The sequence below is a fragment of the Hyla sarda genome, chromosome 1 (genome assembly GCF_029499605.1).
Source record: "Hyla sarda isolate aHylSar1 chromosome 1, aHylSar1.hap1, whole genome shotgun sequence".
Taxonomy (NCBI): domain Eukaryota; kingdom Metazoa; phylum Chordata; class Amphibia; order Anura; family Hylidae; genus Hyla; species Hyla sarda.
The window spans coordinates 330,497,971-330,570,059 of record NC_079189.1 but is presented as its reverse complement, the minus strand read 5'-3'; positions in this window follow the sequence as shown (position 1 = coordinate 330,570,059).

Below are 72,089 nucleotides of genomic sequence, written 5' to 3'. Positions count from 1 at the left end.
GATTGCCCTATCCGTCCTCCACGTCTGGGAAACGCACGCTCGCACCCAGCTCTCGTGGGTGTGGCGTCTCTTGATGCTAAGTCGGCTTCTCCACGTCTCACGGTGCCTGTACGGATTTCTACTTCAGCCAGCTCTTCCCTCTCAGCCGTGGCCTGCCTGGACTCTGGTGCTTCTGGGAATTTTATTCGGGAGTCCTTGGTGAATAAATTCCGCATTCCGGTGACCCGTCTTGTCAAGCCACTCCACATTTCCGCGGTCAACGGAGCCAGGTTGGATTGCACCGTGCGTTACCGCACGGAGCCCCTCCTAATGTGCATCGGACCTCATCACGAGAAAATTGAATTTTTGGTCCTTCCCAATTGCACTTCCGAAATTCTCCTTGGACTACCCTGGCTTCTACACCATTCCCCAACCCTGGACTGGTCCACTGGGGAGATCAAGAGTTGGGGTCCCTCTTGTTCCAAGGACTGCCTTAAACCAGTTCCCAGTACTCCCTGCCGTGACCCTGTGGTTCCTCCTGTATCCGGTCCCCCTAAGGTCGTTAGGGACTCTGCCTGCCACAGAAAATGCCTCTCCCCCCCTCCCAGTCCCTTCAGGCAAGCCTCTGTGTCCCCTCATGGCTCCCGTCCTTGTGTCTCCCTGCCCCGTGCCAAGCTTCACCCTCTGCCCTCCCTCCCCATTCCTACTCCTGCTGTACTGCCTGCCATTGAGGAAATCATCCATTCCTTCCCGGTGTCCTCATCCCAGGGGAGGCAGTCACCGGACAAAAAAAAGGGGAGACCTAAGGGGGGGGGGTACTGTTACGCCTAGCGCTCCGGGTCCCCGCTCCTCCCCGGAGCGCTCACGGCGTCTTTCTCCCTGCAGCTCCCCGGTCAGTCCCGCTGACCGGGAGCACTGCACTGTCATGGCCGTTGGGGATGCGATTCGCACAGCGGGACGCGCCCGCTCGCGAATCGCATCCCAGGTCACTTACCCGTTCCCGTCCCCTGCTGTCATGTGCTGGCGCGCGCGGCTCCGCTCTCTAGGGCGCGCGCGCGCCAGCTCCCTGAGACTTAAAGGGCCAGTGCACCAATGATTGGTGCCTGGCCCAATTAGCTTAATTGGCTTCTACCTGGTCCCTGACTATATCTGACCTCCTCCCATGCACTCCCTTGCCGGATCTTGTTGCCCTTGTGCCTAGTGAAAGCGTTTTGTGTGTCTAAGCTTGTGTACCAGAACTTCTGCTATCCACCCTGACTACGAACCTTGCCGCCTGCCCCCGACCTTCTGCTACGTCCGACCTTGCTTCTGTCTACTCCCTTGTACCTCGCCTATCATCAGCAGTCAGAGAGGTGAGCCGTTGCTAGTGGATACGACCTGGTCACTACCGCCGCAGCAAGACCATCCCGCTTTGCGGCGGGCTCTGGTGAAAACCAGTAGTGACTTAGAACCGGTCCACTAGCACGGTCCTCGCCAAATCCCTCTCTGGCACAGAGGATCCACTACCTGCCAGCCGGAATCGTGACAGCGGCTCAGCTGTCAATCACACTTGGGATTCCATAGTAATTGGGAGGGCAGAGCTTTGGTCTTGGACCTATTGGACCTATTAGTTATCTGAAAGACTGTGCCGATGCCTAACTAACAAGAAAGCCCACACACGTGTACATTATAAGTGTGGTTGGGAATATGGAACAGGCTCAGAAAATGACCTAACTTCATATACAGTGGGTGCTTGTGGTGTATTACAGCATACACTTACTGACAATTTCCAGGTTTGGACTTCAGATAAATTCTCTGGCAGACTTACCTCGGCACGTTTTAACAGGTACTGTATTTTTTATGGCGTCACATTGCATAACACAGCAGACTGATCTTTTACATGATCAGTAAGTCTGCAGCCAGTGACGCACTGTCTATAGAGGCAGAACACGCAACTGCTATGGGGTCTCTGAACAGGGGACTTGGCCTGGGCTGAACTCTGCGAAGGAGCCAAGCCTTTTCTAGTTACGCCTCTATCTGCATCAGCTGCTGTTTTCATTCCTTGTCGGCAGAAACACACCTCATGCTTTACTAAATGTCCCAATAAAGATATATATGACAGGGAGATGATGATGTAGGCTGTAGGTGCTGATCAGAATTGGTGATATCACTCAGGGGATGTGCTTAGAGGTCGATGTGTTGTTTTGGGAGGGAGATGACAGGGAGCTGCTGAGACTACACCACACTGAAAATGAAAGGACTATAAAAATTCCTGTCAAGGGTGAGTTGCTAAAATCATTCAGAAGACAACACTATATTAGTAAGCTACATGTTTTGGAGTGATAGTTTTGTTTAAATATTATTTAATACTGGAAGACCCCTTTATGTTAAATTTTCAAATGAAGTCTATTTTTCTGCGCTGTACGTCAGTCAAGAAAGGGTTGAAATTGAGGGAAAGAGAAGAGGCATGCCAGACTGTGGCACTTGAGCAACTTGACACCGCCTCCTTGATATTTGGTTGAGGAATAAAAAGGCAATTTTATAAGATTGGTAACCACCAGCAGCTTCTGGAAACACACATCTATTCAATGGTGTCTTCAACTCTTAGCAGTAAATACAGCTGAGTCCCTTTAAGGCTAGGATTCCACTTGCTTTTTTTTCCCCACGTTTTTTTTTTCTTCACTGAAAAAAATGCCAGAAAAAACATCAGTGCAATTTCCTGCATCTGACAATTTTTCTGGCGTTTTTGCATTTGAGTGGAAAATGCATTTTTGACCCCTTTGGCTTTTTTTTTTTTTTTTTTTTTTTGTTGGGTATCAAAAAAATAAAAAATAAAAAAAAATAAAAGGATGCAGTAGGGATGGGGAAAATGTATTTAACCCCTTCAGGACCAAGCCCATTTTGGCCTTAAGGACCAGAGCGTTTTTTGCACATCTGACCACTGTCACTTTAAACATTAATAACTCTGGAATGCTTTTAGTTATCATTCTGATTCCGAGACTGCTTTTTCGTGACATATTCTACTTTAACATGGTGGTAAATTTTTGTGGTAACTTGCATCCTTTCCTTGTGAAAAAATCCTAAAATTTGATGAAAAATTTGAAAATTTAGCATTTTTCTAACTTTGAAGCTCTCTGCTTGTAAGGAAAATGTATATTACAAATAAAAAAATTTTTTATTCACATATACAATATATCTACTTTATGCTTGCATCATAAAAGTGATGAGTTTTTACTTTTGGAAGACACCAGAGGGCTTCAAAGTTCAGCAGCAATTTTCCAATTTTTCACAAAATTTTCAAACTCACTATTTTTCAGGGACCAGTTCAGGTTTGAAGTGGATTTGAAGGGTCTTCTTATTAGAAATACCCCACAAAAGACCCCATTATAAAAACTGCACCCCCCAAAGTATTCAAAATGACATTCAGTCATCATTTTAACCCTTTAGGTGTTTCACAGGAATAGAAGCAAAGTGAAGGAGAAAATTCACAATCTTCATTTTTTACACTCGCATGTTCTTGTAGACCCAATTTTTAAATTTTTACAAGGGGTAAAAGGAGAAAATGTATACTTATATTTGTAGCCCAATTTCTCTCGAGTAAGCACATACCTCATATGTCTATGTAAAGTGTTCGGCGGGCGCAGTAGAGGGCTCAGAAGGGAAAGAGCGATAAGGGGATTTTGGAGAGTACGTTTTTCTGAAATGGTTTTTGGGGGCATGTTGCATTTAGGAAGCCCTTATGGTGCCAGAACAGCAAAAAACCCTCACATGGCATACCATTTTGGAAACTAGACCCCTTGAGGAATGTAATAAGGAATAAAGTGAGCCTTATTACCCCACAGGTGTTTCATGACTTTTGCATATGTAAAAAAAAAAAAAAAAATTCCACTAAAATGTGTGTTTCCCCCCTAATTTCACCTTTTTGCAAGGGTTAATAGCAGAATATACCCCCCAAAATGTGTAACCCCATCTCTTCTGAGTATGGAGGTACCCCATAAGTTGACCTGAAGTGCACTATGGGCGAACTACAATGCTCAGAAGAGAAGGAGTCATATTTGGCTTTTTGAGAGCAAATTTTGCTCGGGGAGCATGTCGCATTTAGGAAGCCCCTAAGGTGCCAGAACAGCAAAAAAAAAAAACACATGGCATACCATTTTGGAAACTAGACCCCTTGAAGAACGTAACAAGGGGTACAGTGAGCATTTGCCCCCCACTGGTGTCTGACAGATCTTTGGAACAGTGGGCTGTACAAGTTTTCATTTTCATGGACCACTGTTCCAAAGATCCGTCAGACACCTGTGGGGGGTAAATTCTAACTGCACCCCTCATTACATTCCGTGAGGGGTGTCGTTTCCGAAATGGGGTCACATGTGGGTTTTTTTTTTTTTGCGTTTGTCAAAACCGCTGTAACAATCAGCCACCCCTGTGCAAATCACCTCAAATGTACATGGTGCGCTCTCCCTTCTGGGCCTTGTTGTGCACCCCCAGAGCACTTTGCGCTCACATATGGGGTATCTCTGTAGTCGGGAGAAATTGCGTTACAAATTTTGGGGGTCTTTTTTCCCTTTTACCTCTTGTGAAAATGTAAAGTATAGGGCAACATCAGCATGTTAGTGTAAAAAATAAAAAAATTTTACACTAACATTCTGGTGTAGACCCCAACATTTCCTTTTCATGAAGGGTTAAAGAAGAAAAAGCCCCCCAAACCTTGTAACGCAATTTCTCCTGAGTACAGCGATACCCCATATGTGACCCTAAACTGTTGCCCTGAAATACGACAGGGCTCCAAAGTGAGAGCGCCATGCGCATTTGAGGCCTAAATTAGGGATTTGCATAGGGGTGGATATAGGGGTATTCTACGCCAGTGATTCCCAAACAGGGTGCCTCCAGCTGTTGCAAAACTCCCAGCATGCCTGGACAGTCAACGGCTGTCCGACAATACTGGGAGTTGTTGTTTTTCAACAGCTGGAGGCTCTGCTTGGGAAACAGTGGTGTACCGGACGTTCTTATTGGGGGAGGGGGGCTGTGTAAGGGTATGTGTAAATGTAGTGTTTTTAACTTTTTATTTTATTTTGTGCTAGTGTAGTGTAGTGTTTTTAGGGTACAGTCACATGGGCGGGGGATTACAGCGAGTTTCCCAGTGCAAAATTTGCTGCATCTCAAGATGCGAGAAACCCACTGTAAAAGCCTCGCCCATGTGAATGTACCCTGCACATTCACGGGGGTGGCGGGGCGGGGGGGGGGGGGGGGCTTGCATCAGCTGTTGCAAAACCACAACTCCCAGCATGCATGGTCTGTTAGTGCATGCTGGGAGTCATAGTTTTGCAACAGCTGGAGGCACACAGGTTAGGAAACACTGAGTTAGAAACAGACAATGTTTCCCAACCAGTGTGTCTCCAGTTGTTGCAAAACTACAACTCCCAGCATGCCCAGACAGCTGAAGGGCATGCTGGGAGTTGTAGTTCGGCAACATCTGAAGGGCCAGATGTTGCTGAACTAAAACTCCCAGCATGCCTGGACAGTCAGTGCATACTGGGAGTTGTAGTTTTGCAACAGCTGGAAGAGCACAGATTGGAGACCATTATACAATGGTCTCCAAACTGGGGCCCTCCAGATGTTGCAAAACTACAACTCCCAGCATGCATGGTCTTTTAGTGCATGCTGGGAGTTATAGTTTTGCAACAGCTGGAGGCACACAGGTTAGGAAACACTGAGTTAGAAACAATGTTTCCCAACCAGTGTGTCTCCAGCTGTTGCAAAACTACAACTCCCAGCATGCCCAGACAGCTGAAGGGCATGCTGGGAGTTGTAGTTCGGCAACATCTGAAGGGCCAGATGTTGCTTAACTAAAACTCCCAGCATGCCTGGACAGTCAGTGCATGCTGGGAGTTGTAGTTTTGAAACAGCTGGAAGAGCACAGATTGGAGACCATTATACAATGGTCTCCAAACTGGGGCCCTCCAGATGTTGCAAAACTACAACTCCCAGCATGCCCAGACAGCCAAAGGCTGTCTAGGCATGCTGGGAGTTGTAGTTTTCAGACTCCTAGAAGCAGCAGTGAAGATCTTCACTGCTGCCTCTGAGGACTATATACTTACCTGCTGGTCCCGTCGCTGCTCGCCCACGTGGCCGGTCCTGCCGCTGCTCCTCGGTCCTGCCGCTGCTCCAGGTAAGTCCGCCGGTCCCCACGTGTTCCCCCCGTGTGCCGCAGGTCCCCGCGAGCCCCTGCAGCCTTCGTCCCCCGTTCTGCCCGACTTCCAGGGGCGGGCAGTGCGGGGGATCTGAACTTTCACCCCAGATCACTGTGATTGGTCCACAGGGCCAATCACAGTGATCGCTGACCAGGACCATCAATTGATGGTCCTGGGGGTGAAGCAGAAGTTGTCCCCTGCTGGAAACAGCGGGACTTCTGCCAGTTAACCCGTGCGATGCTGCGCATCGCCGGGTTAACTGCATGTCATTTATAAACGCCGGGATGCGCGAACGCACTGCACAACCCGGCGTTTATATATGACATTCTGCGGGAAGGGGTTAAATATGAATGAGTGATGTGAATAGAACATCACTCATTCGTATTTTCTTCCCAGAATGGAGATTTGCCGGATGGTTGCAGCCAATCACAGCTCTCAGAGGGAAATATGAATGAGTGATGTTCTATTCATATCACTGACCGCCGGAGTACAGAGCAGAGATGCGGAGCGCAGGAGAAAGCCGCTCCGCATCTCTGCAATAGATAGGATGATTGCATCGGGTGTCAGGAGTGACACCCGCTGTGATCTGTCCTTAACTGCAGGTACTACTACTCCCACCATGGAGCACACTCTGCTCAATGCTGGGAGCTGTAGTATCTGCATCAATAGACAGATCACAGCGAGTATAACTTCTGACACCTGTTGTGATCTGTCTATTAATGCAGGTACTACAGCTCCCAGCATTGAGCAGAGTGTACTCCATGGTGGGAGTAGTAGTACCTGCAGTTGAGGAAAGATCACAGTGGATGTTACTCCTGACCCCCGCTGTGATCCTCCTGTATAATGTATATATACAGGTGGCCGGTTGCTCTATGGTCTTCTGCACTTACGTATATATACACCTATTTATATTTCCCACAGAGAGTTGTGATTGGCTGGAACCATCTGGCCAATCACAGCTCTCTGCAGGAAATATGAATAGGTGTATGTGTACAGCAGTGCAGGGGACCATAGAAGAGCAGCCAGTCATATCTATAAATTATACAGAAGGATTGCAACGGAACCCGGGGTACATTAGTACAAGTACTACTACTTCCATCATGGAACAGTGTGTTCCATGCTGGGAGTAGTAGTACTACCTAAAAAATTTAAAAATTAAAAAATAAAGTGAAAAACACACACACTACATTTTTATTATTGTCGGCTATATTTTTAGTTCCCTGCCTGCACACATAAATTGATCCCTGTTTAAAAATTTATAAAAATGTAATTATAAAAAAGATAAATTTCGTTAGATGCAATTTTTTTCCATAACTACTGTATCTTTTTTATTATTATTTTTTAATGGTACCCTACAAAATTTAAATAAAAAGGTATCTCCATCACTTTTTTGGATCACTAAAGTAAAAAAAGAATAAAAAAAAAAGCCTGCAAAAACGCCAAAGTTAAAACCCACATGGCATTTTTTCTCAGCATTTTTTTACTCCCATAGACTTCTATGGGAGAAAAACACCACAATTTTAGGGGAAAAAACGCCATAGGCTCAACATGCTGCACCAAGCAGCTGAAAAAGAGTAAAAAAACATCAAAAGGATTTTTAAAAAATGCCAAAATGAAAAATGCAACGTGAAAAGAATTTTGAGTTTTTTCATTCATTTACAGTTAACATCTGGCCGCAGCGTTTTTTGGCCGAAAAAACGCCATGCGGCAGAATTGGCGTTTTTCTTTGCGTTTTTCCCAAAGAAAAAAGCAAGTAGAACTCCAGTAGTGATAAGACTAAGTAAGTCTTAAGTAAGTCCAGCCATATTTATCAAGCAGTTTCATCCACAGATACATTTTTATAATTAAAGATATATGACACTATGGATGTAGTCACTTTGAGCAAGATCCCAGTCCATAATATAATTTAAAAAAAGGTTCTCCACACCAAAAGTATTGATACTGTGTGCTGAGTACTAGAGATGAGCGAACTTACAGTAAATTCGATTCGTCACGAACTTCTCGGCTCGGCAGTTGATAACGTATCCTGCGTAAATTAGTTCAGCTTTCAGGTGCTCCGGTGGGCTGGAAAAGGTGGATACATTCCTAGGAAAGAGTCTCCTAGGACTGTATCCACCTTTTCCAGCCCACCGGAGCACCTGAAAGCTGAACTAATTTATGCAGGAAAAGTAATCAACTGCCGAGCCGAGAAGTTTGTGACTAATCAAATTTACTGTAAGTTCGCTCATCTCTACTGAGTACTTTATATTTATATGACTGGTATATCATCCAAAGTGGCATTAAAAATCCATCCCTCCAGTCTTCCCTTTTCTGACACCTGCCATACTGTTGAATTTCCAACTATTTCATGATACCCAGCAGTACAACTTTCTTTAAAACATTGATCACAGAATGTTTTAACCAAGTTGCTGAGTCTGGCACATTTGTCCTTTATCTTTACTGTGTTAATTTCTTTAAGTTAAATGCAGGGAAAATAAAATAATATCCCATAATCACCACAATTATTATCTTATCATGAATAATTAGCGGAGAGTAGCAGTTTCCTGCAATCACCACGCGTTATCTTTTTAATCCCTGTTATACGATTTAAAGGAAAAAAAAATACTAAATTAACGCGCTTTTACTTTTCTTATCTAAATAGTGATATTCATTTTTCCCTGCTTGCACATTACCCATTGTTGACCTTTCATAAAATGATAGTAGTATCTCATTCCCTGGCGATCCCTTTATATCCTCCACAGCAGCTGACTAATTCTCCAAAGTAATTTATTTTGCAGCTTAAATACTTAGGGTTCTTTCCAGGAAAAATATTACATTTCTCTTCCGGGAGCAGAAGCTGGTTAAACACAAGAGATGGAGCTGTTCCCCAGAATCTTTTTAAAAGTAATTTTACGACCCTCTCAAGATGAACAAGCCATGTGAAAATGCAAAGTTCCCTAGAAGAATCAGCCATGTCTCATTACTGAAGATATTCAGCTGTGCAAAATACAGAACACTTTTTTTTTTTTTTTTTAATGATTTGACAGAAATCTACTTATTTATAAGACGAGAATCCTGAAAATAATAGGTTAGGTTCTAGAGATTCAATATTATCTAATATTATCTCATTTATTTTATTATAACCTTGTCATTCTGTGACTTTTCAAGGCATAATGTAATCTACATTCTATTTCAGTCTGACATAGATAACAGTTTATTATATTATCAGTGTCTGGCTTGCTGCCTAACAAATGTAACTACAAGTACTAGTATTTAAAGGGAATGTATTATCTTGCTAATTAAAACATACAGTCTGACATTTTTTTTGTGCTTACTATGGGGATGATGAGATATGCTGGGAGTAGTAGTCTCCTAACAATTATGCCAAGTGGTATTATAGCTAACCTGTTGTTCCCTTTAAACCCAAGTAGTTTTTTGTTAATTGAGTTCTACCCGTTGTGCAAAGTGTAGGAATGAGACCTCTGGACACTAAGATTCTTTAACAAACTTCTGGTGCAAATCCAACACTCTGCGCCAAAATAATCCGACAAAAACTGGTCGGTTTCAGCTTGGTAAATGAGGCCCAATATGTCAATTCGACCACACACAATGAATGTCGTAAAAAAAAAGAATAATTTTATTTTCACTTTTGCAGCATATTGTATGGAAAAATGAAGACTGTCTGTACAAAGTGCAATTGGTTATATAGTTTGAATTTCTATCTGCAAGCTACCCAACAGCATTTGCAGCTAGGTGATAGATTCCCGTTAATACCTAGGGATCAGGATTACTTTTAGCCCTCCTCTGATTTTTGTTACACAAAATTGTCACAGTGAGCGCTCCGGTCCAGCTCTCCAACCGTGAGCGCTCACCGCCCCCCTCTCCCGGCCAGGGCCGCGATTTGAATCGCGGGACGCGCCCGCATGCGAATTGTCCCTTACCTGCTCCGGTCTCTGGCTCCTGGTGCGTGCGCCCTCCTAGGGCGCGCACGCGCCGGCTTCCTGAGATTTAAAGGGCCAGTGCAGCGCTGATCGGTGCCTGGTCCTTCTGCTAGCTTATTTCAGGCAGCTCCACCCCCTGTTCCCTGCCGGATCTTCAGTGCCTCATAACCTGAGATTAAGCATTCCTTTTGTCTGTTGTTTGCTCGTGTACTTAACCCTTCTGTTACATTATTTGACTTTGCCTCCTTGCCGCTTGCCTTGACCTTCTGCTAAGTCCGACTATGCATCTGCCTCATCCTTCTGTACCTCACCTCGCCCAGCTACCTGTGTGGTAGAGCTGGGTGCCACCTGCCGCAGCAAGTCCATCCTGCGTTAAGGTGGGCTTTGGTGAAGACCAGCAACCCTTAGACTCTATTCCCCGATACGGCCCCAGTCATCAGCCACACAGGTCAGTGGATCCACTACCAGCATCATTACAGTAAGATCCGGCCATGGATCCCGCTGGGGTACCTCTGCCCAAGAATCCGGATCTTGCCTCTATCGTGGCTCTTCAGTGGCAGCAGTTGGCGTAGCAGGCGCAACAGTTAAACCAATTGTCCGCCATGATGCAGCAGTTGCTTTCTGTCCAGCAACAACCGCAGCAGCCACAGTCTTCTTCTGCTCCAGTGTTGCCTCCCACTCCTGCAGTCACCATGGGATCCAAGTCTGTTAACTGGAAGGGCTCTGGCCTGGGCAACCCTGTTATGGGATCTCAGTGATCCACTCACAGCTAGTTTTCAGGCATTCTTGACAGAATTCCGAGGAGTCTTTAAAGAAACTGCACAAGCTTTTTCCACTGAGACAGCCTTGCTAAGCTGGCCTCTCGGATTGATATCCGTTTCTCTGAATGTCGTGAGGAACAATTTCAGGAAAGGAAGAATGCCTGACCTTGGCGCTTTCCTCGTCTGGCACCAGTCTTCCAGCAACCACCGCAACCTTCTACATTGCCTTCCGCAGTGGAGGCTATGCAGGTGGATCGGTCTCGTCTGACTCTGCAGGAAAGAACTCATCGATGAGCTGAGAATCTTTGCTTCTACTGCGCCAGTGCAGATCATTGACTCAGACACTGTCCTGTGAGTCCACAGTCACAGGGAAACGCTCGCACCTAGGCTTTGTGGGAGAGGCTTCCCTAGGTGTTAATACCTCCTCTCCACGCTTGAATTTGACGGTCCAGCTTTACCTACCCTCCAAAGAGATTATTTCTGTTCTTGCCTTCTTGGACTCAGGTTCCCATTTCAGGCATCCATAATTTGGTGACAAATCCCATATTTCCATTTTCCTCCCTCTCACACATCAGCCATCCCACCCATTGAAACATAAATGTGCTGCATCCATTCAAAAGACCTGTGGTTTTCAATCAGGGTGCCTACAGCTGTTGCATTAGTTGCAGATTGATCTGTCCCCCACCAAGCGATATCTCCACCCATTGAAGCAGACAGGCTCCCTGTCATCAGCTGACTAGTGAGTCAGGTCTCTGCCACATTGCAACCTGGGAAAAATCTGAGACAACAGTCATTTTGTATGCTGTTAAAAATAAATATCGGGGTGAAAATCGGATAAGAATTGTGAGAAAACAGTCACACACAGGTACATGCACTATATCATGAACTTCACTAACTTTACAGCCCCTGTAGCATAGTCAAATAAAAAAAAATCCTAGAATACCCCTTTAATAGATGGTAAGTGACAGCTGCTATCACAGACGGAACTTACATTCAATGATTTACAGCAATCATGCTGATGTTGGTCATTAACCCAATGGACATTTTGGAGGTTCCATAACAGGAACAGCTCCTTTCAACTGCTGGATCACCCTCCTGTTCCCTTATTTACATGGCAGCTGGAGGCCTTCTGAAGCACCTATCTCACTGAACAATGCTATGCAATTCCTATGGGGATTTAAAAAGCAATAATAATAATAATAATAATAGAAATAATAAACAAAGGTTTTTGAAGAATTAAAATGCATCTCTTCTAATAGAAATTCAAAGTATTTTTGCAAATTACATGAAAAACAAACACATATTTCTTTTCGCCACTTGCGGAACTGTCTGACCCATACTTATTTTGTTATAAAAATTTTAACTGTTGAACTATTTTGTTATAAAAAGTAGTAAAGTAATACGAAAACTATGTAAATATGGATATTGTTGTACTGGAATTAACTCACAGAATAAAGATAACATGTCAGTTCTACTGTAAAGTGCATTTTTCCCCCACAAATAATATTTATTTTTTGTTTCATCATACATTTTATGGTGAAATTAAAGGTGTTATTACAAAGTATAATTGATTCTATAAAAAATGAACCCTCGTATGGGTCTGAGGATGAAAAAATGATGGCTCTTAGAAGGTCAAAATCAGCTGTGTCCTCAAGGTCAAACAAGCAGTGTCCATAAGGGGTTAAAGTAGGCATACATTCTTTTTGCTTTATTTTGTAGCCCTTTAAAAGACAGTAAGTAGAAAACTCTATGCAGCCGTAATTATTAATCACATACCCCAACTCAAAAGGTGTAAGTATTAGATGATGTTAGGATATGATAACTCTTTCAGATAAAGGCAATAATACATTGGAAAAGAGAAGAAGTCTCAGTCTTTCCTCTATTTGTGTACTCTACTCACAATCTGTTCCTGGATTTGTATTTAATAATTGCAATAAAAAACCTAAAAGTGAGAACATACCCTAACATCATCTAATACTTTTAGTGTTGAGGTTTCTGATAAATTTCAGCTGCACAGAATTACCTACTTACAACAGAGACTGTATATAGTTGTAAGAACCCGAAGGGCTAATGTGCTCTGAGGTCTTTTGTTATTCTGGTTACTGTGGAAATGCCCTGTTCCCTGGATGGTCAGCTGACCTTGTTGGCTTTTCCCCTGCTTAGCTCCTTATTTAAACCCTCAGTATTCATCCAGGCGTCGCCTACAGAAGAGCTCATACTCCTAGCTAGCCTTTGTATTGGCTTTTCTGTAATCTCTTGGCACTGACTCAGCTTGTGGACTGTGACCTATTGTGTGTGTATGTTTAGTTATTATTTCTGTTAGTGTGTGTGTGTGTTTCCTTACAGTGTCTCGACCTCCGTCTGTATTATAGTTTATTTTGTTGACGTTCGACTCCCTGCACTTATTCAGGCAGGGACTGTCACCGTGGTTTTGGACCCGTCGCCTAGGGTGGGTACGCAAGTGGTCAGGGCAAGTGGGAGCAGGTGAGTTTAGGGCTTCACTCTTCTCTGCCCATACATGACATTTTTGCAGGCCCGCATACCTGCATTTGCCTTGCTCCTGCTATAGAAGCTATGTCTAATTTGGTAGAGCAAATGTAGGGGTTGACTCAGCTGATTCAGGATTTAGCTGAAAGATTTCAGCAGTGTGAGTCTTCTCTGTCTCAGTCAGCATCAGTTCAGACCTTGACTCACAGACTGCAACATCAGGAGCAGTTAATCCAGAGTTTGCTGCTAGAATCCAGGAGTTGGAGTCTGCCTGTACCCAGGTGTCATCTGGTTCTGTCCCAGCTCCCGTGGTGCCGCAAGTTAGTCTCCTACATAGTTTTTAGGATAACCAAAACATTTTTAAGACCTTCTGTGAAAGTTTTAAGTTGTAAGACCTTACTCTCCTGGCACTGTGGTCCAGAGAGTGGGAATTATTATGTCTCTTCTGCAAGGGGGTCCCCAGGAATGGGTATTTCCCTTAGTGCTGATGCCTCTGAATTGACCTCCGTGGATTTAATGATTGTGGGATTGGGGGCTCAGCTGTTGAATCTCAGCTGTGTACGTTAAAGCAGGGTCGCAGACCCATTGAGGAGTATTGTGCAGACTTTAGAAAGTGGTGTGTGGCTTCTCGGTGGAACACCCCAGCTTTGGTTTTTCAGTTTAGACTGGGATTAACCGACAACTTAAAAGACATGCTGGTTTACTTACCCCTCTCCTGACACCCTTGACCAAACCATGACGTTAGCTGTCCGTTTAGATAGACGTCTACGTGAGCGCAAACGGGAGTGTTCATCTTCCTCCAATCCTCCTCTTTTGCTTGACTCTTTTCCTGACTGTAATAACCAACGTGTGCCTGAGGTGGAACCCATGCAGATAGGCTCTATTCGTATCCCCGAGGAGTGCAGAAGATTTAGCCTACTAAACGGCCTGTGTTTTTACTGTGGGGAGAATACACACTTCATTGCCTCCTGTGTCAACCGTGGAGGCCACTTGGGCGCACATGTATGTCATGCCTCTCAGAGAGCTACGCCTGGCAAAGTTCTTCTGGGGGGCATTGTTCCATCTAGTATACAACCTGATTTAACATCTAAAAGTGTTTTAAAGCCTGTTTTGCAGCAACCTCTAGCTGAATTTGCGTGTTTATGCACCATGGACAATAAGATTGTCGAGAGCACTCATGCGGATTTGCGGCCAGAGGGAAGTAGTGAGATTCTGGAGGATGACTGTGAGGACACCAATGAGTGGTGTGATTTGGAGGATGAGGACATTAATGGTTCATCTGTATCCAAGTCAAGACCTTTGCACTCTCCGGTGGTTAAGGGTCCAGTGGCCCCTTTTAAAAGTGGAGGGTACTGTAAGACCCCAAAGGATTAATCTGCACTGTCTTTTGTTATTCTGGTTACTGTGGAAACGCCCTGTTCTCTTGATGGTCAGCTGACCTCATTGGCTTTTCTCCTGCTAGGCTCCCTATTTAAACCTTCAGTATTCATCCTGCTGAAGAGCTCATACTCCTAGCTAGCGTTTGTATTGTATCTTGTATATTTGGCATATTTGACCCATTGACTCCGCTCTCTTACTATTCTCTGGCTTCAGAGATTTGGCATTTCTGAAATCTCTTGGTACTGAATGTATTGTAAGTTTATTTTGTTGACATTTTACTCCCTGTACTTATTCAAGCAGGGACTGTCACTGTGGTTTTGGACCCGTCGCTTAGGGCGGGTACGCAAGTAGGCAGGGGAAGTGGGAGCAGGGGAGTTTAGGACTTCACTCTTCCCTGCCCATACGTGACACAGTACTGACACATTATGGGTTTGGGTAGAATGAAAACCACATGAACTGAAAGAAACTACCAGCACTCCACACCACTCTTGTTACAATATAAGGTTACCCCTGTGACTTCACCATGCCTGCCATGAGGCCGGATAAACCTGGCAGCCAGGGATCCAAGGTGTCTTCAGAGTGCAATGACTGAATACTGATACGATTTAAAAGGCTGCAAACAAACCCAGGGAACACGGAAAAGTGGAAGAGTGGTTGACTTGCTAGGGTTAGAGACCAGGATAGCATGTATAGTTAAACAGGTACACAGTCCAATGGTGAGAAGCCAGGAAAGCATGTATAGATAAAATGAGCAAGCGAAGGGTTACTGGGAACATGGTCAGAACAGTCCTAGACCAGAATAGCAATTCCACCAGTGAGATGTAGTATATAGGAACTGGAAGATGACTAGGTAAGCTTCTGTTTTTAATAGAGTGCACTGCATCAGGATTTGGAAATGACCAGAGCCCTGATTGGCTTGGCATCCAGGACCACTGAATAGTCAACCAGCCCTGCTAACAGTATAGTTGGTAACCCTGACTACCCCATGGACATGCACAACAGTGATGGCTGACTGGGTAAGACAGTGACACTCCCTAGGTAGGGGAGTATATTACATAACCATTAAATTCTGTAGTAGGTGGCTATTGTGTTGTTCGGTAATAGACAGAGGTACAACTGTCACTAACCGAGTGTCACTTCAATTTGTCAGTTATAGCTATCGGTAAGTTGTTAAATATATAGTTTAGAGATATCATTTCTCTGCAATGATCTGTAAAAATACGAGTCTGCAGACTTAGCCTGGTCTTGCAAGAAAAAAAAAAGCAACAAGTAAGTATTCACCAGAGACTGTATAACAAGCATACAAAGAACAACCCTCAGTGACAGGGTGAAGTTCTTATAGCATCAACTCTACACTTAATCACATCTGTTAAGAACTACAAGGTGACCTAAGGACCCAAACCATAGATGTGAAAAGGCTCCTAGTCTCCAGATAATTTAATCTACCAGAGAAAAAATATATTGCATGGCAGTTGACACCTATGAACACTGTTAAGTTCGACCAGGATGTCAAAACATATATTTTGTTATACAAACGCGCATCTTGCAGACTCTGTGTCTTAAAGCAAGCCTGTGGCAGGAGTGTTATCAGGGGACCAAGCTCAAGGTGACAGAGCATAAAACACAAATTGTACATAGCTACCAGGATGTGAATGCACTGATGAATGCAGGGAATGGTCACTTGACTGCTATTCAGCGTTCCTTTATGTGAAGCAGAGGGAAAAGATGTGTACTGTATTTCAGATTGCTCAGTCATGAGGTATCTGAAAGTCATTTTGAAGAGTGTGACACTTAAGAGAAAATTGGAGAAAACTTATAGCGTATTGCTCCTCTAAGAATAAAATAATAGCAAAACAAATTCCATATAAGAAAAGAATACTGGGGATCAAAGAAAGAACAAATAATGAATGAATCCATCCTAACTATGCCTCATCTCTTATGGCGTTATGAGCTAGAAATGGTATTTTCTCATTAAAGGGATTGCCATATTAGGAAAAAACATCTTCATATACCCAATATGGCCAAAACAATGTCTTAAGGTTCCCTTACTCACTTTGAATTAGTGTCAAATAATATCACATTTCATTACATTGCTTTGTTTCAAGGGGAGAAAATAGTGTCACACAGAGGCACCATATGGTGGTATATACATAGAATTACCATATAGTGGTAATACAGAACTGTAGAGAATCCACTCAAACTTTGTGCACAGGGATTTTCCATTTGCAGAAGCCTGACTCCTTGCAATGCAGAAACCCGAACATAACAAAAGACATTAAAGTTCACTGATAAGATAACAATATGGCTGAACTCCCTCTAAAAATGACACGGAATGATACTAAGAAAATAAAGGATCAATCTGTAAGCTCTTATATTTATGCCACATCATATAAATTGCAATTTATTTGTCCAGACCTTTCTTGCAAAGTGTCCTAGGAATTCCTTAAAACCTCTTCCAACTTCTAACTGCTGTTCTCATGGAAGAACTGAATTTATTTCAAGATTTTATCATAAACTAAAATACATGTTCCAAGACAAAAGACTTTTTTTTTTAAATGAGTTAGTTTTATATGCCTCCTTTATGTGCAGGCCAGAGTCGATAGGTTAACAAGGAGCCGACAAGTAAGCAAACCATGCATAAGAATACTTGAATGAGCTCTCAAGGCAACATGGGTAAGGAGAAAATTTAAATCCAGTTTGGTGTCAACAATAAAATACTTTTAAATGAAAGGGAATCTGACAATTTTGCACTAAGCAATTAAAGGGGTACACCAGAGAAAAAACTGGTGCCAGAAAGTTATACAGATTTGTAAATTACTTCTGTTTAAAAATCTTATGCTTCCCAGTACTTATCAGCACTTATTTGCTCCATAGGAAGTTGTGTAGTTCTATCCAGTCTGACAACAGTGCTCTCTGTTTCCACCTTTGTCCGTGTCAGGAACTGTCTGGAGCAGGATAGGTTTGCTATGGGGATTTGATCCTTCTCTGGACAGTTCCTGACACAGACAGAGGTGGCAGCAGAGAACACTATGGTCAGACTGAAAAGAACTACACAACATCCTCTGGAGCATACAACAGCTGATAAGTAACTGGTAGGGTTAATATTTTTAAATGGAAGTAATTATATGTAAGTAATTTGCAAATATGTTTAACTTATTGCACCAGTTGATTTTAAACTTTTTTTTTTCACCCCTTTCGGTTTAACTTTTCACTGTATTTAAATCCCTGCGCAGGCTTTGGAGTCCAGTGGGTGGTCTTATCAGTGATTGACAACCTTTACTGTATGAGTATTCATACAGAAATAACTGTCAGTCACTAATTTGGACCACTCACTAGACCAGCGGGAATTACAAATTCTCTTGAATCTTTTTTCAATCTGCTAATTTTCTAATTTGCTCTGTTTCATTATGTTAACTGATCAGACAGCATGTTTAAAGTGACAGTGTTCTAGTCATTTTAAATAAAAGCGACATACTACAAATGGCAAACAGCTGATTTTTCTGTGAAAAGTCATGGCCAGCCAAGTAGTGTTGGGCGCGAATATTCGCATTTCAAATTTTTATCACGAATATCGCAAATTTGTAAATTCACGAATATTGAGAATATATTTATATTCAAAATTGTCAATATTCGCATATGCGCATATTCGCATATGTGAATATTCGTATATGCGCATATTTGCATATGTGAATATTCGCATATTCCTTCTTTTCGTTTGTGGGCCAATTAGAATTATGCAAATACACTTGTCATAGGTTATCAACAACATCCCTAGCAACCAATAGTAAAGTTGCCCACCCCCTCACTGTTTTCTTCCTCTAATACGCGAATATGCGAATATAAGGAATACGCAAAATTTGCGAATATAGGACGAATATTTGTCTATATATTCACAAACTATTGCAAATTTGAATATGGCCAATGCCGCTCATCACTACAGCCAAGCACCTTCCCTGCAGGGCAAATGTGGTACTACATTACAGCCGTTCAAATACATGTCTCTAGTACTACCGAGCCGTCTTTTGTTCTGACTTACAGAACTTCCCTATATTACATCCACATACCATAATAAGGCATATGGACACCATAAGGCACGTTATAATTGCACACAGTAGCAGTATGCTTTTTATTCGCCTCTACTTCTTGATAAAGGGATAAAAATGAAATGAAGGAAACATTATATTTTGTAATTCTTGAAATAGTTCAGCTTCTTTCTGGTAACATAAATAAAAAAATATATATATAATATGCAAGTAGAAAAAAAGTAGATTGCACTCACCCACTAGTGAAGTTAAAACGTCTTCTTTATTGGAACATCGTTAAAACAAGCTGAGGGGGGGGGGGGGGGTAGAGAGACCAGCCACTTGAGAAAGCGGGCTGAACCGCGAAAGGAGCGCTGCCTCGCCTCGGCCGGTCAGTCAGCTCATGCTGACTGCATCTCTCTACCCCCCTTCAGCTTGTTTTAACGATGTTCCAATAAAGAAGACGTTTTAACTTCACTAGTGGGTGAGTGCAATCTACTTTTTTTCTACTTGCATATTGCATTTACAAGGTCTGAACTTCTGATTAGCACCCCCTGAAGTACACGCATTCATCACCTCTGCGCTGTTCCACGCTCCACACCGTGTCTTTAACCCCTGACATCCCAGCTTTGGTGCCTGCCTTGTCTTTCTCAGCCTAAGTAAAACAAAAAAAAAAGCTTTCTTTGGGGAACCTGTGCTTATCTACTTGAATAAAAGGCTAGTACAATGCATGAAAAAACGCTCTTTAAATAATGATATATAGTGACTGGAATGTTCTGTTAGATGCTGCAGTCCACATTGTCCTCTTCGTTTATGTCTGTACAATCCAGTTTGACATCATATCATAAAAGTTTATGGGCTGCGTTCTCCCCGCTCCGTGATAATATCCCCAGCATTCCGCTGGCCATCCAAAATCAATACCACAGCTCCTCTCAATAAATAATGAACGCTTGAACCAAGTCCAAATGTGCAGGCTGACAATCTGAGGCAATTAGATTTAGCACTAACAAATAGCAGTCCCTGGGGCTAAAACGCAGTCAAGGAGCAGGAACAATGATGTCATCATGTTAACGGGAAACCTAAGGAAAGTCAGCACAGTTAAGGTAACAAACTTCATCCAGGACACCAGCCTCATTCATAAAAGACTTCTATGGTATGTATAGCACTTATAAGAAGTACAGGACTATGCTATTCAGCTTGCGATACACAATACCAATCTTTCAAGAAGACCTGATGATAAATGTATACATATTTATATATCACTTGAAGTTTTTTTTCTGCAATGTTCAAAAATAATTTAATATTTTTCCAGCAATCCTATGAAAGACTACTGTATAAATAACACAAAGCTCATCATCTGAAATCATGAATTTTAGTTCTGCTACATTGGTAACTTTCACTGCTGGAGATGTAAACCAAAGCTGAGCCTGGAGACAAGATTTAGCAATCTTGTAAAGGGGTAATAAGGGAAAATGCATATTTTTTTCTGTTGCCTCTGCCTGCCTAATAAAATAAAAAACACTTTAACTGACCTTTCTCCACTCCCCTGTAACTCCAGAATCAGGATGTCCTGTCTCTGATTGATCTCCGCTGGCAGTCTGCTTCCTGTAGCCGGCCGGAGCTGTAGATGTGACATCACAGCACCGCTTAGCCAATCACTGGCCACAGCGGTGTCCCGCCTCAGTAAATGATTGTTGAGCTGCACTGTCAATTCCCCTGGCTGTAGATGCTATGATCTGCAACTTCTAAAAAGTTAAAGTGGAAGAGAGAGGTGCGCTCCTAGTGAAATACTGTGATAACTGGAAAAATATGTGCCAAGTATTGCACCTTATCATGGGGTGTTGAGTACAACACCTTAGTAGACCTTTATTGGTAATAAAGATACAACTTAAAAGTTACAGGAATGGAAACCTACCAACTTAAATATACAGACCTTGGATTACTGCTGGGTCACAAGGTCACGAATACAAGCATATTTCATGTTACGGGGAAACATAAATAAAAAAATTGTGAAGTACATAGTAATACAAAAATTAGATCAGTGTATAAAATGGGTAAACTTGGTATAGCGGATGATGGCGTTAGAACTTTTTTGCAGCGTTTTTTTTGCAGCGCTGGAGATCCCACTTCTTTTGAATTCCCTTGAGTGGAATTCTCTGGATCTAGTTCTTTTCATAATTCATGTATTGGATGGTAATTATTTATCCTGTGTAGGGAATGCAATCTTTTTGCAGTGTTCGCAAGGGATCCATTTATTATATTATTTATTCATCATTGCAAGCCGGGGCTCTTGTGCACCACAGAACTGGATGGGATCGCTTGTGGGGAGCGCATTAATGGCTGCTAGTAAGTACTTTAATCTCACAAGGTGATAGATGTTTAAGATGTGTGCAGACTGTAGTCTTCTTGCGATCAGCACCGGTTTTAGGCTTTGCGTGGCCCTGGGCAAAATCAAAAGTGGGGCCCCAAAAGTCATAATAGTGCACTAACCAGATTTGCTAATTTTTGGTCACTTGAAAAACCATAAAAAATATTTAAAATGCAATTGAAAAGTCCCATCAAAACAAAAATGGTACCAATAAAAACTACAAATCACAGCACAAAAAATGAGCCCTCATACATCCCCATAAACAGAAAAAGTTATAGGGATTAGAATAGTTCAATTTTATATTTTTGTATAGCTCCCCCACATTAGGTTGGCAGCATAGTTCCCCCACATTAGGTTGGTAGTATAGTTCCCCCACATTAGGTTATAGTTCCCCCCACATTAGGTTGGCAGCATAGTTCCCCCATATTAGGTTGGCAGTATAGTACCCCCACATTAGGTTGTAGTTCCCCCACATTAGGTTGGCAGTATAGGTCCCCCCACATTAGGTTGACCATATAGTTCCCACACATTAGGTTGGCAGTATAGGTCCCCCCACATTAGGGTGGCAGTATAGTTCCCCCACATTAGGTTATCTAGATGTATTTCCCCCACATAAGGCTAGCAGTATAAGTCCACCCACATTAAGTTGGCAAGAAAGTTCCCCCACATTAGGTTGGCAGTATAGTTCCCCTACAATAGGTTGGCAGTATAGTTCCCCCACATTAGGTGCAGTATAGTTCCCCGACATTAGGTACAGTATAGTTCCACCCCATTAGGTGCAGTATAGTTCCACCACATTAGGTGCAGTATAGTTCCCCCACATTAGGTTAGCAGTATAGTTCCCCAACATTAGGTACAGTATAGTTCCACCACATTAGGTGCAGTATAGTTCCCCCACATTAGGTGCAGTATAGTTCCCCACATTAGGTTGTAGTTCCCTCACATTAGGTGCAGTATAGTTCCCCCACATTTGGTGTAGTATAGTTCCCCCACATTAGGTACAGTATAGTTCCCTGACATTAGGTGCAGTATAGCTCCCCCACATTAGGTGCAGTATAGTTCCCCCACATTAGGTTTAGCATAGTTCCCCCACATTAGGTTGTAGTTTCCCCACATTAGGTGCAGTATAGTTCCCCCACATTTGGTGTAGTATAGTTCCCCCACATTAGGTGCAGTATAGTTCCCCCACATTAGGTGCAGTATAGTTCTTCCACATTAGGTGCAGTATAGTTTCCCCACATTAGGTGCCGTATAGTTCCCCCACATTAGGTTGGCAGTATAGTTCCCCACATTAGGTAGGCAGTGCCCACCCCACAGACACACAGCTTTCAGCCATATACAGTGTATGACTGGAGGCTGTATGTCTGTGTACTACCCCACTTCAGTGCTCCATCCAACGCGGTGGTCAGAGCACCAAAGCTGACATTCAGGTAACTTACCATGCGCATGTCCTCCTACTCGATGCTGCGATGCTCCACTCCCCTATCGGCGCACACATGGGACTTCAGTGATGTCCCTGCGTGTGCTACCTCCCGGCTGCCCCTTCATTTTTAAAGTTAATTCGGGGCCGCAGAAAGGTAACCAGGTCATCCTTGTGTCCCAAAAAGATCTTTCGGGATACAGGGATGTTCCGAATGTGACGGGGCCCCCTGTGGACTGCTCAGTGGCAGATCCCTCCCCCTGGATCCGCCACTGAGTAGAACGCAGGGGGCCCCCTGGGTAATTGCCCGGATTGCCCTGTCCAATCACGGCTCTGCTTGCAATGCTCGCAGGGATCCATTTAATAATTATTTCATAATGTTATTCCTAATTGTCATCCAGGGCTGGTACGCGCAGCGAACCACGCTCATTTGCAAGGAGTGCACTTCACAGCTCCTAATCAGTACTAGATAACACAAACTGGGTGAGTGTATATAACTATATTAATAAATGTTTTTACTGAAATAGAAGGACTGGGAGTAAGGCAGATTTTATAGCGGTCTAGTTTTTTTCTAAAGCGCTGGAGGTTCCCGCATTTGAGAGTCCGCCTATCGGCATATGGGATCTTTTGTTATTATTGTGGATTCGGGTTTGTCAGAGCATTGGAGACCCATCTACAGTGGGGATCAAAAGTTTGGGCACCCCAGGTAAAAATTTGTATTGATGTGCATAAAGAAGCCAAGGAAAGATGGAAAAATCTCCAAAAGGCATCAAATTACAGATTAGACATTCTTATAATATGTCAGCAAAAGTTAGATTTTATTTCCATCATTTACACTTTCAAAATGACAGAAAACAAAAAATGGCATCTGCAAAAGTTTGGGCACCCTTCAGAGTTAATATCTTGTACTGCCCCCTTTGGCAAGTATCACAGCTTGTAAATGCTTTTTGTAGCCAGCCAAGAGTCTTTCAATTCTTGTTTGAGGTATCTTTGCTCATTCTTCCTTACAAAAGTCTTCCAGTTCTTTGAGATTTCTGGGCTGTCTGTCACACACTGCTCTTTTAAGGTCTATTAATAGTTTTTCAATTATGTTGAGGTCAGGAGATTGTGAAGGCCAAGGTAAAACCTTCAGTTTATGCCTCTTGATGTAATCCCCCATGGATTTCGAGGTGTGTTTAGGATCATTATTCATTTGTAGAAGCCATCCTCTCTTTAACTTCAGCTTTTTTCACAGATGGCATCAAGTTAGCATCCAAAATTTGACAAAATTTTATTGAATCCCTTTTTCCTTCTACTCGTGAAATGTTCCCTGTGCCACTGGCTGCAATACAACCCAAAGCATGATTGATCCACCCCCATGCTTCAAGGGGTACTCAGGTGCTTACACATCTTATCCCCTATCCAAAGGATAGGGGATAAGATGTCTGATTGCTGGAGTCCCGCAGCTGGGGATGCCCGGGATCATGCATGGGGCACCCCGTTTGTAATCAGTCCCCAGAGCGTGTTCGCTCTGGGTCTGATTACCGGCGACCACAGGGCCGGTGGCGTGTGACGTCACCCCTCCTCCCCATGGGACGTCACGCTCCGCCCCTCAATGCAAGCCTACGGGAGGGGGCGTGATAGCTATCATGCCCCCTCCCGTCGGCTTGCATTGAGGGGCGGAGCGTGACGTCACACGGGGCATAGACGTGACGTCACACGCCGCCAGCCCTGCGGTCGCCGGTAATCAGACACAGAGCGAACACGCTTCGGGGAGTGATTACAAACGGGGTGCCCCGTGCATGATCCCGGGCGTCCCCAGCTGCGGGACTCCCGCGATCAGGCATCTTATCCCCTATTCTTTGGATATGGGATAAGATGTGTAAGCACCGGAGTACCCCTTTAACAGTTGGACAGAGGTTCTTTTCATTAAATTCTGTTCCCCTTCTTCTCCAAACGTACCTTTGCTCATTACGGCCAAAAAGTTCAATTTTAACCTCATCGGTCCACAGAACTTGTTTCCAAAATGCATCAGGCTTGTCTATATGTTCATTTGCAAAGTTAAACGCTGATTTTTGTGGTGAGGATGTAGAAGAGGTTTTCTTCTGATGCTTCTTCCATGAAGACCCTATTTGTACAAGTGTCTCTTTTATGTGGAATAGTGTACCACAACTCCAGTGTCTGCCAGATCTTTCTGGAGGGATTGTGCAGTCAAATGTGGGTTTTGAATTGTTTTTCTCACAATCCTGTGAGCTGTTCTGTCTGATATTGTCATTGGTCTTCCAGATCTTGCTTTAACTTCCACTGTTCCTGTTGAATGCCATTTCTTAATTACATTCCGAACAGAGGATATTGACATCTGAAAAAGTTTTGCTATCTTCTTATAGCCTTCTTATCTTCTTCTTTGTGAACGTCAACTATTTTCAGTTTCAGATTTCTAGACAACTGCTTAGAAGAACGCATGGTGCTGATTGTTGGGGCAAGGTCAGATGAGTCTGGGTATTTAAAACCTTTGAGATTGACATCACCTTGTCTTCCCAGATGACGATTGAGAACAATCCATGACACTGGCAGGTCTCAGCTTTGCAAAGGGGGCAGTGCATGCTATAATTTTCCAGGGTGCTGAGACTTTTGCAGACACCATTTTTTTTGTTTTCTGTTATTTTGAAAGTGTAAATGATGGAAATAAATTTTATCTTTTGTTGACACATTATAAGAAAGTCTAAACTGTAATTTGATGCCTTTTGGAGATTTTTCCATCTTTCCTTGGCTTCTACATGCGCATTAATATAAATTTTTAACCGGGGTGCCCAAACTTTTGATCCCCACTGTAAACTTGACCTCCAGTACATGGGGTTTTCTTTAATTGAGGTTTAGGTTTTTTTGAAGCTCTGGAGACCCGCATTTAAGGGCCCACCTTTAGGCAATAAAAACTTGTTATGTCGCCAAGCCGGAAATGATTTTCGCAGCAAGGAGGTAAGTATTAACTAACTCCCTTATTTGTTATTTATTATATACGTGTAGAATAAGTGTAGAATAAATAATTTGTGATATATATATATATATATATATATATATATATATATACATAAAAAATATATAATATATAAAAAATGTGCAAATAAAAAACATGAAAATTATTAAAATGTTGGAAAAAGCTTTATTGATATATTATTAAAATATACTGATACGATGAAAAATGGGCTTAGATACTTTTGGCTTGGTACTATATCGCATATTAAAAATAATCTATGTTTTAGAAGACATACTGGACTTAGAAATATACTTTAACATATATACATCGGATATTATTAGAAAGGATTCTTAATATATTATAAATGTGTTTGAAACATGTTAGTAAGGATTTGTGGTTAAAAAATGTCCCCAAAAGAGAAGACTAAGTGCAAAAGTGACTAAATTATAGTCTCAACTATTTCATTTAGACCATTGTTGAGACCATAATTTAGTCACTTCTGCTTTTAGTCTTCTCTTTTGGAGATTTTTTTTTTTTTACCATAAATCCTTGCTAACATGTTTCAAACACATTTATAATATATTAAGAATCCTTTTATAATAATATCCGGTATATATATGTAAACTATATCTCAAAGTCCAGTAAGTGTTCTAAAAAATAGAATATTTTTAATATGCGATATAGTACCAAGCCAAAAGTATCTAAGCCTATTTTTCATCTCATCTTACGTTTTCCAACATTTTAATAATTTTCATGTTTTTTATTTGTGCATTTTTTATATATTATATATTTTGTATGCGCATATATATATATATATATATATATATATGTCACGATTCGGCTTACGGGTTGTGGATCCGCTGTGTCAGCGAGGGATTGGCGTGGACCATGCTAGTGGACCGGTTCTAAGAGGCTACTGGTTTTCACCAGAGCCCGCCGCAAAGCGGGATGGTCTTGCTGCGGCAGTAGCAACCAGGTCGTATCCACTAGCAACGGCTCAACCTCGCTGACTGCTGAGAAGGCGTGGGACAGAAGGACTAGGCAGAGGCAAGGTCAGACGTAGCAGAAGGTCGGGGGCAGGCGGCAAGGTTCGTAGTCAGGATGGATAGCAGAAGTTCAGGTAACACAGGCTTTGGACACACTAAACGCTTTCACTGGCACAAGGCAACAAGATCCGGCAAGGGAGTGCAGGGGCAGTGAGCAGATATAGTCTGGGAGCAGGTGGGAGCCAATTAAGCTAATTGGGCCAGGCACCAATCATTGGTGCACTGGCCCTTTAAGTCTCAGAGAGCTGGCGCGCGCGCGCCCTAGAGAGCGGAGCCGCGCGCGCCAGCACACGACAGCAGGGGACCGGGACGGGTAAGTGACCTGGGATGCGATTCGCGAGCGGGCGCGTCCCGCTGTGCGAATCGCATCCCCGACGGCCATGACAGTGCAGCGCTCCCGGTCAGCGGGACTGACCGGGGCGCTGCAGGGAGAAAGACGCCGTGAGCGCTCCGGGGAGGAGCGGGGACCCGGAGCGCTAGGCGTAACAGTACCCCCCCCCTTAGGTCTCCCCTTTTTTTTGTCCGATAACTGCCTCCCCTGGGATGAGGACACCGGGAAAGAATGGAGGGTTTCCTCAACGGCAGGCAGTACAGCAGGAGTTGGAATGGGGAGGGAGGGCAGAGGGTGAAGCTTGGCACGGGGCAGGGAGACACAAGGACGGGAGCCATGAGGAGGCACAGAGGCTTGCCTGACGGGACTGGGAGGGGGGGAGAGGCACTTCCTATGGCAGGCAGAGTCCCAGTTCTTGATCTCCCCGGTGGTCCAATCAAGGGTGGGAGAATGAAGCTGGAGCCATGGCAGACCGAGGAGGACCTCAGAGGTACAGTTGGGGAGAACGAAGAGCTCAATCCTTTCGTGGTGGGGTCCAATACACATCAGGAGGGGTTCTGTGCGGTAACGCACGGTGCAATCCAGTCTGACTCCATTGACCGCGGAAATGTAGAGCGGCTTGACGAGACGGGTCACCGGGATGCGGAATTTATTCACAAGAGACTCCAAAATAAAATTCCCAGAGGCACCAGAGTCCAAGCAGACCATGGCTGAGAGGGAGGAGTTGGCTGAAGGAGAAATCCGCACGGGCACCGTGAGACGTGGAGAAGCAGACTTAGAACCAAGAGACGCCACACCCACGTGAGCTGGGTGCGTGCGTGCGTTTCCCAGACGTGGAGGACGGATAGGGCAATCCACCAAGAAATGCTCGGTACTGGCACAGTAAAGACAGAGATTTTCTTCCCTACGGCGATTCCTCTCTTCCTGGGTCAGGCGAGACCGATCCACTTGCATGGCCTCCTCGGCGGGAGGCCCAGGCGTAGATTGCAACGGATACTGTGGGAGAGGTGCCCAGAGATCTAAGTCTTTTTCCTGGCGGAGCTCTTGGTGTCGCTCAGAAAAACGCATGTCAATGCGGGTAGCCAAATGGATGAGTTCTTGGAGGTTGGCAGGAATCTCTCGTGCGGCCAGCACATCCTTGATGCGACTGGATAGGCCTTTTTTAAAGGTCGCGCAGAGAGCCTCGTTATTCCATGATAACTCGGAAGCAAGAGTACGAAATTGGATGGCGTACTCGCCCACTGAAGAATTACCCTGGACCAGGTTCAACAGGGCAGTCTCGGCAGAAGAAGCTCGGGCTGGCTCCTCGAAGACACTCCGGACTTCAGCGAAGAAGGACTGGACTGTGGCTGTGGCAGGATCATTGCGGTCCCAGAGCAGTGTGGCCCAAGACAAGGCCTTTCCTGAAAGAATGCTTACTACGAACGCCACCTTAGACCGTTCTGTAGGAAACAAGTCCGACAACATCTCCATATGCAGGGAACACTGAGACAAAAATCCACGGCAGAGTTTAAAGTCCCCATCAAATTTGTCCGGCAGGGACAAGCGGAGGCTAGGAGCGGCCACTCGCTGCGGAGGAGGTGCAGGAGCTGGCGGAGGAGATGGTTGCTGCTGTAGCAGAGGCAGAAGTTGCTGTAACATGGCGGTCAACTGCGACAGCTGCTGTCCTTGTTGGGCAATCTGCTGCGATTGCTGAGCGACCACCGTGGGAAGGTCAGCGAGACTTGGCAGCGGCACCTCAGCGGGATCCATGGCCGGATCTACTGTCACGATTCGGCTTACGGGTTGTGGATCCGCTGTGTCAGCGAGGGATTGGCGTGGACCGTGCTAGTGGACCGGTTCTAAGAGGCTACTGGTTTTCACCAGAGCCCGCCGCAAAGCGGGATGGTCTTGCTGCGGCAGTAGCAACCAGGTCGTATCCACTAGCAACGGCTCAACCTCGCTGACTGCTGAGAAGGCGTGGGACAGAAGGACTAGGCAGAGGCAAGGTCAGACGTAGCAGAAGGTCGGGGGCAGGCGGCAAGGTTCGTAGTCAGGATGGATAGCAGAAGTTCAGGTAACACAGGCTTTGGACACACTAAACGCTTTCACTGGCACAAGGCAACAAGATCCGGCAAGGGAGTGCAGGGGCAGTGAGCAGATATAGTCTGGGAGCAGGTGGGAGCCAATTAAGCTAATTGGGCCAGGCACCAATCATTGGTGCACTGGCCCTTTAAGTCTCAGAGAGCTGGCGCGCGCGCGCCCTAGAGAGCGGAGCCGCGCGCGCCAGCACATGACAGCAGGGGACCGGGACGGGTAAGTGACCTGGGATGCGATTCGTGAGCGGGCGCGTCCCGCTGTGCGAATCGCATCCCCGACGGCCATGACAGTGCAGCGCTCCCGGTCAGCGGGACTGACCGGGGCGCTGCAGGGAGAAAGACGCCGTGAGCGCTCCGGGGAGGAGCGGGGACCCGGAGCGCTAGGCGTAACAATATATATATATATATATACCATAAATTCTTTATTCTACACTTGTATTTAATAAATAAATAAGGGAGTTAGTTTATACTTACCTCCTTGCTGCGAAAATCATTACCAGCTTGGCGACAGAACAAGTTTCTATTGCCTAAAGGTGGGCCCTTAAATGAGGGTCTCCAGCGCTTCAAAAAACCTAAACCTCAAGTAAAGAAAACCCCATGTACTGGAAGTCAAGTTTAGATGGGTCTCCAATGCTCTGACAAACCCGAATCCGCAATAATAACAAAAAATCCCATACGCCGACAGGCAGACTCCCTAATGCGGGAACCTCCAGCGCTGCAGAAAAACACTAGCCCGCTATAGAATGCGTCTTACTCACAGCCCTTCTATTTCAGTAAAAACAGTTATTAATATAGTTATATACACTTACCCAGTTTGTGTTATCTAGTACTGATTGGGAGCTGTGAATTGCTGTGAATGTGGCTGACAATTAGGAATAACCTTATGAAATAAAAATTTAATGGATCCCTGCAAGCTGCAAAAAAGCGCTGCAAAAAAGTTCTTAAGCCATGATCCCCTATACCAAGCTTACCATTTTTTTATACACTGATCTAATTTTTGTTTTACTATGTCCTTCACTATTCTTTAATTTATGTTTCCCTGTAACATGAAAAATGCTTGTATTCGTGACAGTAATCCAATGTCTGTATATTTAAGTTGGTGGGTTTCCGTTCCTGTAACACACATTGCCTGATAAAGAACCCGGTACGGGTTCAAAACTTTTATTACTAATACATTGCCATTTTTAACACAATGTGCAGGTTTTCTATCAGGGAAGGCGCCATCCAGGAAGTCCTATTTTTTCCCTTTTATTCCTATTATCTGCAACTTTGGAGAAAGCACAATCACTGGCAGCAGGCAGAGAGCCCCAAAACCAGAGCTATGGGGCAGCGGAGGGATGTGAGTAAAAGAGGTATCCCAGGAATTCTTTTTTATTTGATTGTTTTACAGGAGCTGTAAAGTTGTTGTACTTCATTATGTAGTGTGATGGTGGTCTCATAAAACTTCTTTCATTTTTTGCCGCAAAGTTTACAAAATGAGTGTCGACTCGAGATACTACATCACTAGTCAGATAATGACAGGCAGCCTGTCTTTGCTTCAATGAGTGGAGCGACCACTGGGTGGCAAGGAGATCATTCTGCAAGGAATTTTAGTTTTGCAACAGCTAGAGGCACCCTGGTTAGAAAACACTGGTCTATTGCATTCAAGGGAGCACATGTGGGCTTCAATGGGTTAGGTGGCTGATGTGTGACAGGGAGAAAAGTGACTTTACACTTACAGTAAAGGAATTATGGGATTTGTAGCTGAAGGGAGGAAACTTCAACAGGAAATATCTAGTTCACAAAAAGGTAGCCACAGTGTTATGGTAAACTCACAACATAGCCATTTAGCCCCAAGGCAAGCACAGATCCTTAAGGTGGATAACCCCTGGGGGGACAGGGGGAAAATAATACATTTTACCAGACAACCTCTTTTAAGATAAATTGTAGGTAATAGATCATTTGCTAATAGTTTAAAAAAATCTAAACCTAAAGCAGCAAAAACAGGGACAATAAATATAATACACAGTGGCCCCTGCTGTAAATCACCATAATGTAATCGGACTCCAAAATCCCAAACAAGGGAAAAGGCAAATAGTATTCCTTCATTTTGTTATAAAAAAGACAAGACATGATAAGATACATAAAAAAAGAAAGGTGTACAAATTAAAATATCAGAGCAACATGGCCAGATATTTATATAGAGGGAATACAAAATAGTGCAAGTAAACGCATATGCAATGCACATAGGAGGAGATTTATCATTGCTTTTAGAACATTATTTTGTCTATGCTTTGGTGCAGTTCAGGTGCAAGCAGCATATTTAGCGACTTTTATGCGTCTTTTGATATAGATAGTTTCACTCTTTTTGCCTACCCATAGAACATTTTCTTTTTGACCATGCAGTGCTCATGTATTTATCATTTTCGACTATTATCAAAAGTCGCTATTTTGTGCGCAAAGGTACTTTTTTAGGCGCAAAGCTACACCCCCTACCAGTAGGCGTGAGAATAACTTCTACCTTCCACAATTCTACCTTCAACCTCTTGTGGACGGCAGCATCCCACTCCACTTCTATGACACGCGCTCAGGAGCTGAGCGCGGGTCATAGCTTGGTGGTCCTGGTGGCTATCTGCCACCAGAACCCATCTCTAATGCCAGATATCACCCGGCTTTAACCCCTTAGACTGAGCAATTTGATTGTAGCATCTAAAGTGCAAGTAAAAATGTCCAGACAGCTCTGTGAAAGTAAGTAAAAACACCTAACCTGCCAAATTCAGTACCCAGGAAATTGTCTACTTCCCTCCCTCACATGCGTCTAGATTAAGTGTATGTGGTAGAGCTTTTCCCACCATAGCAGAGCTGCGCAAAATTCATCATCCTGCTGCACCTTCTTGATAAATAAGATGCACGCTAGTCAAACCCACCACCCAAATAAACATGGGAAAATAGCTCTACCGTAGACATTCTTTGATAAATCTGGGCCATAATGCTAATATGAAGTGCTGAGTGCATCTATTGCAAACAACATAGAAGAACAATCCCTCCAATATTTGACATGTGTTTTACATGATTAGTAAAGGTAACTGTGACCTTGTCCCAGATTTACTTTTAAGTGCCCCTTAGTCTATGTTCACACGGACATTCCACAGACTGTGGACTTTGGTAGAACATGCCGGCGCTGGGACCATTTGGAAATGTCCCATCTCATACACAGCAATGAATTTCTGAGAGGAATACGCAAAAACAACAGTTTTTTCTGAAATTCTGCCGTGTGAAGAGAGCAGCAGAATGCCATTGAAATCAATGTGCAGAATATTCATGTGGAATTCCGCACAGACATTCTGCCATGTGAACATAGCCTTAGAGCCTGCTAACGCTACTAATGAACATGCCTTGTGACATCTGGTACTTTTGATTAAAATAACCTAAATAGTTTGATATGTACTCCAGACCTTTATACTCATAAATGAAAAATGATAAAAGTAAGGTAAAAAAAAAGTTTGTTCATTTCTTTACAGAATACAATTCTGCAATAGTTGACTGCTCTAATGTTCTCTAATAAAACCCAATAAAAAGAGCTCTGTCATTTATAAGTGTTTTCCCAAATTACACTAATGTTACGCCTAGCGCTCCGGGTCCCCGCTCCTCCCCGGAGCGCTCACGGCGTCTTTCTCCCTGCAGCGCCCCGGTCAGTCCCGCTGACCGGGAGCGCTGCACTATCTTGGCCGTTGGGGATGCGATTCGCACAGCGGGACGCGCCCGCTCGCGAATCGCATCCCAGGTCACTTACCCGTCCCGGTCCCCTGCTGTCATGTGCTGGCGCGCGCGGCTCCGCTCTCTAGGGCGCGCGCGCGCCAGCTCTCTGAGACTTAAAGGGCCAGTGCACCAATGATTGGTGCCTGGCCCAATTAGCTTAATTAGCTTCCACCTGGTCCCTGACTATATCTGACCTCCTCCCATGCACTCCCTTGCCGGATCTGTTGCCTTGTGCCAGTGAAAGCGTTTAGTGTGTCCAAAGCCTGTGTACCTGAACTTCTGCTACCCATCTTGACTACGAACCTTGCCGCCTGCCCCCGACCTTCTGCTACGTCTGACCTTGCCTCTGCCTAGTCCTTCTGTCCCACGCCTTCTCAGCAGTCAGCGAGGTAGAGCCGTTGCTAGTGGATACGACCTGGTTGCTACTGCCGCAGCAAGACCATCCCGCTTTGCGGCGGGCTCTGGTGAAAACCAGTAGCCTCTTAGAACCGGTCCACTAGCACGGTCCACGCCAATCCCTCGCTGACACAGAGGATCCACCACCTGGAAGCCGAATCGTGACAACTAAATTGCTAAGAATTAACCTCTTCCCATCACAGTGAAATCATTGTTTCCAGGTACTTGGAGTAAATGGGACTTTTGACAGTTTTTTTATTTCATGTTTTCTCAAATGTGAAGTGACCAAATATATACAATTTTTATACATTATTTCTATTTTACACCATGGGGGATTAATAAGGTTATATTTCAATAGTTTGGACATTTTTGCATGCAGCAATAAACATATATGTTCATTTGCTTGTAGGAAATAGTAGAACTGGATGATTTTATTAAAACTTTTTTTGGTTCCCCTAAAAGACTTGCACAATCAATCATTGAATTACTTAACAGTAACCTGAAGTACTATAGGCTGTACTAGCAGCAGATCTGACGTGGCTGCCATGGTTGACGTGATTGTATCATAGGGTTTTGCCAACTGAACCTCGCAGGAGTAACAACTGTAAAAAAAAAAAAAAACTCTCTTGATGCAGTAACAATAAATGTCATCTGCTCTACTGACATACATGTGCATCATACATTGGGAAGAGGTTAAGAGAATAATCTTTAGGATGCATAAATGTTAGGCTTCTCCCTTATCCTCGTCCCCAAGACATTATCAACCTAATAAATATTTCACTTGTAGATATTGAGGGTTGTCTCATAAAGACAATTCTTTTTTATATGCCCTGTTAGGGCATATGGACATTATGGAAAGGGGTCCTCCACTTAGGACCCCCATTCAATGAGCCAAATTGGAGAGCCACTGTATACGCTGTACTTTTGTAGTGATCAATGATTTATCAAATGAGTTCATTTTAAATTATTGCAAAATTTTGTGCAATCACTCAAATTGTTGCACAATCTTGCTCCAGACCACACTTAAAAAATTGCTAGGATCTAAGCTTACGTTTTTTGTATTTATAAAAAATGTACACCTCTTTGATAAATATGGGTGAAGTATTTGAAGTATACATGACGTACACACAGAAAAACGGCAGGAAAAATAACTTGATTTCCAGACAATAAAAGAGGTCTCCCTGCTATTGTTGGGTTGTGTGCACTGTGCTACAAATTGTTTCTGCACCAGAATTTGTGGCACAATGTTCCAAAATAAGCCAACAACCCTGAAAAATGGACATGGCCGTCTGGAAGAAGGGGTGTGTTCTCACAACCTGACCTATTTACTATGGAATTTATCCATAATCCTGTGAATAAATAGCTGGAAATTTACACCAAGAAAAAGCTGATTATAAATTTTCTGACCTGTAAATCCCCATAGTAAATAGAATGAAATCATACAAGTCTAAAACTACATTCCACACTAATAAAAACCCAATAATCTTAGTACATCAAGGTCAATAAATTCACCATTAATCACATAATTACGTATGTTGGAACTGTATGATTTTTCTAAATATAATTTAGATTTGTATTCCTAATAATGCAGTTGATTCACATCTTGTATTTCCTGGATCTCTTTGCTTGCTTAGATTGTCAAAATCCAATGCCTCAATTCACACTTTGTTTTCCCTATGTCGAGGCACAGAACTTATATTTTCCACAAATACACGTAGATTTCACATTCTTGTTTTACCCGGTTTTGTTCTGTGGGGATGTGAAATGACACACATATTTATACCATATCAGTAAGTCAACTAGGGAATTATCTGGTCCCCAGTGCTTCAGATCATGGTCCATTATTTAAATGCCCCAGTAGTAAGTAGCTTTCTTTTTCTTTTCTTTTTTTTTTTTTTGCCTTGCAGCCATATGTACCAATTACCGTATTTATCGGCGTATAACACGCACTTTTTAGGCAAAAATTTTTAGCCTAAAGTCTGTGTGCGTGTTATACGCCGATACCCCCCCAGGAAAGGCAGGGGGAGAGAGGCCGTCGCTGCCCGATTCTCTCCCCCTGCCTTTCCAGGGGTCTAGAGCGCTGCTGTCGGCCCTTTTCACCCCCTGGTTATCGGCGCCGCTGCCCGTTCTGTCCCCCTGACTATCGGTGCCGGCGCCGATAGCCAGGGGGAGAGAAGCGGCGCCGACAGCCAGGGGGAGAGAAGGGGCAGCGGCACCCATTGCCGGCGCCGCTGCCCCGTTGCCTCCCCCCATCCCCTGTGGCATAATTACCTGAGTCGGGTCCGCGCTGCTCCGCTGCTCCAGGCCTCCGTCATTGCTATGCGCTGAACGGCGCGGCGCATGACGTCAGAGCGCCGCGCCGTGCATAGCAACGACGCTGGTCCCCAGCATCGTTGCTATGCACGGCGCGGCGCTCTGACGTCATGCGCCGCGCCGTTCAGCGCATAGCAACGACGGAGGCCTGGAGCAGCGGAGCAGCGCGGACCCGAGCAGCGCGGACCCGACTCAGGCCTGGAGCAGCGCGGACACGACTCAGGTAATTATGCCACCGGGGATGGGGGGAGGCAACGGGGCCGCTGCCCCTTCTCTCCCCCTGGCTGTCAGCGCCGCTTCTCTCCCCCTGGCTATCGGCGCCGGCACCGATAGTCAGGGGGACAGAACGGGCAGCGGCGCCGATAACCAGGGGGTGAAAAGGGCCGACAGCAGCACTCTAGACCCCAGGAAAGGCAGGGGGAGAGAAGCGGGCAGCGACGGCCTCTCTCCCCCTGCCTTTCCTGGGGGTATATCGGGGTATACACGCGCACACACGCACTCTCATTTTATCATGGATATTTGGGTAAAAAACTTTTTTTACCCAAATATCCTTGGTAAAATGAGGGTGCGTGTTATAGGCCGGTGCGTGGTATACCCCGATAAATACGGTATTCTATTCCATTTGGTCCTTGTCATAGCTGTTCTGCACAGTCAGTAAAGCATGGATTCTTTGTTCTCCTGCCTTATTACATGGTTTGATGATACTTCCTTCAAGTCACCTTCATCAGATAATCTAGTATCTAGTTTTTGAACCTCATTCAAATATACCAAACTATGTACACTTAACAGAGATCGATTTTCAAACTGTGGATGGTATCATCTCCAGACTTAAAGCGTTACTGTCAATAGAAACAACTTTTTTCCATGTAATACTTCTTTAAAAACTAAGCAGTTTCCTAGTATACTTCATAAAAAATTTGATTGCTAAAGATGTGAAAAAAGGGTTTAAAAATATGGCCACTAGGGGGTCTCTGTCTTTTTTCATTTTGAAAATTAACCCAGAAAATTCTGCCTATTTAGTCCTTTTTTAAAACAAAACAAAAAAAGGACCAAAATATGTGAGGGGAGGGGAGGTAGGTGTGGTTATCTCTATGCTGTTCCTCAGAGCACAGACAAGATTCAGACAGCTGCAGTCTTTGAGAAGCATCCTCATGCACAATGACAAGCAATACAAGGTGCTAAACTATTATTTATATTCAAATTGGCTTCTCTTTGGCTATTTTATGAACTTATCTCTTGTGTATTTGCACCATATAGGTTCCACATGGATGCTTTAGGGTTATAAAAAGCATGCACTTTGGTTATAAAGCTGTGAAAATGTAAAAAAGCTGGTTTTTCTTCTGTCCTTGCACCATATAGTTTCATATGGCTGCATTAGAGTTGCATATAGAGCATGCATAGCTACATTAGAGGTACAGTATATAGAGCATGCATTTGATTTGAAAGCTTTGCAAATGTAAAAATGTTTGTGCAGATCTCAGGAGAGGGGAGGAGGGAGGTGAGGATCTCCAGGGGAAATGCCCCCACGAGAATAGATAGATCAAACGGTATTTTATATATTAACACATGCATATTATTATGCATACAGGTCTTAGGGCACATTACTACACTAATTTAAAGCAGACTACAGCCACATGCATGTTTGTGTAAATCTTGCAATATGTTTGTCTTTTATAAAGGCATACAATAAACTTTAATAGGATGTTGACTGTACAATGTACATGTGCATATTAGAACTGTTCATTTGTAATTGCAGTAATTTACTTTTATTTCTTAAAAAAAAAACTGTTCTTATCAGATTATTCTTCACTAGGGATGAGCAAATCTTTGAAAAATTAGATTCAGCCGATTCGCCAAATTTTACGAAAAAATTTGGTTCAGGTCAAATTTATTTGCGGCGAATCGCAATTAAAAACATCTCTGCTATTTCTCAATAGGGGTGTAGAACAATTTGCTTTGTCATAACACGCATAGGGAGTGTGCTGTGTTAGTGAAATGATACTGTTATTCAGTATGACATGCAGATTACAGGCATCACTATTAGAATCACTTCAGCAAAGTGTCTGGATGTGGCAGATTTTTTATGTAGTTTTCATTAAAATTTTTAATTGTTTGATTACCCATTCTGGTGAGCATCGAGCTGGCGGTCTGCAGTGAGGCGAGCTACCCCCTGGTCCAGCCCCTGCCTCTCAGCGCACCACTATACTCTGAGTGTCCACTTGAAAAGGTAGGGACCGCAGTACCAGCAACTTGGACAGGAGCACATTCAGCTTCTGTGCCATTGGATAAGTGGGCGCTTAAAGCTAGAAGTGGCTGCAGTAAAAAAGCTTGTACTTGTATCTTAAAATCGAGCTGGTGGTCCTCCGCCAGGCGAGATGCTACCTGTTCCAGCCCCTGTCTCTCAGCGCCCCCCTGACAGTGAAAGTGTGAATATTTCATTTAATCAGTTATGGTTCATTGTTATCGCTCCAAGCTGTTTCATTGGATTCTTTTGATAATTCCACAGGTAATAGGACATCGACGACCATAGGGCCACAGTTTTGAAAAGATTACATTGATTTTTTTTTTATTAAAATGTAAGATTAATATTTGATTCGCATGTTTAATGTCTCTGTGTTTACTTTGAATTAATACTGTATGACCACAAAACCCAAACTAACAAGGAGTCACATGGCGGCACAAAGACAGAGCCTAGAGGTGGAGGCAGCATGAGGAGACCATGATCTGGCAGAATGACACAGCCTGAAATTGGCGGCAGCAAGAGGAGACCATATAATGGCTGAATGACACAGCCTGGAGTTGGCGGCAGCATAAGGAACCATAGGGCTTCACAATACCTAAGATTAAAAGATGCATTTTAAAATTTAAGTTGAAAATTTATGGTAGCTAGTGCTAACATAAAAAATTGTAGGTAATGTCCCAGGCACAGCAGCATCAGTAAACCATATAGTGGCTGAATGACACAGCCTCGAACTGGCGGCAGCATGAGGAGACAATAGGGCTTCACAATCCCTAAGAATAAAAGATGAATTTTAAAACTGAAATTGAAAATTTATGGTAGCTAGTGCTAACATAAAAAATTGTAGGTAATGTCCCAGGCACAGTAGCATCAGTAAACCATATAGTGGCTGAATGACACAGCCTGGAGCTGGCGGGAGCATTAGGAGACAATAGGGCTTCACAATCCCTAAGATAAAAAGATACATTTTAAAATTTAAATTTAAGATTTATGGTAGCTAAGGCTACCATTAAAAAAAATTAGGTAATGTCCCAGGCTCAGCAGCATCAGTACACCATATAGTGGCTGAATGGCACAGCCTGGAGTTGGCGGCAGCATGAGTATAACATGTAGTGGCTGAATGCCACAGCCTGGAGTTGACTGCAGCATGAGTAGAACATATAGTGGCTGAATGGCACAACCTGGAATTGGTGGCAGCAAGAGGAGACCATATAGTGGCAGAATGGCACAGCCTGGATTTGGCGGCAGCATGAGGAACCATAGGGGTTCACAATCCCTAAGATTAAAAGATGAATTTTAAAATTTAAATAGAAGATTTATGGTAACTAGTGCTACCATAAAAATGTGTAGGTAATGTCCCAGGCACAGCAGAATCAGTAAACCATATAGTGGCTAAATTACACAGCCTGGAGCTGGCGGCAGCATGAGGAGACAATAGGGCTTCTTAATCCCTAAGATTAAAAGATGAATTTTAACATTTAAATTGAAGATTTATGGTAACTAGTGCTACCATAAAAAATTGTAGGTAATATCCCAGGCCAAGCAGCATCAGTAAATCATATAGTGACTGAATGGCACACAGCCTGGAGTTGGCACCAGAATGAGGAGAACATATAGTGGCTGAATGGCACAGCCTGGAGTTGTCGGCAGATGAGGAGACCATATAGTGGCTGAATGGCACAGCTTGGAGTTGGCGGCAGAATGAATAGAACATATAGTGGCTGAACGGCACATCCTGGAGTTGGCGGCAGATGAGGAGACCATATAGTTGCTGAATTGCACAGCCTGGAGTTGGTGGCAGCATGAGTAGAACATATAGTGGCTGAATGGCACAGCTTGAAGTTGGCGGAAGCATGAGGAGACCATATGGTGGCAAAATGAAACAGCCTGGAGGTGGCAGCAGTATCAGGAGTCCTGAAAGTGACTCGGTGACAGAGTGGTGCGGTGGGTGGCAATACCAGTAACCGGTGACGAAGGTGGGTGAAAAAAGGTCTGATGCGGAGGAATGTTTGTAACTGGGGAGCAGCGCCTTTAATCTGTTTGGCACTATACATATTTGTGAAGTGTTGGTGTGGCACCCTAGTCAATCTACTCTGATGTATCAGGCATTGGTGGTTGGAAATCCTGGCTGATCCATGCCTGATTCATCTTCACAAAGGTCAGTCTCTCCACATTTTTCATGGACAGATGAGTACTCCTTGGGGTGACTATGTCCCCTGCCGCACTAAACACCCGCTCTGATGGCACACTATTGACCGGGCAGGACAGCTTTTCCGGGGAAATCTCTGCTAGTTGCTGCCACAAATCAAGTTTGGCTGCCCAGAAGTCCAGCGGATCTTCAAGGTGTGTTGGCATGGGCATCTCAAGGTATGCCACCACCTGCTGGTTCAGGTCCTGCTTCAGGTCTACCTGCTGCTGATGAGTTGTTTTACTATGCAGGGGAAGAAAGGTACTCATCAGCGACTGTAGACTCAGGCTGCTGCTGATGGGGCTGGTACTGCTCCTGCCACCCCACCCTTCCCCAGCAGCCATGGCAGTGGAAGGTGAGCAAAGAGGGTCCCAGAGTCAGACCTGCGAGAGGATGGACGATGGTGCCGATGGGCATTGGCTAAATGACTATGTAGGATATCTCTGTAGTTGGTCAGTTTGTCCTCCCTCTCAGTGGGTGTAAAAAAGGCCCCCATTGGAGGAACTCTCTGCCTCCATCTCCACTGCATACTGTCACGGTGTGTCTGGGTACTCTGTCTCGCCTTCCTCATAACCTTCTAGCTCCTCTGGCTGCTCCTTTCCTGTCAGATGACTATAAAAACCACCCATCTCGTGAAACGTAAAGTGTGCTCCATTGTACCCCTCCTCCAGTTCAGCCCCCACAGGGCTCATGTGGTCGTGAGATGTAGGCGCCACATCTCCATTGCCCTGACCAGCCATTGTTTCCAACACGTGTTGTTGGAAATGAAGCAGTGAAATGACATCGTTCATCCCATAATCCTTGCGACTTACTAATAATGTGGCTTCCTCAAAGAGCTTGAGCAAACGGCAGGTGTCACGTATGAGCTGCCACTGGTTAACATTGAAGTTACACAGGGGATCTGCCTGGATCATCAAGAAATTGGTGAGGGCTTTTCTTTGTTCGTACAGTCGGTCCAACATATGGAGGGTGGAATTCCAACGTGTGGCAACGTAGCAAATCAGACTTTGTTGGGGAATACCATTCTGACACTGTAGCTCAAGGAGCATATGCTTTGTGGTGTACGAGTGGCTGAAGTGCATGCAAAGTTTCCTTCCCATTGTTAGGATGTCTTAAACATGGGGGGAACACTTTAGGAATCGCTTGACAACCAGATTGAACACTTGTGCCAACATGTATGTGTCTTCCTTGTTGCAGCGCAGACAAGATGTTCTTCCCGTTGTCAGTCACCATGGTTCCCATTTCCAGTTTTGGTGGAGTAAGACATGCTTCGATGTCATTATGAAGGACTTTTAGCAGTTCCTCCCTTGTGTAACTCCATTCGTTAAGGCAAACCATGTGAAGAACAACGTGACACTGCCGTGCCCTGCACACATGGTATGCTGAAGGGGCACTGAGACTTATATATGTAGTGGAGGCTGAGGACACGGTAGAGGATGAGGAGGCGGAGTCGCACACTGTCACAGGACCAACGACATGAGAGCGTGGAGGAGGAAGGGGTGTGACCTGTCCAAGTTGGTGTTGCGACTGTGCAGGAACCACATTCACCCAGTGGGCCGTAAAGGACATGTATTGTCCCTGACCATAGTTACAGCTTCAGACATCGGCGCTGCCGTGCACTTTGTTTCCAACACGTGTTGTTGGAAATGAAGCAGTGAAATGACATCGTTCATCCCATAATCCTTGCAACTTATTAATAATGTGGCTTCCTCAAAGGGCTTGAGCAAACGGCAGGTGTCACGTATGAGCTGCCATTGGTTAACATTGAAGTTACACAGGGGATCTGCTTGGATCATCAAGAAATCGGTGATGGCTTTTCTCTGTTCGAACAGTCGGTCCAACATATGGAGGGTGGAATTCCAACGTGTGGCAACGTAGCAAATCAGACTTTGTTGGGGGATACCGTTCTGACACTGTAGCTCAAGGAGGATATGCTTTGTGGTGTACGAGTGGCTGAAGTCCATGCAAAGTTTCCTTCCCATTGCTAGGATGTCTTAAACATGGGGGGAACACTTCAGGAATCGCTTGACAACCAGATTGAACACGTGTGCCAACATGTATGTGTCTTCCTTGTTGCAGTGCAGACAAGATGTTCTTCCCGTTGTCAGTAACCATGATTCCCATTTCCAGTTTTGCTGGAGTAAGACATGCTTCGATGTCTTTATGAATGACTTTTAGCAGTTCCTCCCTTGTGTAACTCCGTTCGCTAAGGCAAACCATGTGGAGAACAACGTGACACTGCCGTGCCCTGCACACAAGGTATGCTGAAGGGACACTGAGACTTGTATATGCGGTGGAGGCTGAGGACACGGTAGAGGATGAGGAGGCGGAGGCGCACACTGTCAAAGGACCAACGACATGAGAGCGTGGAGGAGGATGGGGCGTGACCTTTCCAAGTTGGTGTTGTGACTGTGCAGGAACCGTAAAGGACATGTATTGTCCCTGACCATAGTTACAGCACCAGACATCGGTGCTGCCGTGCACTTTGGTACACACCGACAGGCTCAAGGACTAGCCCACCTTCTCTTCCACAAAATCGTGCAGGGCTGGTACTGCCTTCTTGGCAAAGAAATGACGGACTAGCACTCTCTACCTCGGTTCGGCACAAGCCATCAGAAAGGTGCAGAGTAGTGTTGAGCGGCATAGGCCATATTCGAATTTGCGATACTTCTCGAATATATGGACGAATATTCGTCATATATTCGCTAAATTCGCATATTCGTAATATTTGCGTTTTATTTTCGCATATGCGAAACTTCGCCCATGCGAAAATTAGCATATACCAAAATTAGCATATACAAAAATTTGCATATGCAAAAAAATTAGCATATGCAAAAATTAACATATGCAAAAATTAGAATATGCGAAAATTCGCACGCCAGTCTCACACAGTAGTATTAGAGCCTTCTTTACACCACACAAGCTGGAAGCAGAGAGGGGTGATCACTGTGATGTGTACTGTGGAAAAAAAAAACAATATTCGTAATTACGAATATATAGTGCTATATTGGCGAATATTCGCGAATTCGCGAATATGCGATATTCGCTAATAAAATTTGCATTGCGAATATTCGCGAGCAACACTAGTGCAGAGTCCACCACTTGAAAAGGGAAGGACTGCAGCACCAGCAACTTGGACAGGAGCACATTCAGCTTCTGTGCTGTTGGATGAGTGGGCGCATACTGTTGTCTCTTGGACATGGCTTCGCCAATGGATTGCTGGCGGAATGGCAGACTAAAAGTAGGAGGAGCAGGAGCATCTGGAGTGACAGAAGGAGGGTATGACATACACAGCTCCCTTCGGCTAAAGTGGTCGAGCATTGGCTGGCTGAAAGAGAGAGCAGAGTGCCCTTGGGTGATGCAGGCTAGACCACAACATCGGAGCCACAGTTCTCCCAGGCCGCTTCATGGTGGCGCAGCAAATGTTGACGCAGGACTGTGGTGCCAACATTTCGATCCTGACCACCCTTCACCTTCTGCTGACGCATCTTGCATGCCACACCGCCGAGTAGCTGATTTTCCCACCAACAGTCAGCACTAATTGACTGCTCCTGCCGCCATCTCCAGGAACCCCTATTTCACTACCTCCTGGGAAGATAGGCTGCCGCAAAGCAGGTGGTCTCCCCGTGGCACGTTTGGCTCCAGAATTTCCACTTCTGCCACCACGCTGACTGCCAACCATGCTACCGCCTTGCTGGCTCAGCTGCTGCCTCACAGGCAACCTGCAACTTTCTTCTCCTGATGATGATGATGAAGCCCCTTCTGCACCCGGCTTCCAATCTTGATCGGCTTTATGATTATCAACAAGTGTCTGTACGTCCTCCTCAGGTTCCTCAACAGTGTCTGCTTCAGGACCCTGAACGCTGGCATCAGCACCTCCCACGCCACTCTCCTCATCACTACTTGCCTGCCTAGCAGAGGAAGCGGCAGATGTCTTCTCCACTTCTTCGCTGGGCAGTAGCTGCTGACTGTCCTCTATTAGATTGTCCTCACTGAATAGTGGAGCTGAACCCACAGCATAAAATACTTCTTTAGCGGAGGGAACAGCATACAGCAGAGGCAATGGGAGGACAGGGACTGCTCCCGGGCCATGCCAACTGAGGGTTGTGTCTGAGGAACCCACCAACTGTTGATTGGGGGTATCATATGTCAATTCTGATGAAGTGGATGACCGTGTTAACCAATTGATGACGGCAGATGGTTTGCTGGTCGAGACACGACCGCTAGCTGATACCGGGAGATCAGGCCTCTCGCTACGACTCCCCACATGCGAATCCCAGCCCATCACTCACCTACCTGGTCTTCCTGTCCTTGCAGCCCCTGCGCGCGTGCCCCCGCCTCCTGGGGCGTGCACGTGCCGGAGCTCTTACATTTAAAGGGCCAGCACTCATTTAAGTGTCCACACCTGCACCCTGTCTTTAAGTGCTTGTATCCCTGCCGGATCTTTGTTGTTTTGTGCCCTAGTGAAAGCATACAGTGTTCCTGTTTTCCTGATATCTGTGTTCCTTACCCTTGTTCCATTACCTGACCCTGCACCTGTGCCACCTACCCTGATCTACTGCTACCTTGACCTTGTCTTGCCTGTTTCCTATTGTGCTACACCACATCCCAGCAACCTGTGTGGACGGTTCGTGCCAGGGGTAGCGACCTGGGTGCCGCCTGCCGCAGCAAGACCATCCCGCTTTGCGGCGGGCTCTGGTGAAAACAGGCCCAGAGGATCCACCACCTGCCATGACCCCAACGGTAGGTATGTGGTATGCACTTATGAGGGCAGTACGCTTAAAAAAGTATTTGAGAACAACACTGTCAGGCCCATGGCCTGATTATGGAAACATACATGTGTTTTCTAATTGTATCTGTGTATAAACTAAGACATGGGTGAGGGGTCATTCAGACGGTGTATCCTTTGTGTTTTGTGTATTGCATTTTATTGGGGGTCTGGCTGTTTGGTATCTCCTTTGAAGTCATGCACACTGGTCCCATCATATAATCAAACAGATAAGGGATCAGGAAGAGAGATGCCCTACCTGGTGGGATCAGAGGGGAGGGGGAAATGGAGTTTCCCTCCAAAGAAGCAGATAAGACTTAAAATGCTGGACTTAACGGTTGTTCAAGGCTGTGCAAAAAGCTGACTAGAGCTGGACTCTCACTGAAGGATGGCTATATCATCATGCTGTAAGAACTTCATCTTTTGCTTTCTGAACTTGCCTTGCTAAACTCTTTTATATATTGTTGTACCTGTATGTCATTTGTTTCTGTATTTTTATATAGTCAGCACTGGGATACCTTTTATCAGATTAAATGTTTAATTAATCAGCTCTGGTCTTTGATCTCTAAATATATGAGCTCACCTTTCTGAAGGCAACTCTGGTGGAAACACGTTTATCTAAGGGTTAATTTGGTGACTTGCTGGGACTAGTAGTGGATACCCAGATGTCTGGTGGCCTTAACCCTTGCACCATCACACTCTCTATAATGTCTTGGCTGGACAGATAGGGTGTGATCGTGACAAACACCAGCTGTTGAGTACTTTTGCCTAGCCTTTCACAGTATCTAGGCCCTTGACAGATTGACAGATTAAAAGGTTCAAAATAGTACACTACTTTGATGTTAGTATGTGGTATGCACTTAAGAAGGCAGAAAAATGCACTCCAGTATGCTTAAAGAAGTAGTGGAGTAAAACACCAGACAGTTATTACTTTGCCTGAACTTTCACAGTATCTAGGCCCTTGACAGACTGACAGATTAAAAGGTACAAAATATTACACTACTTCAATGTTGGTATGTGGTATGCACTTATGAGGGCAGTAAAATGCACTATAGTACGCTTAAAAATCGTATTGGAGTATAACATCAGCCGGTTATTACTTTTGCCTGGCCTTTCACAGTATCTAGGCCCTTGACCGATTAACAGGTACAAAATAGTACACTACTTATATGTACATATGTGATACGCACTCATGAGGGCAGAAAAATGTGCTACAGTATGCTTAAAAAACATATTTTTGCACAACACCAGCAGTACACAACAGTGCTGCAGCACACAGTCGCTGTATACTAAACCCAAAATTGCACTCTATAAAAGACTATTAGGAATGGACTGCTGGGTATTATACCATCTACAGACTAGTATAACCAATACAGAAATTTAGGTGCACTACTGTGGTAGATGTATACAGTGACATTGGCTAATCCCTCAACACTGATGTTAAAATTGAGACATTCGCCAGTGTATCCTTATATAAAGGACACACCAGAGCCCGCACACCAACGCCAAGGTTTCTCAGATGGCACGGGACCTAACGCTAACCTACCTGTGCGTAATAAGCAAAAACCAGGGGCCAGTGGGCAATTACAGCAGCACTAGGTCGACATGCAGCCTGCTCCCAGTTCCCTCCAGCGTGACTGAGCACACATACAATGGAAGGGGGGAGAGAGGCTACAAGCCCCACCCAAGTTGGCTGATATAGGTGCATGGCCTCACAGGTGCAACCCTAATGCTGCCTGGAAAGTGTTCAAGGCGCATTAACATATGGAGTTTACACACCTCCACGTATAAATTTACAAACAACAACAAAAAACGTGGTCTCAAATGGCTGGAGGTGCTCAACCCCAAATGCAGTTGTGCATATATACTGGGGGAGCAGATCCTGCCCTTGTAGTCCGTTGCTAGGGGCGATCCCCAGCATAAAAATGCATACAATGGAGGATGCCTGCAGCGGACTACAAGTGCCACAATAGAATCCTACACCAGATAAACGATGTGGATGTGTAACAATTAGAATAATACAATACAGAAATTTAGGTGCACTACTGTGGTAGATGTATACAGTGACATTGGCTAATCCCTCAACACTGATGTTAAAATTGAGACATTCGCCAGTGTATCCTTATATAAAGGACACACCAGAGCCCGCACACCAACGCCAAGGTTTCTCAGATGGCACGGGACCTAACGCTAACCTACCTGTGCGTAATAAGCAAAAACCAGGGGCCAGTGGGCAATTACAGCAGCACTAGGTCGACATGCAGCCTGCTCCCAGTTCCCTCCAGCGTGACTGAGCACACATACAATGGAAGGGGGGAGAGAGGCTACAAGCCCCACCCAAGTTGGCTGATATAGGTGCATGGCCTCACAGGTGCAACCCTAATGCTGCCTGGAAAGTGTTCAAGGCGCATTAACATATGGAGTTTACACACCTCCACGTATAAATTTACAAACAACAACAAAAAACGTGGTCTCAAATGGCTGGAGGTGCTCAACCCCAAATGCAGTTGTGCATATATACTGGGGGAGCAGATCCTGCCCTTGTAGTCCGTTGCTAGGGGCGATCCCCAGCATAAAAATGCATACAATGGAGGATGCCTGCAGCGGACTACAAGTGCCACAATAGAATCCTACACCAGATAAACGATGTGGATGTGTAACAATTAGAATAATACAATACAGAAATTTAGGTGCACTACTGTGGTAGATGTATACAGTGACATTGGCTAATCCCTCAACACTGATGTTAAAATTGAGACATTCGCCAGTGTATCCTTATATAAAGGACACACCAGAGCCCGCACACCAACGCCAAGGTTTCTCAGATGGCACGGGACCTAACCAGCAGACCATTTGTTGTCGTACAAAGACACAGAGTCGCGCAGAAAAAATTATTTCTCCTTCACACACAGCTCTTTGCCCCTCTCTGTAATACACTAATGTAGAAAGTGACTGGGAGGTTAATGGCTGCAGTAAAAATTCTTCATTTTCTGTGAAAAATGCACTGCTCTCTTTCCACCAAAACGCTGACGTGACTAGGAGGTGAAAAACTGCTGGAACAAGCTTTTCTGCATAACACACAGTGCTGTTCTATTTCTCTGCAGTGAAAGGAGGATGTGACTATCCGGAATATGGCTGCCAATTATATAGGGCAGTGTTATCACAGGGGTTACTGGCTGCTGATAGGCTGCATCCTGCATGTGATTCAGGGTCATCCCGCCTACCCTTGTTAACGCCTTCTCAGAGTTCCCTGCCCCATGTCCTCACATGTGGATCCTCCAATGTAGATGCCCTGGAGCCTGGACCTCACTAAATGGAGTTTAAGGAAGTGATTTGCGAGAGAGAATCGCGTTGATATTCACATGTGTTGCAAATCGAATTTTTCATAAAATTTGTAATGAATTTGGATTCGTCAGATTAGATTCGTTCATCTTTACTCTTCATTTGGAAAAATTTGATTTGGCTGATTTACCGAATTTCCCCAAAAAATTTGGTTCGGTCCGAATTTATTTGTGGCAAATTTGTATTAAAAACGTCTATTTCTTGCCTACAGAGAGCCTCAATAGGTGTGTAGAACACTTTGCCTTGCTGCAAATTGCATAGGGTGTGTGCTGGGTTAGTGAAATAGTACACTTATTCAGTATGACATGCAGATTAGAGGCGTCGCTATGAGAATCACTGTAACAGAGCAGCACAAGGACAGAGCCTGGAGGTGGCATCAGTATGAGGAGACCATATAGTGGCTGAATGACACAGTGTGGAGGTGGTGGCAGCATGAGGAGACCATATAGTGGCTGAATGACAAAGTGTGGAGGTTGCGGCAGGATGAGGAGTCAATATAGTGGCTGAATGACACAGCGTGGAGGTGGCGGCAGGATGAGGAGACAATATAGTGGCTGACACAGCCATGAGGTGGTGGCAGAATGAGACCATTTAGTGGTTGAATGACAGCGTGTAGGTGGCGGCAGCATGAGGAGACCATATAGTGGCTGAATGACCCAGCTTGGAGGTGGCAACAGCCTGACGAGACCATAGCGCCTCAAAATTGAAAAGTTTAAAGATATTTTTTAACATTTAAATTGAAGATTTCAAATAGATGAACCTAAAAAGTTTTTTCTAAATATGCCTGCAGCATGAGGAGACCACATGACAGTAAAGTGAAAGAGCCTTGAGGTGGTGGAAGCATGAGAAGACCATATAGTGGCTGATTGACACAGCCTGGAGTTGGCGGCAGAAAGAGCAGACCATATAGTGGCTGAATGACAAAGCCTGGTGTTGGCAGCAGCATGAGGAGACCTTATAGTGGCTGAATAACAGAGTCTGTTGTTCGCGGCAGCCTGAGGAGACCATACAGTGGCTTAATGATACACCCTGTAGTTGGCGGCAGCATGAGGAGACCAAATAGTGGCTGAATGACACAGCCTAGAGTTGGCTGCAGCATGAGGAGACCATATAGTGGCTGAATGACACGGCCTGGAGGTGGTGGAAGAATGAGGAAACCATTTCGTTGCAGAATGAGACAGCCTGGAAGTGACAGCAGCATGAGGAGAACATATGGTGGCAGAAGTGGATGACTGTGTTAACCAATCGATGACGGCAGATGGGTTGCTGATCGAGACACGACTACTAGCTCATACGGAAGCTCAGGCCACTCGCACCTAGTCTGCTGTGACATCTGCCTGATGAATTTGGGCCTCTGCCACTCCTCTGTGCACGTCCTGGCAGTTCTCTGCCGGACATACTTAGTGCGTATATGAGGGGAGTACAATACGCTCCACTACACTTTTGTCTACAACACCAGCAGGTGTGTACTTTTGGCTTTCCTTTCACAGTATCTAGGTCCTTAAAGGGGTTATCCACCATAAGGTGATTTTATTACGTATCTGGCAGACAGTAATGGACATGCTTAGGAAGGATAGCTAAATGGCTATGTTGTGAGATTACCATAATACTGTGGGTAGCTTTTGTGAACTGGTATTTCCTGTTTGACTTTTCTTTTTTTGACTACAAATACCACAATTCAATTTTCCTCCCTCCCACACATCAGCCACCCCACTCATTGAAACATAAGTGAGCTGCATCCATTCAAAGACCTGTGGTTTTCAATCAGGGTGCCTACAGCTGTTGCATTAGTTGCAGATTGATCTCACTCCACCCATTGAAGCAGACAGGCTCCCTGTCATCAGCTGACTAGTGAGTCAGGTCTCGGCCGCATTGCAACCTGGGAAAAATCTGAGACAACAGTCATTTTGTATGCTGTGTAAAATAAATATTGGGGTTAAAATTACAGAAGAATTGTGAGAAAACCGTCACACATAGGTACAGACACTATATTATGAACCACACTAACTTTACAGTCCCTGTAACATAGTCAAACCCCAAAAAAATTCCTGGTATACCCCTTTAAGAATTTCATAGGAACAAATGAGTACACCACTTAGATGTAAGTATGTGATATGCACTTATGAGCTTTTCAGTTGTTGTACACACCAGTGCTGCAGCACACAGTCGCTGTGTACTGCACCCAAAATTGCACTTTCTCTCTCAATCTCACTCCCTCCCCTATCAGTGCTTCTAAGCTGGATTTGAGCTTGAGGTGAATCACTGCTGTAAGAAAGCTTTTCTGTGCAACACACTGCTCTCTGTCCCTCTCTGCAATAGAAGGCTGATGTGACTGGGAGGTGAATTGCTGCTGTAAAAATGCTTTTCTGTGCAACACGCACTGCTGCCTTTCCCTCTCTCTCTGTAATAGAATGCTGATGTGACTGGCCACAAGATGGTTGCCGATTATATAGGGCTGTGACATCACAGGGGTGACTGACTTGTTATAGGCTGTATGCTGCATGTGATTCAGGGTCATCCGGCTGACCCTTGTTCCCACTTCCCAGGATTCCTTCCCCATGTCCTCACATGTGGATCCGCCATTTTAGATGCCCGGCCCCTGGACCGCACTAAATGGAGTTTAATTAAGTGATTTGCGCGATCGAATCACTGCGATATTCGCATTCGTTAAGAAATTAATTTTTCCTGAAATTCGTAACAAATTCGGATTTGTCAGATTCGATTCGCCTATTCATCATATTCAGAAGGATTTTTATGTCTTACATTGATGACATAGTGCTACAATATGCCGTCACATTATGGTCACTGCTCCTTTGTCACTGTAAAACGGCATTCCATCACTTAATGATCATTGCCACTCTTTCTAAAATGTCCCTGCACAAGGGCATTCCTTCACTTAATGATCATTGTGCCTCTTTGATGATCATTAAGTGAGATAATGCTATTATGCATTATCTCACTTAATGATCACTGCGCCTCTTTCTAAGATATCCTTGAACAATGGTATTCCCTCACTTAATGATCACTGCGCCTCTTTCTAAGATGTCCTTGCACAACGGTATTCCCTCACTTAATGATCACTGCGCCTCTTTCTAAGATGTCCTTGCACAACGGTATTCCCTCACTTAATGATCACTGCACCTCTTTCTAAGATGTCCTTGCACAACGGTATTCCCTCACTTAATGATCACTGCACCTCTTTCTAAGATGTCCTTGCACAACGGCATTCCCTCACTTAATGATCACTGCGCCTCTTTCTAAGATGTCCTTGCACAACGGTATTCCCTCACTTAATGATCACTGCACCTCTTTCTAAGATGTCCTTACACAACGGCATTCCCTCACTTAATGATCACTGCGCCTCTTTCTAAGATATCCTTGAACAATGGTATTCCCTCACTTAATGATCACTGTGCCTCTTTCTAAGATGTCCTTGCACAACGGTATTCCCTCACTTAATGATCACTGCACCTCTTTCTAAGATATCCTTGCACAACGGTATTCCCTCACTTAATGATCACTGCACCTCTTTCTAAGATGTCCTTGCACAACGGCATTCCCTCACTTAATGATCACTGCGCCTCTTTCTAAGATGTCCTTGGACAACAGTATTCCCTCACTTAATGATCACCGCACCTCTTTTTAAATTGCCTCTGTACAACTGCCTTGCCTCACATTATGATCATTGTGCCTCTTTCTCAAATGTCCCTGCACAATGGCATTCCCTCACTGAATGATCATTGTGCCTCTTTCTAAAATGTCCCTGCACAGCGGCATTCCCTCACTTAAAGATCACTGCACCTCTTTAAAAAAAGTGGATGTGCAGGAAACTGCATCCTGTTCAACTCACCCAAAGAGGGCTGTGCTGCAGTTACAGTTCGGTAGTCAGGAGCTGCTGTGCAGGGGAAAACAGTGAGTGGCATGTATTGCTACACTAGCGCTGTGCAACCATTATGTTATTAATTAGGGGGGTCCTGGAGGTCAAGCCCCTACCACTGTTATAAAGTGATGACATATCATTGCTATATACCACCACTTCATGAGATGAGAATACTCTTTTAAATTAGGCTTTGTGGAGGCAGAGAAAAGTGAGACATTATGGTGAGAGTCAGAGAATGCACTTAAATTGGAAAGACCTGAACAATCAATTGTTTTTCACTTGCTGATGGTCGATTATAATCAAGCTTAATTAACCAGACTCCTTATTTATCCTAACAAGCCGGGTCAGTAGAGCAATAATGATGGCTCACATATATATTTTTTCTTACTTACCTCATTTGGTTTTCCTTTAAGAGAGATTAAGATTTGTGAGAAGAAACTTGATTAAGCAGTCTCTTCAGGCCCGTGGAGCAATCATTTAGAATGCAGTCATGGTTGGACTTCTTTGCCTTTGTCAGACCAATTTAATTCTACAGTATGCTTATAGACCCATCTCTTCTGCCTGCGAGATTCACATAGGTTTATCATCATACACAAATACTAAAACTATTTGGTCTGGGCACAGTGGCTATGGAATACCTACGTATTCATTCTGTCTAACAAGGCTCAAATTGTTATTTATTTATTTTCATTTGTAAGTAAACAAAGTCATTTGTACTTAAATAGAATAGATTTTAAAAGTTTTTTTTTAAAGATACCGTATATCTAATCCTCAACTAGTTCTATACCAGAAAAGTTATTTGTTGGGTATGGGGAGGAAGGCGGTGCTGCTTTGCTTGTCACCACGTACTCAGTGCATAAATCAGTGGCATCGGGGAATAATCCAACCTTGCGAGTGTGAATGTTGACAACATGTGGGAATGATGGCCTCTTGATGATGTGAGCTGTGAAATAACCTGCTTTGAAAAAAAAGTGGAGGGAGGCAGATATAAGTGCCAGACAGGCACCAGGAGAGGTGTGCACCATATGTTAGGTAAGCATGCTACTGTTGGTGCAGTTATAGGTAGACTGATTTCTCAAGGACTTGCAGTGGAGTGTACTGGTCAAGAGGTAAGTAGTCATATGTAGATATTTTGTGGGAGGTGTGGAATGTGTAGGAGGTGTAAGATGGTATGTATGGGAAAATAAATAAAAATATGGATGATGCTTGAGGGTGGATAAAGGGGTTTGTATTGTAGAAGCCCAAATGGCAATATCAACATATGGGAACTTTATGGGTCATAAGAGATAAGGGAAAGGCCTTGATATAGATTTCAGCCACTGTGGGGACCCTATGGAGAAGGCTGACAAGCATAGGTTGTATGCATACAGTGTTTGGCATAGCACCACTTACTGTCTTGATCACTCTACTGCTAGGGACAGAACTTTCTTAACAACAGGAAGTAGATAGGAGTTTTTCAGGGAAGGGAGGCACCTCAGTGATTTTTGGAAAATTAAGTAATTTGAAAATAATTAAAAATTATTTGACCATTTTAACTTAAAAATTAACTAGTACCGTATCAATTTTTTTTTTACATGATGTATCTTGGCCTTCTGATACTGAAGGAGCATGAGGTGAGCCAACCTGATCAAAAAGTATGGATGCCACTCATAGCCTGTTAGCCAGCATTATGCACTACACATAAACATGCGTGGTACCCTATGAATTACTGTATTTGCAAATACTAAGCAGCTGTTCATAGTATTTTGCCCCTTTGCAGCCTCCCCTTTAAAGCATTGTGGTTTGTATGCATCATGTTGGCAATTATTTTATAGCCCTTGCACCCATAATCAGTAAGTAAGGATCTTTTTCTGTCATATCCGAGAGGAGAAAACACTTTTTATATTCCCTAACATCCATTATAAATGTAATTTCTTTAACTACAAATTATAATGTTGTAGGCTAATTATTCTACCTGCAACAGTTAATTATTATTTTTTAATCTATGTTTTAAGTTATAGAAACAGTTTACTTTACAAGACCATCTTTAAATGATGTATATTTTGTGTTGACCTTTTTACTAGAAGAGACTTGTCAGACCTTCCCATGATAGTCCTGTTACCTATTATCCCTGTCTCTAGTTTCCAGGCAGTTAAGCATAACATAATCAGACATTTGTGACACTGCGACTGGGTGTAATTGTTCCAAGTCACTGATTTTCGCTTTGGTTATATCTTTGATTGACATTATGAAACAGCTGAACATTTATAGTTTGTGTTAATGATATTATTGTTTCCTAGGTTATACTAACTCTACATAAAATAGGCTTTTTTCAATTATTGCAAATAATCACTAATAGCTAATACAGGTTGGGTCCTAAATTCAGACCTTTTTTAATTATTGTAAGTGAAAGGTGTAAGTGAAACATTTTTCTACACCTTTTTTTGTGTGCTGATAATGTGTAGGGGAACCAAATTTATTAAATGGTCGCAGAGCATTTGATAAATTTTGTGCAGGTCACATTTTCCGAAACGGTCGCAGGGGTGGGCGTCTCCTGGCTGAACTTTTCGCTCTTTACATGTGGGTATTTGATCTCTTGCACCATAGCAGGGCTTTGTATAGCCTTTGCTGTTACTTTGTGCACTTTCCAGTTGTATGTTGTGTTTGGTGTAACTTGCGGATACCTGCCCTATTTTTGTACTAGTAATTGTGCTGTGATTGACATGCCCAAGTATCGTCATCAGTGTCACCTGCACTACCTGTCTGACAGGTTAGTGCAGGTGACACTAATGACAGATTTCCTTTAAGGGTACGTTTCCACACGGCGTATTTTGCTGCGTATTTGCTGCGTATTTGGTGCTGCGTATTTTCCTACCCATTGACTTTAACAGAGAAAATAAAATACGCAGCAGCAAATATGCAGCAAATACGCCATGTGGGAATGTACCCTAAGGCTGGAACTCCACTGAGGTTTTTCTTGCAAAAACGCAGTCAAAAATGCCAATTTTCCCGCACTGTTCCATGATGGGAGTAGTAGTTACCTGTACTTATTGACAGATCGCCCATTGCGATCCTCTTGTATAATGTATTGATGCGGCAGCCGCTCTTCTATGGTCCCCTGCACTGACGTGTATATATATATATATATATATATATATATATATATATATACACATACTCACATTTCCCGCAGAGCTGTGATTGGTCAGATGGTTCCAGCCTATCACAACTCTCTGTGAGGAATCAGAATGTGTGTATATACGGCGTGCAGGGGACCATAGGAGAGCGGCCGCTGCATCCATACATTATACAGGAGTATCACAGCGGGTGTCAGGAGTGATACCCGCAGGGATCTTTCCTTAACTACAAGTACTAGTGTTGAGCAGCATAGGCCATATTCGAATTCACGATATTTCGCGAATATATGGACGAATATTCGTCATATATTCGTTAAATTCGCATATTTGTAATATTCGCGTTTATTTTCGCATATGTAGTATTAGAGCCTTCTTTACACCACACAAGCTGGAGGTAGAGAGGGATGATCACTGTGATGTGTACTGTGAAAAAAAAGAAAGAAAAAAAAATATCTGTAATTACGAATATATAGTGCTATATTCTCGAATATTCGCGAATATGCGATATTCGCGAATAAAATTTGCATTGCGAATATTCGTGAGCAACACTAGCAAGTACTACTACTCCCAACATGGAGTACACTCTGCTCCATGCTGGGAACTGTAGTACCTGCATTAATAGACTGATCGCAGCGGGTGTCAGAAGTTACACTCCCTGCGATCTGTCTGTTAATGCAGGTACTACAGCTCCCAGCATGGAGAAGAGAGTGCTCCATGTTGGGAGTAGTAGTGCCTGCTAAAGGACACATCACAGCGGGTCTCACTACTGACACCCGATGTGACCGTCCTGTCTATAGCAGAGATGCAGAGCGTCTGTATACATCGCTCACATCTCTGCTCTGCACTGTACTCCGGGCCGGCTGCTCATTCATTCATCTTTTCCTCAGAGCTGTGATTGGCTGAACCCATCCAGCCAATCACAGCTCTGGGTGGGAATTATGAATGGCCAGTGATGTGAATAGAGCAGAGATGTGAGCGCTGTATAGAGCCACATCTCTGCTATATTATGGACAATCGCATCAGATGTCAGACTGACACCTGGGGCGATATGTCTATAGTACAGGTACTACTACTCCCATCATGGAACAGTCTTGTTCCATGCTGGGAGTAGTAGTACTACATAAAAAAGAGGAAAAAAAAGAGGAAAAAAAAGTTAAACACTTACACACTTTATAAAAAAAATGTATTAAAATGTTGTTATAAAAATAAACATTTAGTTAAATACATTTTTACATCCCTACTGCAGCCTCCTTTTTTTTTTTTTTGGTACCCAACTATTTTGGAAAAAAAAAAAAAAGCTAAAGGGGCCAAAAACGGCAAATTCCACACAAAGGTAAAAACGCCAGAAAAAACGCCAGAAAAAATGCCAAAATGCAGGAAAAAACTGTGGCAGTTTTTCTGGCATTTTTGCTGGCGTTTTTATGCCGCAAAAATCGCAGGGCAAAAATCTCTGTGGAGTCCTAGCCTAAACCTTGCTGCATCATACCAAAGAAGACTGGAGGCCGAAAAGGTGGCAAACGTGCTTCAACTAAATACTGAATACTTATGTCAATGCAATACATACCTTTTTCCTTTTCAATAAATTTGTACATATTTCGAACATTCTGGTTTCACTTTGTCATTTTGGGGTATTGAGTGAAGAATGTTGGGGCACAAACTTGATTTACTTTTTATTTTAGCGCAAGGCCACAGCATAGCAAAATGAAAAGGTCTGAATGCACTGTAACCAAGGGCAGTATGCATTGTAACTGAGGACAGTAAATTATTCATGTGTCGACCAGCTTTTGGTGGAATGTAATCCTATATGGAAAAAATCACAACATCTGTAAAAATTTTTAAGTGAATACTAAGTCCGAGTCCTCTGCATTGCCAATTCCCCAAAGTTTTTTTTACCACTTAGTTTAAGCCCATCAATAATTTACTATGGCCAAGCACCTATGTTTTAGGATAAGTCCATTTGCACACAATAAAATAGGAAATCCATCTACAATCATCTTCTGCTTCAGTTTCTTCAGGTGGATTTCCTCTACTAAGAGAAACAGCAAACTCTGCAATTCCCATTATAAGGAGTCTGCATTTAAGGAAGAATTTTTTTAATCTTAACTTATGGGATACATCTTGTTTAACAAGTTACTACACTTATGTGATGCTTTAAATTAAGCTTGTTTTTTTTATACTGCAATTAGATTCTATGACATTGACCTCTCATATGTCTGTTATATGTAATTTTTTTTAAACTTCTTAGAAAAGTGCATACTATTATTTTGTACCACTTTTAGGCTAGGTTTCCACTTGTTTTTTTTTTGTTTTTTTTACACCTACAAAAATGCCAGCAAAAACGCCAGAAAAACTGCCACAGCTTTTCCCTGCATTTTGGTAGTTTTTCTGATGTTTTTTCAGGTGTTTTTTCAGGTGTGTGGAAACAGCCAATTTTGTACCTTGTGGCAGTTTTCTCACTGGGTCAGATGCTGAGCGCCCGGTCCACAGAGAGTAAGAATATGAGCATTGATGTATAGTGTACCAGTGTATACTATACAGGAGTTGGGAATCCTGTCACCAGACTGACAGGACTCTCTGCTCCTATAGCCCCTTTTGGCAGTATACACTAAATAAAGCTATCTGTAGTTTTGCAACAATTGGAGGCTCTCTGCTTGGGAAGACATTGCACTATGGGTGCTCTCCACAGCGGAGAGCGCCAAAAATGTCCTAACCTTTTTTTTGTGTTTCTTTTTGCTTCTCATTTCAGATCCGTGTATGCAGAGGATTGTGGCGAATTCGGTGGATTACTGCGTATGAACTGGATTTTTTTCTTTTAAAGTGTACCTATCGCCAACAAAAACTTTTAATAATGTAGATAATACCATTATATGTATACTTGTAATATACATTGATTAAAAAATGTGTATATTTCTGGGTGAAAAAAGGCTATCCCTGCAGCTATTGCCTGTGTGTATGTCTATGAGGAGTCCAAATACAGGAAGTGAGGGCAGGAGAAGCAGGGCTCTGTGCAGGCTCCTGGCTTGTCAATTATCCTGCTGTGTGAGCTAGGGATGTGTCATAGAGCCTCAATGTGCAGAGCCCTGCTTGTCCTAAATGCACAGAGTCCTGCGTGTTCACCCTCACTTCCTGTATTTGGACTCCTCATAGAGTCACACAAACAATAGCTGTAGGGACAAAAATATACACATTTCTTGAATAATATTTATTACAAATATACATATAATAGTATTATCTACATTATATAAAAAAAAGTTTTTGTTGTCGACAGGTACACTTTAATAAAAGGGCTAACGAGGGCTTTATGGGAGTGTTTTTTTAAATAAAATAATTTTTCCAATGTGTTTTTTTTTTATTGAATTTTCAGGCTTAGTAGTGGAAGCCGTCTTATTGGCAGAATCCATTACTACGCTGGGGCTTAGCGTTAGCCCCAAAAACAGCTAGAGCTAACCCACAATTATTACCCCTGTACCCTCCGCTGGGAAGAGCCAGTACCAACTGGCCGGGAGCATCAAAAATGGCGCTCCTGGGCCTAGTCATTAACAGGCTGCCTTTATTTAGGCTGGGGAGGGCCAGTAACAATGGTGCTCTTCCACCCTGGTAACGTCAGGCTGTTGTTGTTTGGTTGGTATCTTGCTGAGAATAAAAATACGGGAACCCATATTTTTATTCTCAGCCTGATACCAACCAATCAAAAACAGCCTGACATTACCAAGGTGGGCTAGGACCATTGTTACTTGCCCTCCCCAGCCTAAATAACGCCAGCCTGTTACCGCCTAGGCCCAGGAGCGCCATTTTTGATGCTCTGGGCAGTGGGTACCAGGGTTATAATTGGGGGTTAGCGCTAGCTGTTTTGGGGGCTAACGCTAAGCCCCAGCTTAGTAATGGATTCCGTCAATAAGACAGCTTCCACCATTAAGTTGGAAAATTCTATAAAAAAAAAAACATGACAAATTGGGAAAATGATTTTATTTTAACCCCTTAAGGACCAAGGACGTACCGGTACGTCCTTGGTCCTGCTCTTCTGATATAACGCGGGGTTTCACAGTAACCCCGCGTCATATCACGGCGGGCCCGGCATCATAATAGCCTCTAATAGCGCGCAGCGCCGATCGCGGCACCGCACGCTATTAACCCTTTAGCCGCGGGCTCAGAGCTGAGCCGCGCAGCTAAAAGTGAAAGTTCCCGGCTAGCTCAGTCGGGCTGTTCGGGATAGCCGCGGCTAATCGCGGCATCCCGAACAGCTGACAGGACAGCGGGAGGGCCCCTTCCTGCCTCCTCACTGTCCGATCGCCGAATGACTGCTCAGTGCCTGAGATCCAGGCATGAGCAGTCATGCGGCAGAATCGTTGATCACTGGTTTCTTATGAGAAACCAGTGATCCGCATAGAAGATCAGTGTGTGCAGTGTTATAGGTCCCTATGGGACCTATAACACTGCAAAAAAAAAGTGAAAAAAAAAGTGAATAAAGATCATTTAACTCCTCCCCTATTAAAAGTTTGAATCACCCCCCTTTTCCAATAAAAAAAAAAAACACAGTGTAAATAAAAATAAAAATAAACATATATGGTATCACCACGTGCTGAAATGTCCGATTTATAAAAAGATATCATTAATTAAACCGCTCGGTCAATGGTGTGCGCTCAAAAAAATTCCAAAGTCCAAAATAGTGCATTTTTGGTCACTTTTTATATCATTTAAAAATGAATAAAAAGCGATCAATAAGTCCTATCAATGCAAAATGGTACCGTTAAAAACTTCAGATCACGACGCAAAAAATGAGCCCTCATACCGCCCCATACATGGAAAAATAAAAAAGTTATAGGGGTCAGAAGATGACAATTTTAAACGTATTAATTTTCCTGCATGTAGTTATGACTTTTTCCAGAAGTCCAACAAAATCAAACCTATATAAGTAGGGTATCATTTTAATCGTATGGACCTACAAAATAAATATCAGGTGTCATTTTTACCGATAAATGTACTACGTAGAAACGGAAGCCCCCAAAAGTTACAAAACAGCGTTTTTTTTTTTTCAATTTTGTCGCACAATGATTTTTTTTCCTGCTTCACCGTAGATTTTTGGGCAAAATGACTGATGTCATTACAAAGTAGAATTGGTGGCGCAAAAATTAAGCCATCATATGGATTTTTAGGTGCAAATTTGAAAGAGTTATGATTTTTTAAAGGCAAGGAGCAAAAAACGAAAATGCAAAAACGGAAAAAACCCCGGTCCTTAAGGGGTTAAAAACACTCCCCCATAGCCTTCGTTAGCTATTTTATTAAAAGAAAAAAAATCTAGTCCATTGCCATAATCCACCAAATTCACCGCAATCCTCTGCATACATGGATCTGAAATGAGAAGAAAAAAGACACACAAAGAAATGGGCTAGGATATTTTTGCCACTGTCCGCTGGGGAGAGCGCCCAAAATGCAATGTCTTCACAAACAGAGAACCTCCAACTTTTGGCTGTCTGGGCATGCTGGGAGTTGTAGTTTATCAACAACTGGAATTTCCCTGTCTGTGAAGACACTGACAGAAGGGTCTGTTCACATTATATAAAACGTACAATGTGAACAGAGCTGGGAGTAGTAGTACTACCTAAAAAAAATTTAAAATAAAGAAAAAAATTTGAAAAAAGTTAACAACACACTTTATTAAACACATAATTACATGTCCAGAGCAGCATATGTTTTCTATGGGGATTTTCTCCTACTCTGGACAGTTCTTAAAATGGAGAGAGGGGTCAGCAGAGAGCACTGTGGTCATGATGTCAGCAGAGAGCTCTGTGTTCCAAAAAGAAAATCATTTCCTCTGTAGTATTCAGCAGCTAATAAGTACTGGAAGAATTAAGATTTTTTTTAATAGAAGTAATTTACAAATCTGTTTAAATTTCTGGCACCAGTTGATAAAAAAAATAAAGTTTTCTACCGGAGTATCCCTTTAAACCAGCTGATCATCAGGTTCAGCAAAGTCATATCAATCAGTCAATAGTTAGGGTGGCATCACTTCAACACTCTTTTTACACCGTTTTTTGCAGTGTGAGGTAACAGTATATGTCGCAGGATTTTTTTTTTGACAGATACCTACGCTGTATAACTATAATGGGTGCCACTTAATGGCATCCATTATACCTAAACTCCCATGTTAAAAAAACATGAATACTTTTTTTTTTTTTCATGATAATGCTCTATAGAATATTGCACAGGTATACACTATTCCATTATGCAATTCAAAGAACTTATGATGGAAATGACCCAAATGGAGGTAAAATGACAAATGTTTGGCTTCTATCAGGTGAACGGGGTCTTAAAATGTGCCATATGTGCCAGGATATTTTCAAATGTATATGGCAAACAGACACCACAAGAGGGGTTTGGAGTCTAAGAAAGGGTTGCCTACAAGGGATCACTCCTTTAATAGTGAAAATAAGGTTTATGCTGCTTATTTTTCCATTCTTTTCATATTATTCTTTTTTGTTTGATTGACTTTATCAAATATATAGTTATACCTAAAAGAAAACAGCAAGATAGAAAGTACCAGTGCTACCTCAGTGTACCAATGAACAACAAATGAGAACAACTTGTTACTATATATGCAGTCCTAGAAAGTGGACATTGCATAAGTTGAAGGAAAAAAATGAAATAAAGAAAGTAATATGCCCACAGAGAGTATAGAGAAGTCTAGACAGAAGCAAGAAGAAATACTGCTGAAATGGGTGGAGTACACGGATCTTTTAGAAAACAGGGCTGCGATCAAACATAGAAGATAAAATCAATTACAAAGGGAAGAAAGGCACACAGCTTCTTAATGAGCCAATATATAGAGCAGAAGGCCATGGGTTACAGATACTGAAATAACTACACAGACAGGGAAGAAAGTGAAAGGTCACAAGCGATGAACAAAGAATAAAACGGGCTATGTAGCTGGAATAATGGCCAAACCGGGGTCAAGATTGTATTCAATTTTTTTTAATTTACAAGGACAAGAACTTGTGGACCCCAACTATGGACAGGTAAAGGTTTGCAAGCAACAACAGAAGATTAAAGTCACAAGTAGTAAATGATAAAAAATAAAAAAAAATTGTGAATAATTACTATGATGATCCCAATAATTAGAAACAGCGGTAACTGTAATGTTCAGGTAGTTTGAGGTCATATGAATTTTTGTAGTACTTTTTCTGTATGCCTATTTAACTATTAAGCTACTGCTGCAATCCACATAAATATAGTTCATTGAAATTGGAGTTGAGCAAACTTTTGAAAAGTTCGGTTTGCTGGGCGCACCAAACTTTTCAAGAAAGTTTGATTCATAGCATATAAATTTTATGCGAATCTGCAATGCAATGACCCTCAAAATTAGTGTATAGTGTATAACGCAAAAAACATATGTAGATCGAAAGCTGACAACTCTTTATTGAGACATACAATGTACAAAACACCTAGTTTAGAAAATATGGTTTGATGACAGGTACTCTAACTCAGATTATTTGCCCTAACTACTCCTTTCCCCTTCTGTCCTTACAATTTTTTTCAGAGTTTACAAAAAAGCTCTGTATCATACCTTTCCCCTAGGTCTGAGCTCTGGCAGGAGAAAGTGGGTGTTCCCCACAGCGGCGACATTACGGAAGCCTGCAAGAGCTGTGCCTCACCATGCTCCACACGCACTTCCTGAGTTTGGTCTCCTGCTAGGCTGGGAGGAGACAAAACTAACTGTTTTACTTGCATCAGGGAACAGAACAGAGCCACCTTGTGGCCGTTTTTTCAATCACATTAAAACATTAAGGTTGATCATTTGAACAACAAGTAAATTGCACAGTGTTTTATAATTTCATAAGGAACAATATATTAAAAGCTTAGTTTCATGACAGGTACTCTTTAAAGGGAAACTGACAGCTTGTTCATTTGAACTAAACCCAATATTCTAGGTTAAAGTGCGGGTGAACAACATTTAAAACAGTGGTCATCAACTTTAATTGGTGAAGTAGTTGCAGAGTTATGTCCGTTTCCTCATCTATTGCACTGCTGTGTTAAGCTCCCCTGCCTCTTCAATATTCAGCGCCCCCATGATGAATATTCAAATTTCTTTCCTCTCACATCACTAGGACTTGAGAGCCTGCTGGAGTGTGAGCACTCTGTTCACAGCAGTGGTGGGTTGATTAATGATAATTGTAGTCAGCTGACAACAGACTGTAGTGTAGCATAGTTGTAGTGGACAGCTGACAGCAGGCAGTTTTGGATAAGTTATAGTTTTAGCCAGCAAACAGGAGGCAGTACTGGGTGGACAAGTGGTAGTTGTAGTAGCCAGAAGACAACAGGCAGTGGTGGACTGGTGGTAGTTGTAGACACCACTGGACAGCAGGCAGTGGTGGACTAGAATTGTTGTAGTCAGGGAACAATAGGCAGCGGTGGACTGGTGGTAGTTGAAGTAGCCAACAGACATCAGGCAGTAGTGGACTAGTTATAGTTGTGCGAGCAGACAGCAGGCTGTGATGGACTGGAGGTAGTTGTAGTAGCCAGTGGAAAACAGGAAGTGGTGGTTGATTGGAAGTTGTAGTCAGTGGACAGCAGACAGTAGTGGACTGGTGGTAGTTGAAGTAGCCAGCAGACATTAGGCAGTAGGGAACTAGTGATAGTTGTAGCCAGCAGACAGTGTCAGACTGATGTTAGGTATAGTAGCTAGTGGACAGCAGGCAGTGGTGGATTTGTGGTAGATAAAGTAGCCAGCAGACAGTGGTGGTCTGGTGGTAGTTGTAGTAGACAGCAGACAGTACACAGTGGTAGTTGCAGTAGTCAGCAGACAGCAGGCAGTGGTGGACTAGTAATAACAGTGGCCAGTGGACAGCAGGGGTGGTGGTAGTACTAGCTACTAAGTGATCTATGTCTGATTCATTTTAACAAACATGGGTTTTTACATGTTGCAATTGCTCCAGAAGGAACATCAGCGACTTAATGACACTACAATAATTCCATTGTTGTCTTTGCTGAGAAATCTTGTTGCTTCTTCAAAAGGCCTGAGCATGTGACAGGTGTCTCTGATTGGCTGCTAATGCCTTAGTTGAAAGTCCCACAAGGTAATTTGTCACTGCACTGCTGGTACGGGTGATACCAACATGTATAATGTTGAGTTCCACCATGTTGGAACATTGCAATCAGGCATTGTTGAGGAAGACCATTTTGGCAAAGTAGGTCTAGGAGGGCATGCTTAACCCCTTAAGGACCCATGACGTACCGGTACGTCATGAGTCCGCTCCTGATCTACAGCTAACAATATCCGGGACCCGTGGCTAATAGTGCGCGGCATTGATCGCGGTGCCGCGCGCTATTAACCCTTTAGACGCGGCGTTCAAAGTTGAACGCCGCGTCTAAAGTGAAAGTGAAAGCATGCCGGTTAGCTCAGGGAGCTGTTCGGGATAGCCGCGGCAAAATCGCGGCATCCCGAACAGCTTACAGGACAGCTGGAGGATCCCTACCTGCCTCCTCGCTGTCCGATCGCAGAATGACTGCTCAGTGCCTGAGGTCCAGGAATGAGCAGTCAAGCGGCAGAATCATCGATCACTGGTTTCCTATGAGAAACCAGTGATCAATGTAAAAGATCAGTGTGTGCAGTGTTATAGGTCCCTATGGGAGCTATAACACTGAAAAAAAAAGTGCAAAAAAAGTGAATAAAGATCATTTAACCCCTTCCCTATTAAAAGTCCTCATACCGCCCCATACGCGGAAAAATTTAAAAGTTATAGGGGTCAGAAGATGACAATTTTAAACGTATTAATTTTCCTGCATGTAGTTATCATTTTTTCCAGAAGTACGTCAAAATCAAATCTATATAGGTAGGGTATCATTTTAACCGTATGGACCTACAGAATAAACATAAGATGTCATTTTTACCGAAAAATGTACTACGTAGAAACGGAAGCCCCCAAAAGTTACAAAACAGCGTTTTTTTTTCCAATTTTGTCTTACAATGATTTTTTTTTCCATTTAGCCGTACATTTTCCGGCAAAATGACTGACTTCATTACAAAGTAGAATTGGTGGCGCAAAAAAATAAGCCATCATATGGATTTTTAGGTGCAAAATTGAAAAAGTTCTGATTTTATTAAAGGCAAGGAGGAAAAAACGAAAATGCAAAAACGGAAAACCCTCGGTCCTTAAGGGGTTAAAGGCATAAGAACAGCTAAACCGAATGCAATTTTTCAAGAAACAATCTACAATAAGATTTAGCACATGTGCCATACAAGGAGAGTGTGTCATGTCACCTGGACACAGTGCAGCCATGATGTGTGCCCTTATCGGTGACCAGGTTTCCCTATCTAAGATTATGAGCAGAGAGCCAGTATGAAACTTCTTGCTGCAGACAGGGCAGCAACTCATTTGCTGTATGGCATTTTTTTACCCCGGATTAGCAGATGTGGTGTAGCGTGGCAGCGCTTGACTTTGCAAAGATGAAAGGAGGAAGAGGGCAAACTAAATTTTTTCTGCGGTAGAGTGAGGTGCTAGATGTTCATGGAAGAGGACCGGGAAGTGTCACTACTATTTTCTGGCCTTGACCCAGTGGGTTGTAAAAGACATGTATTGGCCCTGACAATTGCTACTACTTCAAGTATCTACCATGTCATGCATTTTGCTGCACCTCAACAACTGCATGGAGTAGCCCACCCTGAGGGCAAGACAGAGATTTTGCTGCCTGTGGACTAGGCCTGGCTGCTGCACAGATGAGATGGATTTGGAGAAACAGCAGCAGCAGCATGGGCATTGTGGGGAGTCTTGACTGTCCAACACAGCCCTGTGATATTGCCCCATGTGCTTAAATAGAGATGCAGTTCCTGCAATTTTACCCTGGCCCCAGCTTACTTTTTGTTTGCAGAGATGGCACTGTGCCACATTTTTCTGCATTTGATAAGGTTGAAAAGAATTTCCTCACCTCTGCCCCTCCACCGGAAGGTTTTTTTTTCTCGAGACTAAAGCAGTATCACCATCACCTGCTCCTGAGCTTATCATGCCAGCATGTCTACGTCTCATACATTTGACAGATTTGCTGACCCTACCTCTGCTACTTTCTTTATCACTGACAGTTCCACTACCCTCCTGCTTTGAACACGTCACCTCCTCATCACCTGTTTCCTACATCCTGTCCATTACTGCATCATCATCAAACTCCTCCTTGTCATACTTGTCATTCTTCTCAGCATGAACTTCCCATGTCTGATCATTGGCTCCTTGTTACCCCTCAGCACATGCACCATGATGCCTTACAATATCACCACCATGCCCACTACCACCAGTCTCACTAGTGCTATGCTTGGCTACTGCTTCCACCTCCACCACTTTTGCAACCACACTCTAAAGGATTACTGTCCTCACACAGTGGATCAAAAAGCGGCTCTTTCTGAAGTCTCATTGCTTGGATTTGTAGTGCAACAACTGGACACAGTAATGCAGGTCACTTTGGTCAGTCCACTGCACAAGGCTTTGCTCAAATTACTTTGTGTTGTAGTGTGAAAACCTTCTATTGGCTTGTTCTGCAGTTACAATTCTGGGATTTGTAGTGCAGCAACTGGACACAATAATGCAGGTCCCTTAGATTAGCCCAATGCACAGTGCTTTACTCAAATTACTTTGTATTGTAGTGTGAAAGCTTTCTGGGAACAGTAGCTCCACTGTAATTTCTTCTGTGCACTACTGACTCCTCAGCTCTGTCTTCAATATGGTGGCCACAATGCAGTGCATAGGTTTTAATTAGTCTCTTAGACCCACCCCTATGCTGTCTCCTGATTGGCCTGGGAACTGTATGCAAGCAATGATTGGCTAATCTATGGTCATCTGATCTTGCTGCTAACTGCAAAGTATTCTGGACCACCCTGACATTTTCTCAGTGTCCATACTTCCTCATCATTTGTTGAAATTGTGTCAAAATGCCATATGTGCCTCATCCCTTCTCCTGAGAGGACTTTATTCTGTTGAAGGGCTCAACTGGAGGAGAAAGAACGGGTTTTGATGGGCGCACAACGCTACAGTATAGGTAAACAACCGTGGAGACCATATTAAAATTTAAAAAGTGGCTTTATTAATACAAAGACGACGCATTTTGAGAGTGTTTGCTCGCTTTGTCAAGTCTTATTGCAAGATGCAGATCTTGATGCTTTACATATGTGACTTCCCTTCTACTACAATAAACTAAGAAAAAGACAGAAGTAATACCAGGGTGTAGATATGTAGCAAATAAAAACTACTGAAATACCCCCTATATAAATTAAGCCTATTAGTATGAGGTGAACTCCCAACTAAATACAAAAACTAAAACACTACAATGGAGTCACTTAATGATAATAAAAGCAATGCAGGGGCCATCATGACGCAATGAGTGGCATCATCCTGGCCCCTGCATAGTATCCTCCATTGTGGACTTGTGGGCATCTCATTTGGTTACTGTGTTCTCTTTAGGTATATGGTTATAATTGCATGCACACGACACTTTACTTGCTTGCACTTTCATGCGCCCATGCATATAATAGACCATTGTTTGCACCTATTCAGACTATTATATTAGTATGAGCAATACCCTTTGATTACCATCCATCCTTACCGGTGTCCGGTGATGTCGCATTTTGTTGGTGTTTTTCCTCCTTTTCCATATGTGTCTTGGTTTTAACCCCTTAACGACCACAGATGTATATTTATGTCTGTGGCCGGCTCCCGATCTGTGAAGCTCGCTCAGAAGCTGAGCGCGCTTCGTATCTGTGCGGTCCCGCTTGCTATCAGCAACCGGGACCCGTGGTTAATACTGGACATCGCTGATCATTCTGATGTCCAGTATTAACCCGACCAAAGTTGATTGCGGCGTCTAAAACAGGAGAATATTCTGCCAGTTAGCTCAGCGGAGCTGTTCGGGACCGCCACGGTGAAATCGTGGCATCCCGAAATGCTGAGAGGACAGCGGGAGGCTCCCTACCTAGCTCCATACTTTCCGATCGGCGTTTGATTGCTCCAAGCCTGAGATCCAGGCTTGAGTAATCAAGTGCAAATAACACTGATCAATGCTATCCTATGGCATAGCATTGAACAGTGCCTGCAATCAGTGTAATGCATGTTAAAGCCCCCTATGGGGGCTATAAAATTGCAAAAAAGTGTAAAAAAAGCTGTTAATAAATGCTATTTAACCCCTTCCCTAACCAACGTCTGAATCACCCCCCGTTTTCCATTTAAAAAAACCTGTGTAAAAAAAATAATATAAATTGTGGAACCACCGCGTGCGTAAATGTCCAAACTATAAAAGCATATCAATAATTAAACTGCAATGTCAATGGCATACGCAAAAAAAAAATTCCAATGTCCAAAATAGCGTATTTTTGGTCACTTTTTATACCATAAAAAAATGAATAAAAAAACGAACAAAAAGTCCGATCAAAACAAAAATGGTACCGATATAAACTTCAGATCATAGTGCAAAATATGAGCTCTCATACCACCCCCATCCCGTATGTGGAAAAATAAGAAAGTTGTAGGGGTCAGAAAAGAACAATTTTAAATGAATTTAGTTTCATGTATGTAGTCATGATTTTTTCCAGAAGTACGACAAAATCACACCTATATAAGTAGCGTATCATTTTAATAGTATGGACCTACATAAATCTATGGTGCAATTTTTACCGAAAAAAATTACTGAATAGAAACAGAAGCCCCTAAAAGTTACAAAATTATGTTTTTTCTTCAATTTTGTCACACAATGATTTTTTTTCCGTTTCGCTGTAGATTTTTGGGTAAAATGACTGATGTCATTACAAAGTAGAATTGGTGGCGCAAAAAAAGCCATCATATGGATTTTTAGGTGCAAAATTGAAAGGATTATGATTTTTAAAAGGTAAGGAAGAAAAAACATAAGTGCAAAAATGAAAAAAAAAAAAAAAAAAAGATTGGTATACCAATAAAATCTTTTGCTTTTATTATCATTAAATTACTCCATTGTAGTGTTTTGGGTTTTCTTCTCCTACAATAGCACAGTTGATGATGAACACCATTTTAGTGTTTTATGGGCTTAGCTTACTCATTTTTCATTGAGAATAGGATGTATGCACTTTTGTGTTCTGCAGCTATTGCTCTACAATTTTAAGGCTTTCTTCACCCATAACCCATCCCTAAATATATCCCTACCTGCCTAATGCGGAGCACTCGTTCTAAGAATGACAACCCCTCCCAGAATACCCTACTAATCTCTAAACAGATTTGGCAGACATCTATGATAAGAAAGGGAAGGAGATGATGAGAGAGGAATAATAATGAATAAAGGAAAAATATGTGGGGAGAGAAGGGCAGAGAGAGAGAATGGGGAGAGAAGGGCAGCATTTTAGATACAACACCACTGTAGAAATAGTATAATAACAAAGAACCAAGTCTAAACTGCACAATATCAAAGCAGATTGCAGCTGAATAAACATATGTACTGGACCCTAAAAAGGGGCCAATAGATCATATACACAAGAGTGCAATTATGGCTAATGATATCTCAGCATGATGCAAGACAAAACATATGTACATTATGTCATTTGGCCTTTGGCCTTAAGCCAAAGCACAACAGAGACAGAAAAAGTAAATGCCCACTGACTTTTTTTTTCAACCTGTAGTGTGATGGTAGTGGTGGTGAATGCACACAGTCTCCAAATCATGTGACCAGACATGTGACGAGACATGCATTCCAGCCACATGTAGCTATAGATCTATCTTGCATTCGGGCCAAAGGCAACTCAACAGGGTAGTAGAGCCTTTTTTTAATGGTACAGTTTTCCCCAATAGACTTATCCTTTCTCTCTAATATTGTTACCACATCTCATCATTGTATGAACAGAAAAGATAGTCAGAACTTCCCCAACCTGTGTGTCCTGATATAGTAAATATAGTAGAATCAAGTCTGAAACAACATTCTACAGTAATAAAACACTTAGGCCAATACCATTCCAACAACTCCTTCTTGGTGTAATATATAAAAATAAATGAGAATTACTAGGGAGGGACAACTAGCTAAGAATAGACATAGTTGGATAAGTTTATTTTATATTGCTTTACCCCATTTTATATCCTTCTATGTTTCTCACTCTTTATACGCACACATTACGAAATAATAAAAAAAAAAGTCTATTTCATTTTTACCCAGTATAAAAAAAAGTAACGGATAAGCAAAACAAAAGACAACAACTATATCACTTCTGCAATTATCCATATGTAAATAAAGCAGGATTAAAAAGTGAAGTCAAGTGTAATAATGCAGTGCAGCAGATACATGAATATGTTACAGAATTATAAGAAAGCAAAACCCTCTACAGGTCTCTCTTTCTAAAACAAAATGTTTTATATGAATTATTCCTCAGACAGCCCTAAAGTTATTGTACTGTAATTCATAAAATGCTAAGTAAAAAAAAAAAATTATTAGCTGGATGTTTCTGTCTGAAACCATAACGTGTTGCTGCATGGAAACTACTAAGGACACTTTTTCCTCTTAAAGGGGTTATCCAGCATAAGGTGATTTTTATACGTACCTGGCAGACAGTAATGGACATGCTTAGGAAGGGTCTGCTCTTGTCTTGGGGCTAAATTGCTATTTTGTGAGATTGCCATAACACTGTGGCTAGCTTTTTGTGAACTGCTATTTCCTTTTTGAGTTTTCTTCTTTGCCTATAAATCCCATAATTCAATTTCCCTCCCTCCCACACATCAGCCACCCCACACATTGAAACATAAATGAGCTGCATCCATTCAAAAGACCTGTGGTTTTCAATCAGGGTGCCTACAGCTGTTGCATTAGTTGCAGATTGATCTCTCCCACCAAGCTATCCCTCCACCCATTGAAGAAGACAGGCTCCCTGTCATCAGCTGACTAGTGAGTCAGGTCTCGGCCGCATTGCAACCTGGGAAAAATCTGAGACAACAGTAATTTTGTATGCTGTTAAAAATAAATCTTGGATTGAAAATCACATAAGAATTGTGAGAAAACAGTCACACACAGGTACAGACACTGTATTATGAACTACACTAACTTTACAGCCCCTGTAGCATAGTCAAATAAAAAAAATCCTGGAATACCCCTTTAATATTTACTCTTTTGAAAACTTTTTCTAGCTTAATTCACATGGCAATTGTGACCAAAACATATAAGCAAGCAATAGATCCATTTTTGTGACTGAATTTAAATAGATTTTGTCAGGAAACGTTTAGACTTGACGGACTGCATTTGGACATTGGCTTGTCATTCCTTTCGACTTGCATTTGTGTCATACGCATGTTCAGTTGTTGCACTGCAATTTCCGAGCAAAGAGGGAGAAACCACAGTTCAACCAAAGGAAAAGGAATTTGCACTGACCATGAACCATTAGACTTTAAAACTTGAGTCCAACAACCTTTTCAGTGCAGTATCTGGTTTCACAACCTTATAAAACTATTGTTCATTTAGGAAATCCAACTCTTTGGCTTACTCCTCCAATTTGTAAGCATTGCCATTTCTTATTTGATGTTAACAGCATAAAAATGTGTTCAGTGATTTTTGTCAGCAATGTTTTCATCTTAATTACATATTTTGCTATAATTTACCACATATTTATGGTCCAACATTAAATTGTCATTCAACTAGCATCAGCCTCAAGTGATGATGTCGACCACATGGGTTGTATACTTGAAAAGTAATGTAAATGAAACAGGAAACACACTTCTAGGCATGGCTATTATTATTATTATTATTTTAGATACTGTTATATATTATATTTATGAAGGGAACATACCTTATGATAAGTATTATTTTGTAAAGGGAGTATTCAGTCAAGTAAAAGTATTCAGATATATAATTACCAAGCTGGGTAATAGGGGAATATCTGCAATGGTAGCCCTGCTAGGGATGAACTGTCTTAAATATTGTGTGCAGTCTATTTATCCTTCTTTATTAGTTCTTTTTTAGATATTGCCATTTGACCATAGACATGTGTCTTGTCCCTATATGCCATTGTCTTTTCTGAATGAATGTAATTTGAAGCACTTTTTTGGACTTATAGGCCATATTTGAGGCCCACATAAAGTCATATTGGTCTAGTGTACACCTTCACGAGAATTGGTCTTGAAATTACCAGTTTTCCTCTTACCTATACTTATCTGGAAAGCAACCCATCAGCTGTGTGGGAAGGACTAGTTTAGGAAAAGGATGCATTGTCAAGCCAGTA